We start from the raw sequence: 72,089 nt of genomic DNA, 5'->3' as shown, positions 1-72,089 counted from the left end.
GAAGACCATGGCCCAAGATCCCTCGACAACACAGCTAAAGCCACGATCGAGATGGAGGTGGCATATGGGAAGACGAACTGTTTGCTTTGTCACTAATAATGAATTCGCAATAGCTATATGTAAGTTAGTTGTATTAGAGTTGTGTCGAATATTGTGTACAAGTTAGGTTACAGTTGGACTAGGAGTTGTATTGTGTTTACATAGCATGTGGAGTTTTACATAGCATGTGTTTACAAAGCCGTGCCCGCGGTTATGGGCAGATGGGAATTTGTTAATATCCGGTTGTAGAAAACCTGACACTTAACTTAATTAGAATGAATCAACCGCGTGTGTAGCCGTGATGGTCTCTTTCCGGCGGAGTCTGGGAAGTGAACATGGTTCTTGTGTTATGCTTGATCGTAAGTAGTTTCAGGATCACTTCTTGATCACTTCTAGTTCACGACCGTGATTTGCTTCTCTTCTCGCTCTCATTTGCGTAAGTTAGTCACCATATATGCTAGTGCTTGCTGCAGCTCCACCTCACTACCTTTCCTACCCATAAGCTTAAATAGTCTTGATCGCGAGGGTGTGAGATTGTTGAGTCCCCGTGACTCACAGATTACTTCAAACAGTTGCAGGTGCCGATGATAACCGTGCAGGTGACGCAACCGAGCTCAAGGAGGAGCTCGATGAAGATCGTGTTCGTTGTGTTGTTTCGTTTCCAGTCGATCAGTAGTGGAGCCCAGTCAGGGCGATCGGGGATCTATTGCATTAGGGGTTGTCTTTCTTTATTTGGTTCCGTAGTCGGACCTTGATTGTATTCTGGATGATGTAATGCTATATTTATGTATTGTGTGAAGTGGCGATTGTAAGCCAACTCTTTATCCCTATCTTATTCAGTACATGGGATGTGTAAAGATTACCCCTCTTGCGACATGCCTACTATGCGGTTATGCCTCTAAGTCGTGCTCCGACACGTGGGAGATATAGCCGCATCATGGGTGTTACAAGTTGGTAATCAGAGTCTTCCCCGACTTAGGAGCCCCCTGCTTGATCGAATCGCTGGCGTTGTTGAGTCTAGAAAAATGTTTTGACGCATATGGAGTCATATGGAGCAGTATGGAGTCTTTGGAGTAGCAGCGGTACTCATGGGATAACTCAAGTCCAATGTACATGGAAGTTTGACGCATTGACGAATTCAAGGTGGTGGAGAATATTCGCCAAGTTGGAGTTTGTTAGAGTTGTGCCGAATATTGTGTATAAGGTAGGTTACAGTTAGACTAGGAGTTGTATTGTGTTTACATAGGATGTGGAGTTGTGTCCTAATAGGACACTTGTATCCTAGGCCTCTTATATATAGCGGGGATAGACACACGATGTAACCTATGCCAACATAATAGCACAGGCGCGCAAGGGGGAGTCAGCGGCGTGCGCCGGCGCCCGGGTGGCCGGGTGCGGTATTGTGACGGTGTCACGGGGAGGAGCGCTCGTAGTCAAGCCCCAGGGATGTAGACATATCGGTGAACCTCGTTAACAAATCTCGGTGTCGTGCTCGTGTGATTGCTTTGTCCTCGGATGATCGACGGAGTGCCTCGGATTTATTCTAACAAATGGTATCAGAGGAAGGTTCGACTTGAGGATACAGATCATTGATTTAGAGGAAGGATTAAGTTGAGATGCAGCCTGCTACGGCATGGTTCTCGAAGAGATTGAAAAAAGCAATCCAAAGCATATTCGACGAGATTGGATCAGCGGAAGGCTACGCGTGCCTGTTGTGGCAGCAGTGATGTGCGGCGATCGAAATTAGATCGGCCGGGCGAGCGTTCAGGCAGTAGCGCACATGACTCGGCGGCAGGCAACGAGCTACACGGGGCTGCTAGGGCAAACTGCGAGTGACCTGGCAACGTGCCTGGTGTGGCTACAGGCGGCTGCGGTCGGACGAAGGCCAAGTAGCAGCAGATGTTGTTGGGCTGGCCGATTGGGCCATGGGCCAAGGGCATGCAAAGCTGGAGACTGTTGCAGGGCTCAGCGTTGTGAGCTACGTACGAGATTTGTTTTGGACCAAAAGGAGGATCGAGTCCTTGTGTGCGGTGTGGACAAAGGTAGCCAGATCAATTTGGCGATGGGAAAAATCCATCACGTCGGGATCCATCGGAATTAGCAAGGGCATAGACAAGGCAATTGCTAGCATCAAGGGAGTTGAGCCAAAGGAGCGATTCACGTGAAACCAACTGGTTTGATTGCTAGTAGCACGCGGAAGTTTTGTTCGTGTACTTGGCGCGTTGCGTGGAAAGCTTGCATAATTTTTTCACAGGGTCAGCCGTATGAAGAACTAGGGCACCAACGGGTACCAGGTTTGAGGTGAAGAAGTTTGAGAAAACTGAAAACCTTGGGTTATGGCAGACAAGGATGGAAATTTTGTTGGCACAACATGTATGCTTGAAGGTGTTGCCGGAAGTCATGTCAGCTAAGATGGAATTATCATGTGATGGATGGAAATTCGCGGAAGACGATTTGGAAGCCTCGAGCATGTCGTACAGTCGAACGAGTTCGACTGGGTCGGACTAGGCAGTCTGGCGGATCGACCTAAGTCGGTTGGTACAGAAGAAGATGATGGGATTGGCGATGACGACATAAGAGCATGATGCTAATGGTGACCGACTTCTGGGGCGTGGAAACACGTGGCGCGGGTCTAAGGGCTTGTGCAGCTTCGACAAGACTATGGCGCGGGGTTGATTCAAGATGGTGCACATGTGACCTTGAAGTCGATGGGGCGCGAGGATGGACTGATCATCTACCATGAAGTCATGTTGAAGGTGCAACTGGAGTCTGGAAGATTTCACTCAGTGCTGATTGAGGGGCTACGGCGTAATAGCTCAGAGAGTCAAAGCCTATTCAGCGGGGAAAGCAAGTGGCATGCAGTTCGGACTGGAGCCCCAGTGGTCTGATGGAAGCGTGAAAATCATCATCGGTCGGTGATGGTCGGTGGTACTCTGCAGTGGGGGTTGAGTGGTGTGGGTTCGCGACCCTTGAGACTCGACCGGGACAACGGAGGCTCGACGCGGTAATAGCGCCGAGGCGTGCGGCTAGCATGGGACATGGAGACGGGCCAGGGCTCTGGTGGTCATACATGAGGTGAGACAACTGCGAATTTGACTCGGGATGACTACAAGCAATGGTGAAATTCCTTCAAGTTTCAGACAGGCGGTCAAGAAAGGAGCGGTGATGTTGAGTTCAGGTAACTCTTATGTGTTGTGATGCCCCGAGACTGTTGCGCCAGGTGTCTTCCAGTTATTCGCTGTTGTTGCCTTGTCATTTGTTCGCGTGTCATGCATTTCTTATCATGTCATCATGTGCATCTCATTTGTATACGTGTTCGTCTCAGGCATCCGAGCATTTTCCCCGTTGTCCATTTTGCAATCCGGCGCTCCTACGTCCTCCAGCGTCCCCTTTTGCCTCTTTTCGTGAGCGGGTGTTAAACATTCTCGGAATGGATCGAGATTTGCCAAGCGGCCTTGGTACACCACCGGTAGACCGTCTGTCAAGTTTCGTGCCATTTGGAGTTTGTTTGGTACTCCAACGGTTAACCGGGGAACCGTAAAGGCCTCATGTGTGTTGCATCCCAACACCCCTCCAAAGTGTCCCATTAAACCCATCCAAACCCCCTCCATCCTCTCGGCCGTTCGATCATGATCGCGTGGCCGAAAACCGCACTCCATTTGAACTATCCTAACTCCCTCTACCTATATATTTGTGTCTCCCCCCGAATTTTCGCGGACGAAACCCTAGATCTTCCTTCTCCGCGTGCCGGACATGTCCACTTCACCGTCGGCATGTCCGCCTCCGCCCCTCTCGTCCAATCGGATCACGCCACGTCGACACGCCGCCGTCCCACCGCCGCCGCGGCCTGCGGAGCCCATCATGGGCCCGCGCGAGCCCGTCCGCGCCGCTGCCGGCCCGCGCGCGCCCACGCCCCGCCGCCCGCCATCTCCGCCTCCTTCGCGTCACCGCCCGCTCGCCGCTGACGACCTGCTCCGCAGCGCGCCACCGCCGCCTTGCTCCGCCCCGTGCCGCCGGCCGGCCTGACCGCACCGCCCTAGCACCGTCGCCACCTTGCTCCTTCGTGCTGCTCTGGCCGCCGCCCTCCGCCGCCTTGCCAACAACGCGCCGCCCGCACCTCCTCCAGCCGCCGCCACCGCGCGAGCTCGCCGGCCCCGCCGCTCGCCGGCCCCGCCACCGCATCATCCGCCGCGCCGGAGTGCACCCCGATGCCCTCGTCCTCCGCTGCCCTGGCTCCCCGGCTCAGATCCGGCGAGATCCGGCCGAGAGAGCCCCGGATCCGGCTGCCCCGACCTCCTCCGGCGAAATTCCGGCGAGAACCGCCGCCGTTGACTTTTCCCCCTCGAGGTGATTTTTCTTCTAAGTCCTTGGATCTGTAACATTATATGCCCCTCTTCATCATGCCATAACTCCTCATCCGTAGATCTGTTTTGCATGCATGATATATCAAAATGTTCATCTGGATGTGCTCTTCATTTTGTTCCATTGTGCCATGCTAGTTTGAGTCCATCTTGATGCCCTAATAATTGATGCAAGAGTGCTATAAAATGTTAGTTCCTGATTCTTATCAGTTTATGAGCATTTGTCATTTTGCCATCATTATTGTGTGCTGCATATGGGCATGAGCTCTACATGTGTTTTGGGCTATGTCATTCCATCTGTACAGGGGTGTATGCCATGTATTTTTGTGATCATTGTGGTGAATAGCACAAGCATGCAAAGTAGCTCTCGAGATATTGCTGATTTCAGAGACTTGGAATTTCACTAAGTCATTTCCCTGCTGTTATTTTAATGCATGTATTCATGTTGCTATAGAGAGTTTCATACTTCTTTTGAGTATATTCAGTAAGGATGATTTGGACATATGGTTGTGCTCTATCCATCCATGCTACTGTTTGCATTTATGGAGTACCCAAGCATGACTCAATCTTGCTCTACTTTTATTATAAAATGTTCCTGGTAGATTGTTTGCGTGTTAATCAATTTTGCCAAGGTTTTTGTAGTTGATCCATGCATGCTATGAGATGGTTCTTGCCATGGTTAGCTTCTTGAACATGTATTCTTGCTGGTAGTATGCTTAGTTTGTCATGCAATGCCTTGTGTTGAGTGCATCGAGCTCGCAAACATGCCTTCATAACTCTGTTTATGCCATGTCCAGTTTTCTGCTAAGTCTGAATCTGTTAACGAAACTTGCTATGTTTACATGGGTGCCATCATATTTTCTGTGCCCTTTTGGCTTATGGTCAGTAAGGGACTCTTGTTATATGCTTTCAGTAGATTCATGCCATGCCTTTGTTTGCTATGTTCTGTTCCTATAGCATGTTGTTATCTTGCTCTAAACATTGCTTCCTAATGTTAGTTCCTGACATATTAGTATTTTCACTAAGTCTGTGATGATGTTATCTTTTGCACTTTTGCCATGCCTATTTGAACCTGCTCTTGTGTGATTTAGCCGTAGCTCAGTGTGCATGTTTTGTCAAGCATCTTGAGTAGATCACTGCCATGTGCTTTGTTGCTATGTTGGAGTGCAGTAGATTAGTTTCTTGTTGCATTCTAGATGGCATCGTGCTGTTAATCGCAAAATTGTGCTATTCTTGTTTTGCTTGCCGTTCGCAAACCGTGCATCCGATTCCGGTGATCTTTATGTCGATTTCGGCCGAAATCATCTCATCTTTCCAGAGGCACGCTTGGTTTGCCAAGTTGAGTCCTGGTTCAATCTTTTCCTTCCGGAGCATGCATATGCATTGCATATCACATCCCGCATATCATGCCGTGTTTTGCATCATGTTGCTTGCGTATTGCACCGTGATTGATTGTTGGTCCTTTGTTTGTGTTCTTGCCTTGGGTAGAGCCGGGAGACGAGTACGTGATCGAGGAACCTGTTGAGTACGCTTACAAGGTTCAAGCTTTCGTCAACTCGGAGAACTTTGCAGGCAAGATGACCATACCCTCGAAATCACTTCTATCTTTGCTTGCTAGTTGCTCGCTCTTTTGCTATGCTGCGATACCTACCACTTGCTATATCATGCCTCCCATATTTCCATGTCAAACCTCTAACCCACCTTGTCCTAGCAAACCATTGTTTGGCTTTGTTACTGCTTTGCTCAGCCCCTCTTATAGCGTTGCTAGTTGCAGGTGAAGATGGAGTTTGTTCCATGTTTGGAACATGGATATGTTGGGATATCATAATATCTCTTATTTAATTAATGCATCTATATACTTGGTAAAGGGTGGAAGGCTCAGCCTTATGCCTGGTGTTTTGTTCCACTCTTGTCGCCCTAGTTTCCGTCATACCGGTTTATGTTCCTGGATTTTGCGTTCCTTACGCGGTTGGGTGTTATGGGAACCCCTTGACAGTTCGCTTTGAATAAAACTTCTCCAGCAAGGCCCAGCCTTGGTTTTACATTTGCACTAACAACCTATCACCTTCCCTTGGGTTCTGCAGACTGAAGGGTCATCTTTATTTTAACCCCCCGGGCCAGTGCTTCTCTAAGTGTTGGTCCGAAACGAGTAGACTGCTGGGCCACCTCGGGGAAACTTGAGGTTTGGTTTTACTCGTAGGATGTCTCATCCGGTGTTGCCCTGAGAATGAGATATGTGCAGCTCCTATCGAGATTGTCGGCACATCGGGCGGCTTTGCTGGTCTTGTTTTACCATTGTCGAAATGTCTTGTAACCGGGATTCCGAGTCTGATCGGGTCTTCCTGGGAGAAGGAATATCATTCGTTGACCGTGAGAGCTTGTGATGGGCTAAGTTGGGACACCCCTGTAGGGTTTTGAACTTTCGAAAGCCGTGCCCGCGGTTATGGGCAGATGGGAATTTGTTAATATCTGGTTGTCGAAAACCTGACACTTAACTTAATTAAAATGAATCAACCGCGTGTGTAGCCGTGATGGTCTCTTTCCGGCGGAGTCCGGGAAGTTAACACGGTTCTTGTGTTATGCTTGATCATAAGTAGTTTCAGGATCACTTCTTGATCACTTCTAGTTCACGACCGTGCTTTGCTTCTCTTCTCGCTCTCATTTGCGTAAGTTAGCCACCATATATGCTAGTGCTTGTTGCCGCTCCACCTTACTACCTTTTCCTACCCATAAGCTTAAATAGTCTTGATCGCGAGGGTGTGAGATTGCTGAGTCCCCGTGACTCATAGATTACTTCAAACGGTTGCAGGTGCAGATGATAACCGTGCAGGTGACACAACCGAGCTCAAGGAGGAGCTCGATGAAGATCGTGTTCGTTGTGTTGTTTCGTTTCCAGTCGATTAGTAGTGGAGCCCAGTCGGGGCGATCGGGGATCTATTGCATTAGGGGTTGTCTTTCTTTATTTGGTTCTGTAGTCGGACCTTGATTGTATTCTGGATGATGTAATGCTATATTTATGTATTGTGTGAAGTGGCGATTGTAAGCCAACTCTTTATCCCTATATTATTCAATACATGGGATGTGTAAAGATTACCCCTCTTGCGACATGCCTACTATGCGGTTATGCCTCTAAGTCGTGCTCCGACACGTGGGAGATATAGTCGCATCGTGGGTGTTACAAGTTGGTAATCAGAGCCTTCCCCGACTTAGGAGCCCCCTGCTTGATCGAATCGCTGGCGTTGTTGAGTCTAGAAAAATGTTTTGAGTCTTATAGGATTATATATATCGGAGAGTAGGATTCTTTTTACTCCTCAGTCCCTTCATCGCTCTGGTGAGGCCTCCTGACATAGAGTTTTGACTCTTCTCTTCTCAAATTTCACAAAAAAAATTAGGATCACGCGGGTATCTTGGAATCGTTCTGATGGTTTTGTGACGAGAACATTGTTCTTGGTGCCTCCTGACATTTAGGGGTTGTGGCAGTGTCCCGGGGAGTTGAGCTCCGAGGTGTTGTCGTCACAATTTTATCGTTGCAGTTTTGGAATACCTGAGTTCGCCGACATCGAAAATCTCTTTTATGTAGTTGTTGGTGACATAACCTCGATGCCACCCAGTACTGGGGCGGGAGTTCGGGAGTATTGCCATAACTCGTATAATGGATGCATTTCGAAGGTTGAGGTAAATGATTTCCGAAGGTTTCTTGGTTATGTGTTGAAGGATGGAGACAGCTGGATGTAGGATTTGCTAGTTTTGGGTGAGATATTATGCTTCCCCTGTATCCCTAATACCTGATTGCATAACCGGAAAGTTTCGGGAGTTTATAGGTGGGAATTCAAGTATATCGTACGATATCTTTCCAACAGACACATGATACGATATGGGATCTATCATACGTTTGTTTCAGCTTACTTTGCAAGCCAATCCTTTGTTTTGTTTTGGTTTGTGGTATTCGAGTTGCTTCAATGTCAAGTGTTGATTCCATGCCTTTTCCTAAGTGGTGTTCTCATACTTCTATGTGAATACTAATCCTTCATGATCATCGAGATTGTCATGCCAACCCTTTTCAACCGGCATGTTTCTCTTCAAGAGGATCCGATCATTTCAACATTCGCAAGATTACCTCTTAGTTTTTCCCAACGTTGTTTGTTTCATTCGTCCCAAATTGTCTTTATTTTCTCGCCCTCCCACCCTTTTTCTTCAAGGACTTGGATTTCTGAATCAAGTATCCATTTTATTCATGTGAAGTCTCTCCATTCTTTTCTGTCAATAGTCTTATCCGGTGATTCTCATGAAGATTCTAACGGAGCTTCAAGTTCATCATTCTTCATTTTTTTTCCTTCTCCGGTGGATTCAATGCAAGCTTTCGGTGTTGATCATATGTTTTTCATTGGTTCACATGCTTTCCATGTTGGAAGTGCTTATCGAAGACTCTCTTATTTATTCACCTCTCGCTATTCATTTGTTCCGGAGTGCTGAAGATATCTCAGAAGATTTGTGTTTTCACTACTAATCCGTTCAACCTCTTTCGAGGATGTTATCTCATACAAGCTATTTAACTCAACCGGTGCAATCTCCTTTTAAAAGCAATCTCTTCAACGGTGTTTCTTTTGAGTGGGCCCTAACCCACAGGTCTTTTCCCAGGATCTTACCTGGCTCTTCTAATTTTCCCAGAGTTATTCTCAAATTCATTTCTAAGTTTGACGTAAGAAGGAATTATCATCAGTCATATGTATTTCTCCAAGATCTGTCAAATTCTTATCACCGTTGGCTCAAACTTTAAATTCGTCATCCCGGAGTATCTCAACAATTCATGGTGATGTTTCTCGTCGTCACTCTCAGATTTTGAAGACCGAAGAAGAGTTTTCCTCCAAATTTTACCCATTCTTTCAAAGATTCGTGATTCTAACTTGTTGCCATCCTCTCATAATTATTTTTGATTGTGAGAATTCTTTCCACCTATCCGGAGAAATTCAAGATTCTTTTCAGTTTGATTCTCCGGATCCCATCATCTTAGAATTATGCATCCACCTTTCAACTCTTGTTCTCCAAATCTTACCGGTGCATCGTTCAAGTGTTCTCTAATCAGCTCGTGATCTCTTCGTTCTCTTGTACCAAATTCCCTCAAGTATTTTCATTCGTTCTCTAATTCTTCCCGGTGTTTTCCTTATCTTTTCTTTGTTCATTTTTAATTCTTACGGTGGTTCTTCCAAGATTATTCTTCCTTCGTTTGTCATATCAATGCATTCGTGCTTTCCAAATTCTACCGGTGGATCGTTGAAGACTTTCTCAAGTTGCGCTATATCTATCTTCATCCTTGCCACGAGAATAAGTAGTGTGCCAAATCCGTTGCTTGTCATCAATTTAAATTGGTGAAGGATAAGCATAATGTAATTCTTATTCTTGTTTCATCGAGTAAATTCAATTCCTGCTTTCCGGAGTGGTTCATCATATCACATTCTCAGTTCGAGATGTTTTATCTTTTCTTTTCCCGGAGTTCCAAGCTCTCTCAATTATCTCGTCGCGAAGCTTCATCTAAATCATCGGAAGGCTTCACCTTGTGTTTTCAACTTCTCTTTCCTTTTGTTTGATCGTCCTTTTGGTTACCGGAGTTGTTCATGGAGGCTACATGGTGGTTCGTCAAGGATCCTTTTCACTCTTCAATTGTTCTTCAAGATACCTCTCGAAGCTATGATCCGTCAAGCTAGACTTCAAGTATTCTTCATCTTGTGTTCCGAAGTCCAATTCGTTCTATCTTATCTTTTGAGGTGGTGTTATGTCATTGTTGATAATTTCCCTTCGTGTTTCATGATTCACAAGTTTTCAAGAGTGACATATCTAAATCCATCATTTTCTCTTCGCTAAAGACATATTTTCAACCAATCAACCTCGTCATTGGAATTATCTTGGTTATATTTCACCTAAAGCTTTCCCTAAGGATTGTTGCTATTTATGGTGCTTATAAATGATCCAAGTTCTTCATTTATCCTCCCGGGGAAATAAGTTTCTCGTCTCCTTGTTGATATCAATCCAATCTAGCGTTTTCGTCAGTGGCAGAATTTCACCTCGGTTTTGAGATGTTTTCCATAAGCCCACAACAAGCTTACTCTTTTCTTTGTTGGTTTTCCAACAACTCCATTCGACCCTTCTCCTAAGGATGCCTTTTCAAGCTCTTTTGTGGCAGAAATTGGCATTTTCTTCTCCATTCTTTTATTTCAATTATCTATCTTCTATTCTTTCGTTCCAGAGGCATTGTGATGTTGCTTTTTCTCTCATCATCTCGAATGGTGTTCTTTTCGTGCTTATCCATTTAACCGGAGTGTTGTGCCCTCTGCTCTAGTTCTTTTCATCTTATCAATTTTCATATCACTTTTCAACCAGAGTGCTGCCCGAATTTGTTCTTCCTTGTTCCTCTTTCCTAACGGAGTGCTTTCAACTTCATTCATCTCTGTTGTATTCTTTCTTTCTATTTGTTCAACCTTTCAAGGTTCTTTGGTTTCACTCGTTTGTCAAAGAAGCAACTTAGTTTTTACCTCTTCTCTTCCTCTTCTATTTTCCCTCCGGTGCCATCCTAGATCTCGGGACGAGATCCTCTCGTAGTGGTGGAGTGTTGTGACGCCCCGAGACCGTTGCGCCAGGTGTCTTCCAGTTATTCGTTGTTGTTCCCTTGTCATTTTTTTGCGTGTCATGCATTTCATATCATGTAATCATGTGCATCTCATTTGCATACGTGTTCGTCTCAGGCATCCGAGCATTTTCCCTGTTGTCCATTTTGCAATCCAGCGCTGCTACGTCCTCCGGCGTCCCCTTTTGCCTCTTTTCATCAGCGGGTGTTAAACATTCTCGGAATGGACCGAGATTTCCCAAGCGGCCTTGGTACACCACCGATAGACCGCCTGTCAAGTTATGTGCCATTTGGAGTTCGTTTGGTACTCCAACGGTTAACCGGGGAACCGTAAAGGCCTCGTGTGTGTTGCAGCCCAACAGCCCTCCAAAGTGGCCCATTAAACCCATCCAAACCCCCTCCATCCTCTCGGCCGTTCGATCACGATCGCGTGGCCGAAAACCGCAATCCATTTGGACTGTCCTAGCTCCCTCTACCTCTATATTTGTGTCTCCCCCGAATTTTCGCGGACGAAACCCTACATCTTCCTCCTCCGCGCGCCGGACATGTTCACTCTGCCGCCGGACATGTCCGCCTCCGCCCCTCTCGTCCAATCGGATCGCGCCACGTCGACACACCGCCGCGGCCTGCGAAGCCCATCCGGGGCCCGCGCGAGCCCGTCCGCGCCGCCGCCCCGCCGCCCGCCTTCTCCGCCTCCTTCGCGCCACCGCCCGGCCCGCGCGCGCCCGCGCCCCGCCGCCCGCCGCCTCCGCCTCCTTCGCACCACCGCCCGCTCGCTTTCGGCGACCTGCTCCGCCGCGCGCCGCCGCCGCCTTACCCCCCCCCCCCGGCGCCGCCGCCTGGCCCGACGGCACTGCCCTAGCGTCGCTGCCGCCCTGCTCCTTCGCGCTGCTCTAGTCGCCGCCCTCCGCCGCCTTGCCAATGCCGCGCTGCCCGCACCTTCTCCGGCCGCCGCCACCGCGCAAGCTCGCCGGCCCTGCCGCTCGCCGACCCCGCCACCGCATCGTCCGCCGCGCCGGAGTGCGCCCCGATGCGCTCGTCCTCCGCTGTCGTGGCTCCCCGGCTCAGATTCGGCCGAGAGAGCCCCGAATCCGACTGCCCCGACCTCCTCCGGCCATCTCCGGCGAGAACCGCCGTCGTTGACTTTTCCCCCTCGAGGTGATTTTTCTTCTAAGTCCTTGGATTTTTTACATTATATGCCCTTGTTCATCATGCCATAACTCCTCATTCGTAGATCCGTTTTGCATGCATGATATATCAAACTGTTCATCTGGATGTGCTCTTCATTTTGTTCCATTGTGCCATGCTTGTTTGAGTCCATATTGATGCCCTAATCGTTGATGCAAGAGTGATATAAAATGTTAGTTCCTCATTCTTATCTGTTTATGAGCATTTGTCATTTTTGCCATGATTATTGTGTGCTGCATATGGGCATGAGCTCTACATGTGCTTTGGGCTATGTCATGCCATCTTTACATGGGTGTATGCCATGTATTTTTGTGATCAATGTGGTGAGTAGCACAAGCATGCAAAGTAGCTCTCGTGATATTGCTGATTTCAGAGACTTGGAATTTCACTAAGTCATTTCCCTGTTGTTATTTTAATGCTATGTATTCATGTTGCTACAGAGAGTTTCATGCTTCTTTTGAGTATGTTCAGTAAGGATGATTTGGACATATGGTTGTGCTCTATCCATCCATGCAACTGTTTGCATTTATGGAGTAACCTAGCATGACTCAATCTTGCTTTACTTTTGCTATAAAATGTTCCTGGCAGATTGTTTACGTGTTAATCAATTTTCCAAGGTTGTTGCAGTTGATCCATGCATGCTATGAGATGGTTCTTACCATGGTTAGCTTCTTGAACATGTATTCTTGCTGGTAGTATGCTTAGTTTGTCATGCAATGCCTTGTGTTGAGTGCATCAAGCTCGCAAACATGCCATCATAACTTTGTTTATGCCATGTCCAGTTTTCTGCTAAATCTGAATCTGTTAACGAAACTTTCTATGTTTACATGGGTGCCATCATATTTTCTGTGCCCTTTTGGGTTATGGTCAGTAAGGGACTTTTGTTATATGCTTTGAGTAGATTCATGCCATGCCTTTGTTTGCTATGTTCTGTTCCTGTAGCATGTTGTTATCTTGCTCTAAACATTGCTTCCTGATGTTAGTTCCTGACATGTTAGTATTTTCACTAAGTCTGTGATGCTGTTATCTTTTGCACTTTTGTCATGCCTGTTTGAACCTTCTCTTGTGTGATTTAGCCGTATCTCAGTGTGCATATTTTGTCAAGCATCTTGAGTAGATCACTACCATGTGCTTTGTTGCTATATTGGAGTGCAGTAGCTTAGTTTCTTGTTGCATTCTAGATGGCATCGTGTTGTTAATCGCAGAATTGTGTCATTCTTGTTTTGCTTGCCGTTTGCAAATCGTGCATCCGATTCCGGTGATCTTTAGATCGATTTCGACCAAAATCATCTCATCTTTCTAGCGGCACTCTTGGTTTGCAAAGTTGAGTCATGGTTCAATATTTTCCTTCCGGAGCATGCATATGCATTGCATATCGCATCCCGCATATCATGTCGTGTTTTGCATCATGTTGCTTGCGTATTGCACCGTGATTGATTGTTGGTCCTTTGTTTGTGTTCTTGCCTTGGGTAGAGCCGGGAGACGAGTACGTGATCGAGGAACCCGTTGAGTACGCTTACGAGGTTCAAGCTTTCATCAACTCGGAGAACTTTGCAGGCAAGATGACCATACCCTCGAAATCACTTCTATCTTTGCTTGCTAGTTGCTCGCTCTTTTGCTATGATGCGATACCTACCACTTGCTATATCATGCCTCCCATATTGCCATGTCAAACCTCTAACCCACCTTGTCCTAGCAAACCATTGTTTGGCTATGTTACCACTTTGCTCGGCCCCTCTTATAGCGTTGCTAGTTGCAGGTGAAGATGGAGTTTGTTCCATATTTAGAACATGGATATGTTGGGATATCATAATATCTCTTATTTAATTAATGCATCTATATACTTGGTAAAGGGTGGAAGGCTCGGCCTTATGCCTGGTGTTTTGTTCCACTCTTGCCGCCCTAGTTTCCGTCATACCGGTGCTATGTTCCTTGATTTTTTGTTCCTTACGCGGTTGGGTGTTATGGGAACCCCTTGATGGTTCGCTTTGAATAAAACTCCTCCAGCAAGGTGAAAGATCGTGGATGTCGGCTAGAGGGGGGTGAATAGGCGTTTTAAAATAATTACGGTTTAGGCTTGAACAAATGCGGAATAAACCTAGCGATTAATTTATCAAGCACAAAACCTAAAACAACTAGGCTCACCTATGTGCACCAACAACTTAAGCTAAGCAAGATAAGCAACTATGTGATAGCAAGATATATGACAAGAAACAATATGGCTATCACAAAGCAAAGTGCATAAGTAAAGGGGCTCGGGTAAGAGATAACCGAGGCACGCGGAGACGACGATGTATCCCGAAGTTCATACCCTTGCGGATGCTAATCTCCGTTTGGAGCGGTGTGGAAGCACAATGCTCCAAAAGAAGCCACTAGGGCCACCGTAATCTCCTCACACCCTCGCACAATGCAAGATGTCGTGATTCCACTAAGGGACCCTTGAGGGTGGTTACCGAACCCGTACAAATGGAAACCCTTGGGGGCGGTCACCGAACCCGTACACTTTGGCAACCGTTGGAGGCGGTTACCGGTACCCGTCAAATTGCTCGGGGTGATCTCCACAACCTAATTGGAGAACCCGACGCTTGCCCGGAGCTTTACACCACAATGATTGAGCTCCAGACACCACCAACCGTCTAGGGTGCCCAAGCACCCAAGAGGAACAAGCTCTAGGGTGTCCAAACACCCAAGAGTAACAAGTTCAAGGGTACCAAGCACCCAAGAGTAATAAGCTTCTCAACTTGTAACTTCCACGTATCACCGTGGAAAACTCAAACCGATGCACCAAATGCAATGGCAAGGGCACACAGAGTGCCCAAGTCCTCTCCCAAATCCCACCAAAGCAACAAATGCTAGGGAGGAAAATGAGATGAAGAACGAAAAGGAGAACACCAAGAACTCCAAGATCTAGATCCAAGAGGTTCCCCTCACATAGAGGAGAAAGTGATTGGTCGAAATGTGGATCTAGATCTCCTCTCTCTTTTCCCTCAAAAACTAGCAAGAATCCATGGAGGGATTGAGAGTTAGCAAGCTCGAAGAAGGTCAACAATGGGGGAAGAACATGAGCTCAAAGGATAAGGTTCATTGGGGAAGAAGACCCCCTTTTATAGGAGGGGGAAAATCCAACCGTTATGTGCTCAGCCCGCACACGAGCGGTACTACCGCTCCACGAGCGGTACTACCGCTCGGGCGGAAAAAACAGGGAAATGGAGCAACAACACATGAACCTTGGGGCGGTAGTACCGCATATGAGCGGTACTACCGCTCACCCCAGCGGTACTACCGCTGGAGGAGCAGAACATGGGACCAAACAAGGCAGGGCAGAGCAAGGTACGACGGCAGTAATGCAGTAGCGGTACTACCGCCTGACCGGAGTGGTACTACCGCTTAGGCGGTACTACCATGCCTTACTACCGTGCAACTACTGCTAAACCCGACACAAAAAGAGCAGGACCCAAAATCGAGGCGGTAGTAGAGCGGTACTGCAACGGTACTACGGCTGAGAGCACCAAGCGGTACTACCACTGGGACCAGACAAAAGCCACTCTCAAGAAAACAAGAACTGCCATAACTTCTACATAAGAGCTCCGAATTGAGCAAACTCAAGCTTGTTGGAAACAAGACGACGAGTAGCATCAAAACAGCGAAACCTCAAACCAAGAAGAGGCAGGGTAGCTTATAGTAAGAAGAGGCAGGGGAGGTATGCCTAACAAAAAGAGTAGTGAAACCTCCAACCGAGAAGAACCGGCAAAACCTCCAACACCGAAAACATCATAGAAGATGCGAGTGGACTCCGTTTTTTATGAACTCGAGCTTGTCACCAAGATGACCATAAGCTCCAAAACTCACAAAGAGAAGAACCAAACAAGAACCAATAAAGATGATGCAAGGATGCAATGGTTTGAGCTCTCTATGAACGATACGATCAAGCTACTCATCGAGAGCCCCCCTTGATAGTACGGCAATCGATCCTATAACCCGGTCTTGCAACTACCACTATGAGACCGGTAAAATAGAAAACCTATCAAGGGCAGATCTTTGTCTTGCACATAGTCCACTTGAGCTAGATGATGACAATCTTGACTTCCTCAAGTTGGACCACCTTTCTTGATTGTGTTGGCTCAGTGAAGACTAGTTGATTGCTCCCCCATACTCCACTATGGGTGAGCCACTCTTCGGCACATCTTCATAAATCCATTGTTACCATAATGGACGGCAAGCTTCAAGCATTTGATCTCTTCATGATGCTCCACTTGAACTTGCACATCGCCACCTAACCCCACAAAGAACTCTCACGAAAACCATGGGTTAGCAAGCAAAGCGTAATGGACAATGCTTACCATACCATGGGGTCACTTGAACCCTCAGTACATCTTGTATGCTTTGTGTGTTGATCAACTTGATTCATTCTTGACTTAATCTTGATCAACCTTTAATCTTTCCAATTCTCTTCATTTGGATGATGTCTTGAAGGTAGACATGAATGATCACACAATCTTCTTCTTCAAGACATGCTTGCAATAAGCTCAACACTCACATGACCAATCTTTGGATAATTCCTTGGAGAGCGCCTTGGTCGACACCAACTCTCCTTGAAACCAACACATGTACTCCAAGAAAAGCCTATGGACAAAACCTTCAAGTATAACTCAAGGCAACCATTAGTCCATAGAGATTGTCATCAATTACCAAAACCAAACATGGGGGCACCGCATGTTCTTTCAATCTCCCCCATTTTGGTAATTGATGACAATCACTTTCAAGAGAGTTTATATAAGGAATTATGCATCACCATGCAATGCAACAACCAATAATGCATGTGAATGAGATGCAAATGCTTAGGAACAAAACCAAAGCAAGGAGAAAACTCTAAAGACTTCTCCACAAAACTCTCTGAAACTTCTCCCCCATTGGCATCGATTGCCAAAATGGGCGAAAAGCTAAGAAGACCAATATAAAAGGTGTTCCTCCAAAAGTTGTGTATTTCTCAACAAGAGAGTGGAATGCCATACACATATCCAAAGGTAATACTTGGAGGTAGACCAACTATATTGAGGCACCAAGATTGCTAAAGGAGGATATGCCACAAAGACATAACCAAGAGAGACACAAGCAATCAAGCAATCAAAAGAGACCGATTGAAGCAAGCTATCAAAAGATACCAATTGAACCAACTAGACCAATGATCCTACGTGCCACATGAATAAAGGAGTGTTCTAGAGAAACTAGAGAAGCTCCCCATGATTTGTGCACGCATAAGAATATTTGTATTTGGATACAAAGTGCACAAAATAGGATCATAGCTCCCCCAGAATCAATAGAAACTTATAACAAGTGCAAGTGAGCATATAGGAAACAAAGCCTAGAACTTGCAACAAACACATGATTGAGCAACAAATAAAAGAGGCAACTTAAGAATGGGCTCAACCAAAAGGATGTGTGTGAGTCAAGGCAATGCACTTGAGAAGACTAATGTACGGATGATCATTAAGCATCAATAAAGTCTTGAAAGAATGAGGCATATGGTGCAAGACCTATCATTCCAACACACCACTAGCAAATGGGTTCACAAGCTTACTAATAAGCAAATAAAGAACCTATGCTTGTGACAACCCGTGGTGAAGATAGAAGATGAAAGCCTCATCAAGACGAGGGATACCAATTAAGATTGCAAAAGCCTCGTAAAGATAAGCATGAGGAAAATAATCTCCACCACACAAGAGTGCATCAAGATGCAACGAAAGAAGACACGCACTCAAGGCAAAAGCTTTCACGGAGCCACCAAAGAAATAACATAAGAAAGACAAGGTGGACGTGAAAGAAAGGATATCATCTAGAGATATAATTTCTCTCAAGTGTATAAGGTTCTAGGTAGACGAAATCATGATGATATATATCTACAAAGAAGGATGTACACCCAAAATAGTTACAACACGAAGGAACAAGATATCCAAAAGGAAGTCATACATATACCAATAAGATATTTGCTTGGAAGCATAGCACTTGGCTAGATATGGTCTTATTGTATATAAATGAATTCCTACCACACCCCCATCAAAGACATCACAACTAGCAACATGAGATCATTGTTGAGATGCTTTGAGAAAGAAAACAAGTATCACACGATGGAATGAATATCATGCCAAGATGCAACCTACACAAGGTTGAATGCAAGAAAAGAATGCATGAATAGATACTTGTTACCGAGATATCATTGGAAGGATGTAGTAGATACCAATTAAAGGTAGATAGTAGTTCATTGATCATCCTAGATTGACTCCAATAAGTACATGGTGACACCACCTTCCTTGTGAGTGAGCCGAGCATCCAATGCATCTTCAATTGTTCCTAGAACAACAACACAAACAAAATGGTACCCAAACTCATTGGGACCAAAGAGTTAGAGAACCAACAATACATAGGACAAACTCCACATAAATATGTGCATATAGAAATGAAGTAGAATTTCATGCACATCTCATCCAATTTGAGACTTGGTGGAGTTTCCCTTATATATTGGGTCAAGGAAAGAAAGCATGCCAAAGATACTACACGAAGAAAATATGCATGCTCAATACTTTCAAGAACCGATACCAAATGACAAAGAAATGCCAAGATAAGAAAGGATACCAAATGAATAAATCATCACTTGGAGGATATCATTAAACGATACATCAAGGAATGAGATATCCATTGATACACAAAAAGAAAGATGTACAACTCCCAAGAGAGAGAATGGTTCCAAACAAACCAACTGCTCTACAAAGTTTCATGATGGCACAAAGTACCAAAAGAAACGATTTGCATTCCACCAACACACACTTGAAAAGGATCACAAGGTGAGCGTTCTAAGAAAAATAGGATAGCTCCCCCAAGCATTGTGCATTGTAGAGAATTTGCATTTGAATACAAAATGCACAAGGTGGGATCACCACTTTCACTATATCTAGAAAACACTAGACAAGATCAAGAAATAGACAAGATCCACAAGAAGTATGGAATACAATGGGAGTTGACACAAACTAGGCAAGAGATAAGGCAAATAAAAGCAAAGGCTAATGTAAAGATGATCAATAATTTCTACCACACAAGTGAGTACCAATTGTCAAAAGACAAGAAGTATTTGGAAATAATTCCCGGTGGTAGATTGCAAGGATATCCAACATCATCTTCACACCAAACACAAGCAAATTGCAACTTGTAGAGCTAACATGCCACCTAGGAACAAGATAATTTACAATATCAACTCTAGGTGACAATATCTCAAATGTACACATTTTCTAGGCTAGTAATATAAACATAGCATATTACTCCCCCATAATGTGATACCAATAAAGGACATACAAGAGGCAAAAGGAGGATCCAACAAGAGATAATTAATGGACTATTTAGAATTTGAATTTCTCATGAGAAGACATACCACATAGTGACTAGATAAGCTTGCAATATCAATTCTAAGTGGTATTTCCCATGTACCCACCTTTATAGAATTGTGAAGTGCACAAAGCACATCACTCCCCCATAATGGATATTCCATTAATCTCTCACAAGAGCCAACTAAGAAATAAACAAGATGCAAAAGGCTCAACGCATGACACACACGTACATGATGTGCAAACCAACACACACATACTTGATTGCTCAAGATAATCAAGTTGGAAGCACAACATATACAAACACATGCAAGGAACAAAGTCAAACATGGGGGCACCACATGTTCTTTCACAAGGCCCAACCTTGGTTTTACATTTGCACTAACAACCTATCACCTTCCCTTGGGTTATGCAGACTCAAGGGTCATCTTTATTTTAACACCCCCCCCCCCCCGGTCAGTGCTTCTCTAAGTGTTGGTCCGAACCGAGTAGACTGCGGGGCCACCTCGGGAAACTTGAGGTTTGGTTTTACTCGTAGGATGTCTCATCCGGTGTTGCCCTGAGAACGAGATATGTGCAGCTCCTGTCGGGATTGTCGGCACATCGGGCGGCTTTGCTGGTCTTGTTTTACCATTGTCGAAATGTCTTGTAACCGGGATTCCGAGTCTGATCGGGTCTTCCTGGGAGAAGGAATATCCTTCGTTGACCGTGAGAGCTTGTGATGGGCTAAGTTGGGACACCCCTGCAGGGTTTTGAACTTTTGAAAGTCGTGCCCGCGGTTATGGGCAGATGGGAATTTGTTAATATCCGGTTGTAGAAAACCTGACACTTAACTTAATTAAAATGAATCAACCGCGTGTGTAGCCGTGATGGTCTCTTTCCGGCGGAGTCTGGGAAGTGAACACGGTTCTTGTGTTATGCTTGATCGTAAGTAGTTTCAGGATCACTTCTTGATCACTTCTAGTTCACGACCGTGATTTGCTTCTCTTCTCGCTCTCATTTGCGTAAGTTAGCCACCATATATGCTAGTGCTTGCTGCAGCTCCACCTCACTACCTTTCCTACCCATAAGCTTAAATAGTCTTGATCGCGAGGGTGTGAGATTGCTGAGTCCCCGTGACTCACAGATTACTTCAAACAGTTGCAGGTGCCGATGATAATCGTGCAGGTGACGCAACCGAGCTCAAGGAGGAGCTCGATGAAGATCGTGTTCGTTGTGTTGTTTCGTTTCCAGTCGATCAGTAGTGGAGCCCAGTCGGGGCGATCGGGGATCTATTGCATTAGGGGTTGTCTTTCTTTATTTGGTTCCGTAGTCGGACCTTGATTGTATTCTGGATGATGTAATGCTATATTTATGTATTGTGTGAAGTGGCGATTGTAAGCCAACTCTTTATCCCTATCTTATTCAGTACATGGGATGTGTAAAGATTACCCCTCTTGCGACATGCCTACTATGCGGTTATGCCTCTAAGTCATGCTCTGACACATGGGAGATATAGCCGCATCATGGGTGTTACAAGTTGGTAATCAGAGTCTTCCCCGACTTAGGAGCCCCCTGCTTGATCGAATCGCTGGCGTTGTTGAGTCTAGAAAAATGTTTTGACGCATATGGAGTCATATGGAGCAGTATGGAGTCTTTGGAGTAGCAGCGGTACTCATGGGATAACTCAAGTCCAATGTACATGGAAGTTTGACGCATTGACGAATTCAAGGTGGTGGAGAATATTCGCCAAGTTGGAGTTTGTTAGAGTTGTGCCGAATATTGTGTATAAGATAGGTTACAGTTAGACTAGGAGTTGTATTGTGTTTATATAGGATGTGGAGTTGTGTCCTAATAGGACACTTGTATCCTAGGCCTCTTATATATAGCGGGGATAGACACACGATGTAACCTATGCCAACATAATAGCACAGACGCGCAAGGGAGAGCCGGCGGCGTGTGCCGGCGCCCGGGGGGCGGGTGCGGTATTGTGACGGTGTCACGGGGAGGAGCGTCCGTAGTCAAGCCGTGGGGATGTAGCCATATCGGTGAACCTCGTTAACAAATCTTGGTGTCGTGCTCGTGTGATTGCTTGGTCCTCGGATGATCGACGGAGTGCCTTGGATTTATTCTAACAAGTTGAATTTGTAATTTCGATAAGTTAATTTTTTGAGAGAAGAAATGGTTGTAGGAGGAAGAAGCTTAAGGAAGAAGAAAGAAATACGATGATGGGATTTTAATCTAAACTTATCCAAAATAAATTTTCACGCGACTTACATATAGCTAGACCCTAATTTATTGGTGAAAGGAAAGCGGTTGAAGCAAAACGAGTTCTCTACTCTCTCAATACTGAAAAAATTTATTGGGGGAAGAGTTGTTGTTGAAGATGCTCTCCTTTTGTTTTCTTATGAAAACTAGTGTTAAGTCCCCTGCGAGAGCGAAACATTACTACTACCAATTTTAATTTTCGTTGTGGCCGCCTGTCTCCCTTTTTGTTTAGCAAACTAGCCGCCTGTCATGAGTATCATCAATTAAGTACTTGGCCTGCTCGGTTGATTCTGAATTCACGATAAGCATATCTAGCCTGCTAGCCACTATAAGTCTCTTTTTCAGTTTGCCAGTTCCACTCAGTCTCTCTCCTTCAGTTGCGTGACACAATTTGCAAAGTAGGCAAGGAACACAACCACCTATGGGAAGCACCGTCGTGCTCTACACATGGATGGTCAGGGGTCACCTCCACCCCATGACGCAGCTCGCGAATCACCTCGCCGGACATGGCGCTCCCGTCACCGTCGCCGTCGCCGATGTTCCGTCCACAGGTGACTCCTCACAAACTATTGCCCGCCTCTCTGCCTCCTACCCTGCTGTATGCTTCCACCTGCTCCCGCCGGCAACAACCCGCTCCGAGGACGCGGCCGATCCCAACGCCGACCCTTTCATCACCCTCATCGCCGACATCCGCGCCACCAACGCCGCCCTCCTCGCCTTTCTGAGGTCTCTCCCGTCTGTGAAGGCTCTCATCACCGACTTTTTCTGCGCGTACGGGCTTGACGCAGCCGCAGAGCTCGGTGTCCCAGCCTACGTGTTCTTCACCCTTTGCGTGTCGGCTCTTGCCACCTTCCTGCATATCCCCGTCATGCGCTCCGCCGTCTCCTTCGGGGAGATGGGGCGCTCCTTGCTGCACTTCCCTGGAGTTCACCCAATTCCGGCGTCCGACTTGCCGGAGGTCCTGCTCGATCGTGACAACAGGCAGTACAGTACCACTCTTGGTCTCTTCAAGCAGCTTCCCAGAGCGAAGGGCATTCTGTCGAACACGTTCGAGTGGCTGGAGCCCCGCGCCGTGAAGGCGATAAAGGAGGGAATTCCCCGCCCCGGCGAGTCACTGCCGAAACTGTTCTGCGTCGGCCCATTGGTCGGCGAGGAGAGAGGGAGCAACGCGAATCACGAATGCCTTGTGTGGCTGGACAAGCAGCCGGCGGGGAGCGTGGTGTTCGTCTGCTTCGGGAGCGCGAGCTCGGTGCCGGCGGAGCAGCTAAATGAGATAGCCGTGGGGCTGGAGAAGAGCGGTCACGCGTTCCTCTGGGCCGTGCGCGCGCCTGTCGCGCCGGAAGCCGACTCGACGAAGCGGTTCGAGGGGCGGGGTGACGCGGCGGTGGATGCGCTGCTGCCGGATGGATTCTTGGACAGAACACGGGGACGCGGAATGGTGCTGTCGTCCTGGGCGCCGCAGGTGGAGGTGCTCCGGCACCCGGCGACTGGAGCGTTTGTGACGCACTGCGGGTGGAACTCCACGCTGGAGGCGGTCATGGCGGGGGTGCCGATGCTGTGCTGGCCGATGTACGCGGAGCAGAGGATGAACAAGGTGTTCGTCGTGGAGGAGATGAAACTTGGGGTGGCCTTGAACGGCTACGACGAGGCGATGGTGAAAGCGGAGGAGGTAGAGGCGAAGGTGAGACTGGTCATGGAGTCCGAGCAAGGGAACGAGATCAGGCAGAGGATGACGAAGGCGCAAGAGATTGCTGCCAATGCACTGGAGATCGGTGGATCCTCGGCGGCAGCAATCATTGACTTGCTGGATAGTCTGAAGATTTCGACAAACGACTGAATCGTTCAAGGCATCAAGGATTGCAAAGAGCCTTTTTAACAACTTTATTATTATTATTGAAAAACAAATACGACTCTCTCCGTCCTAAATTATTTGTTCTAGATTTGTCTAGAGACACGAAAATATGTAGACATGTTAATTTGGGACGGAGGTAACACTGGTAATTTGCTTTTCTTTCGTGTAGTGGAAATGTGAAATGGAGGTGTTATGTGACTGTTGAGTGAAAACTGTGAAACATATGTTTCTTTTGCGGGGCAATGAAACATATGTCATGGAATAATTACCAAATAAGTGCTCTTATACGATGTTTTGTAACATCCTTTTCATCAAAGTAGTGACTCTATTGTATATTGGCGTCAATACTAGTATAACTCTTCAATCATAAATTATTGCAACCTTTCGTTTAATCAGTCCTCTCATCTATGACTATATGCCTAGATGTTGAAATTCACTTGGATGCCAATATGCTTGGTGAACTGTAATAGAAAAAAAATAAAGCATCAAGCCATGATTTTTATTTTACACCATCTCCAAGAAGGTTTAATAGGTGAATATCATGCAAAAAAAATACCCATTATTCTTTGGGCAAATTGAAAGAAGAGACAAATACACCCGTGGTGCATGAAGTTGCACAGGATGACCACCTTGGTGCCTAAAGTTGAAAAATACATAAAACAAGTGCATAAACATGTGTCATGATACAAATACGGTGCAACTTCTGTCCGTAGACATCAACGGTGCCTACATGGCATGCCAGCGTGGCCCCTGAGCCACTGCCAGTAACTAGAATATGACATTTTACAGAAAACCCATCGAATTGGCATTGAATCTCGCCGTAGGGTAGTGCTTTTTTTGGAAAACACCATGAATTAGTGTCAAATCGTGGAAAAAGGAACCCAAAACGATTTGGAAAATAGCAGCAGCTGGGGATCAAACCCACGCAATGGTTCAAAAATAAAGTAACCTAGGCACTGCACCAACCCATATTTGACGAGTAAATTGGACAACCCACCTCTTCGTTTATTCGAGGGAAGTTTTTATATGGAAGATGACACACTCGTCAGCTTAGAATGGTCTGCCGTCGTAGCGGCCCATTTTACATGCTAGTTTTTTTTTTGTTGAGTTAAAAATTGACATATTATTTTCTTTGAGTTAAAAATTGTCACATTATCTTACCAAACTTCACATATGTATGTCATATGTGACCTTTACATGTGTGGAACTTTGACCATTTTTTATAACATAAAACTATCATATGTCTTACTAAGTTGAATATGGTGATCGAGGTTAAATGATTAGTTTTAATGTTGAAGAAGAAGTAAGTTGATCCCCGCAAAAAAAAAGAAGAAGAAGAAGTAAGTTGATGTGTCATGGGAAATTATTATACATTACTAACTGAGTGACATATATTTTTAAGAGCAAACAATAAATTGTGTGTCACTTGGAGTTTTTTTTTTGTTTGAGCATGTAACTTGGAATTTTGATCTAGGAATCCGATAAAACTATTACAAAAATATGGTACCGGATCTACAAAAACTATTTTTAAATTATCATTTCCAAAGATAGAGTTCAAAAATGTATGTTTTCATAATAATTAAAATGGGTGATTTAAAAATAATAACTTAGTAATATACGCTTCAAAATGTTACATGATAAAACTCGCATTAAAAATGATATTTCAGTTATCAAAATCTTTTACAATTTTAATACATGTTTACATATTTAATTAAAGTATTAACGTAATTTGTTAAATTATAAAAATATATGTGCAGGTAATTTCTAAAATGTTAAAGAAAATGTGCATTCCTTCTTGAAAAGTGTTCACATGTTTTTAATAAAGTTTGTCTGTTCGCCAATTCTTTTTTTTACCTCTCAAACAAACGGCAATTCTTTTCAGATTTATGCTTAAACAAAACTAAATAGGAAAAGATGTATGGAAAACTAAATACTCTAGTGTGGCTCAGACTGCAGATATGTTATATTTCTGTATGAATAATTTTTAAAATAATATTTTATTTTCATTTGGAATATATTCAAGTATTATTTTAATATATGAAAACGTCAACACCATGTATGTAAATATATAAACATTTTTAAAATTAGGTTGGCATGTTTATTAGCTATGTAGTTTTTTAAAAATTATACCAAAAAATTATAAATCATAAATATATATTTTATCATATGAGTATTTCTTTAAAGTAATACGTGAATATATTTTAAATTACTTGAAGATTTTTTAAAGTAAGTCATGTTATTTGTATCTATATTATTCATAACACATGAATATTCTAGTTTTATCTTTTTACTGTGGTTTCTAATTCGTATTATTATTTTTACATATTTCTGAAAAAGTAATAAAAAAGCTAGCATGCGAAAAGTGGCCGCTCTGAGCACAGGCTATTTTAGATTCACGAGCATGTCCATCTTAAAAAGTTATGCACATGGTTGTCTTATGTTTCCGTCATACATCAAGCGGTGGAGTTTCTTAGCACGATGGATTTATGCCGCGTGTGAAAACACGATCCTCCGGCCAGATTTGATACCAATTCAGGGTGTATTCGCAAAATTTGATATTTCAATTACTGCCAGTGGCCCAGGGGACATGTTGGCAGGCCCCGTTGGCTCATTGATGTCTACGAATAGAAAAATTGCACCGTATTTACACCATGACACAAGTTTATTGATCAAGTTTATGTATTTTTAAACTTTAGACACCAAAGTGATAATCCTGTGCAACTTCATGCATCACGGGTGTATTTGCCTCTTGAAAGAAAGGTATGTGTTGTGGGAATGGCTAGCCCACCTGGGTCCATGGTCTTAGGCCAACTCCAACGCGGCGGCTCAAACACAGATTTTGTCCGCTTGGTCTGGCTAGACGGACGTCAATATCTATTTTTGTCTGTCGAACCTTAGGTGCGCAAACGTGGACGGACGCATTTCACATCTGCGCCAAACTTCGGTATTATAAAGAAATAAACCAGCCACCAGAAGTCTAATTTATATTAATTAAGACAAAAACATTAAAATAAAAAGCATCCAACGGTAGGGCGTAAACCTTGGCGGTGGCGGCATCCTCTTGGTCCGGTCGACGTAGGCCGACGCCTCCATCCAAGGGAATGCCTATTGGAAGGCCGCCAACGCCGTCTGCTACTGCTTCACCTACCGCCTGGCCTTTGGCCTCTATCTCATGTTTCGCCGCTTGGTGCTCGGCCTTCTTGTCGGTCATGCCCACCTACACAAGTATGCGCGACACGTACATAGGCACTCTGCTCATCCGCGACCAATGTCTGTGCATGCTCAGGCGCGGACGGTGCTGGTGGCAGTGGGGGCACGTTGGCCGACACACCAGCCGCCGATTTAGCCAGCGCCTGCGCAAGGCCAGGCCACCTAGGGAGCTCGTCGAGCTCGGACTCCTTGATGGCCCTTCTTGTGGCCTCCTCGATGTCCGCAATGTAGGCCCCGTCGGCCTCCTCATCCCCCTCCTTCACCACGACTGGTGGTGGTGGTGGAGTGGCGAGGGCGTGATGCACGGGGCGCTCCCTTGAAGCTCAACCGGTATCACTGTTCGTGCACGGTGGCGAACCATGTGTCCCAGTTCGGCGAATCCACTGCATACACTGGAATAATGAAGTTTGCTATGAAAGAATGAATTAGTAGCATTGATTTTACCTTTTAAAAAGAAACAAAATAATGAAGTTTTCTATGGAAGAATGAATTAGTAGCATTGATTTTACCCTTTAAGAAGAAAGAAAATAACAAAAAGAAGGAATGGCAAAATTTGTGCATGACTTACATAGAAATTGTGCTTTTTTATATAATATGCAAGAATAAGCATATAATGGTGGATTTTTCGCAAAAAGAAATGTCCTTAGAAGGAAAGAATTAATCGTATGCTTAAAGAAGAAAGAAAATGATATAAAAGCAAAATAATGAGGTTTTCTAAGGAATAATGAATTAGTGGCATTATTATTACCCTTTAAGAACAAGGCAAATGAAATTAAAAAAATCAAAACAATGAAGTTTTCTAAGGAAGAATGAATTAATGACATTGTATTGCCCTTTAGAGGAGAGAAATTAAAAAAGAAAACAAATGAAACAATTGCACATGATATACACAAAAATTGCACTTTTCTATAATGTGCAAGAATAAGCATATGAAAGTGGAATTTTCACACAAAAAATCACTAGAAGGAATGAATTAGTGGCATTGATTTTAGTCTGAAAGAAGAAATAAATAAAACAATAACAAAAAACAAAATAATGAAGTATTATAAGAAAAAATAAATTAGTGGTATTGGTATTGCCCTTTAATAAGAAATACAACAAAATAACAACTAAAGCAAAATTAAAATAATGAGATTTCAAATGAAGAATGAATTGGTGACATTGGTATGACCCGAAAGAAAATGAAAACAAATCTAAAACAAAGAATGACAAAATTTACACACAATATACACAAAACTTGCGTTTTTGAAAAAATAAGCAAGAATAAGCATATAATAGTTGAAATTTGGCCAAAAAAAATCCTAAGAAAAGGAATGAAGTAGTGGCATTGGTATTACCTTAAAAAGAAAAAAATATGAAATAATAAAAAATCAAAATAATAAAATTGTATACGGAACAATGACTAGTGCCATTGGTATTACTCTTTAAGAATAAAGATACTAAGAAAAGGGAAAAAAACTTACACACAACTTTGCACCAAAATTGTACTTTTGTAGAATGCAAACAACAATCATATAATAGTGTGATTTTGCACATACATAGATTGTGTATATATTTACACACACCCAAGATTCCATAAATACCTACAAAGGAAAAAAGAAATAAAACCAACTAATAAAGCAAAAAAAGGACAAACACATAAAAACTGAAAAACAGAGAAAAAAACAAAGGGAAAGAGGGATGTGCTGGAAGGTACAGGTAATGGGCTTCAGCCCAATAGCAACTTGACTGACCAAATATATGTTGCCAGTCAAAAATATAGCAAAACCCAACTCAAAGTTGTCTAAAAGAAACCCAACTCAAAGAACAGCCAAGAAAAAAAATCACAAATCTTAGAGTAAGAATCATCGGCCAAAAAATTGACTGGCCCAAATTTAAATTCAGGGTACTTATATATAGCTCAAGTGAATTACTATGCGTATATCTAGGTTGTCAATTTTATCACCTTAATATAAACTATATAATACAAAAATTATACGGTTTGAAAATAGAACATCTGAAATTTATATTGATATATTTTTTATAATATATGACTTGTATTAGGTTGGTCAAATTAATGACTTAGGGGCACGTACACACCCTGTAAACTGAGAGAGAGGTAGTAGTAGAGACAATCATGCATGAATGACAATGGTGTTCTTTAATGACCATCGTCATGGCCAGCCCGTATAGGCAAGCAGAAGCAGCTGACGATGTAATGTAAATCCTGAAATCACAAGTCACTCGGAGAAAAGCGGACCTGTGTGACGGCAGGCCGGTTCTTTTCTTATGTGTGTTGGGCAACACATTTAAACTATTCGCTGGCATGGTTGCCGGTTGCGGCTGCTGCTCCGGCCCCATATTAGTAGAACACTCTTTTTTTTTTAACATCAATACAAACACAAACACTTGTATACATAAGCGTACACTTATCCTTATAAACAGACATGCACATCCGGCAATACTATATCAACAGACAATTACGGGCATTTTACAGGGTGAGGATTAGTTGGCAATCTGTAATTGGATCAAGGGGGAGGGAGAGGCCCCACCCCACCCTGAAAATCAGGGGGAAGAGGGTGGGGGGGGGGGGCAAGTTTAGTTAGTTAGGAGGGTCTGTTGATTCCCTTAATTGTCCGTTGATCTAGCATTTTTGCATGCACATCCTATTTCTATAAGTATCTTTGAAAGATTGAGGCCCTGTTTGGTTCATAAATCCTAGGACTTTTTTTAGTCCCAACTAAAAAGTCTCTAGTCCTTAAAAAGTCCCTTCCTGTTTGTTTGCAAAGACTACAAAGTTCCTAGTCCCTTCTTAGAGATTATTAAATGACCATATTGCCCCTAGTATATAGAAAAATAACAATCAAACAACACCATGGGGTGGCGGGCCATTAAATGCATGGAGGGGCATTGTTGGAAAAGTTCTAAAAAATCCCAAAAAAGACTCTCCTTGAGAGTCTTCTTCATTTAGTCCCAAATGCCTAGTTTAGTTCCTAAAAAGTCCCTCCGTTTGGTGAAAAAGTCTCTGAGAGGGACTTTTTCTAGTCCCTACACAAAAAAGTCTCTCGAAACAAACACCCCCTGAACCGACATATCATTTTGAAATTTACGAAGTCATCGTAGACACCTCATCGTCGACGGAAACGTCTCTTCCCACTGAATGTGCATCGTCGAAAATCTTGAAATAAATCCAGAATAAATACAAGCACCGGGATTTTAGTAGTACACTCTTCTACCATAGAACTTGTCCTCACTTCCTGAAATGCCCACGTCTCGCGCGCCTTTTAAACCACACCATGGCCTCTCCCCGCTCTCACATCACATTTGTCCAGTTAGTCCAACTACGAGGAAGAGGACATACACGCGATGGGCTCGTCACCTCACGTCAAATTCCTCATGATGGTGAGCCGACTTGTCGTGGACAACTTCTTGGGGGTCTTGGCGGTGGCCGTCGCTGCCGCCGTGGTCGGGAGGGCGTGGCCCATTCGCCCCGAAGAGATCCTAGACCAGATGCTCGCCTTGCCGCGTGTCTACGTCTTCATGGCGGCGATCCTGGCGGCGGCCATGGAGAAGATGCGGCGCATGCGGCGGCTGCGGGATGTGTACCTCGTGGAGTACGGCTGCTTCCGGCCCAAGCCCTGCTACCGCACGCCGTTCGCCACGTGTCTGGAGCATGCGCACCTCATGCCGTACCTCGTCGACGAGGAGAGCGTCGCCTTCGCGATGCGGCTGCTCGAGCGCTCCGGGCTCGGCGAGGAGACATGCGTGCCGGACGCGTACCACTACATGCCCCCGGACCGCAGCCTCAAGGCGTCCCGGGACGAGGCCGAGCTGGTCATCTTCGCCGCCGTCGACGACGTGTTCGCCAAGACGGCCGTCATCAAGCCAGCCGACATCGACGTGCTCATCGTCAACTGCAGCATCTTCACGCCGGTTCCGGTGTTTGCTGACATGGTCGTCAACAAGTACAAGCTCCGCTCCGACGTGAAGATCATGAACCTGTCGGGGATGGGTTGCAGCGCTGGGCTCGTCTCCGTCGGCCTCGCCAGGAAAATCCTCCAGGTGGCGCCGCCAGGCACGCGCGTGCTGATAGTGTCCACGGAGATCCTCTCGTCGCAGTACTACGTGGGCACGGAGCGTGCGATGCTGCTGCCCAACTGCCTCTTCCGCATGGGCGCCGCGGCCATGATCCTCTCCAACTCCGCGAGTGAGGCGCGGTTTCGTCTCCGGCGCGTGGTGCGCACCGTCACCGCCGCACGGGACGCGGACTACCGCTGCGTGTTCCAGGAGGAGGACGACAAGGGGAACACCGGCATCCGCCTCTCCAAGGACCTCGCCACCACCGCCGGCTACGCGCTCAAGAACAACATCGCGGCTTTCGGGCCCCTCGTCCTGCCGGCCACGGAGCAGCTCCTCGTCGCGCTGTCCCTGCTCAAGCGGAGGCTCCTAAGAGGGCGCGCCAAGGTGAGGCTGTATCGCCCGGACTTCCGCACTGCGTTCGAGCACATCTGCATCCACGCGGGCGGGCGTGGAGTGATCGACGAGGTTCAGGACGGCCTCGGCCTCTCCGACGACGACGTGGAGGCGTCGCGGATGACGCTGCACAGGTTCGGCAACACGTCCAGCAGCTCGGTCCTGTACGAGCTGGCGTACCTGGAGGCCAAGGGGCGGATGAAGAAGGACGACAGGGTGTGGATGATCTCCTTCGGCGCCGGATTCGACTGCAACAGTGTCTCGTGGGAGTGCGTCAAGCCGGCCGGCGACGCCGACGGGCCGTGGGCCGAGTGCGTCGCCCGCTACCCCGTGCAGCTGCCCGAAATCGACAAGGACATGTGAGGGGGAGCTCTCTGCTGCACTTAATTTACGTGCATTGTATACCTGTCTAGATTTGGATCATGTCGCATGGGGAAGGGTTTAAGGAATCCTAGCTTCATACCTTACTTAGTACCAGTAGGCTAAAAGTAGAGGCCAATGATGTTGATTTGATGTATTTGTATTAATTATTGATTGAATCCCACAATATTGAAGTCCGTTCTGTACGTGTACACGGCTCACCGACTACAACTTTGTAATTTCAAGACCAATAATGCTACACGCACGGACTAATACGGGCGTTTACGGGGCTGACTAGGAAGCGATCCCACATTCTGTTTTTTTGCTAGCGTCGCACCCCGTAAACGCCCGTATTAGTCCGTGCGTGTAGCATTATTGTTTCAAGATACTAAAAAATGTTATTTTTGCGAATAAAAAAATTTAAAATATGTTTGTGCAACACGTGTGTGGAATTGTGGATATATGGTTAAGTTTTTGCATTCGGTCGTGTCTTCTAGCAGGATAACACTGGCTTCAACTGTTAAAGTATGGGGCAACGAGTGTCGGCGAAGGCAGTACACCTTTCATTGAAAACTCGCTCGGCGTGCATGCGCTGCTCACGGCATTGTTGTACTGCACTTATTTAATAAAGTGTTGGTTATGTGCATTCTATGTTGCAATGTTGTAGAACCAGGCTAATACTCAATTTGAAAGTATATCTTTAAGAGCATCTCTAGTGGCTTGTGCAAATGGTGGTCTATACCAAATTTAGACTACCACATGCCAAAAAATGTCTTCAATGGCTTGTCTATTGCGTCATCTAAAATTTAGACAATGTCCAAACTAGCTACCCGTCGTTCACATTTGGACAACCAAGCCACAATGTCTAAACCAAAAATGTTGGCTCATGAGCTCAGCCATTCACCAATTCGGAGCAATTGGAGGACGTCGGCAGGGAGGCGGCTGCGCCAGCGCTGGACACGGAGGTCGTTGCGCCTGGACCGTCGCCTCATCAGGGTTGAACCTGCTGCTATTGTTTATTTCTCGTAAATTATATAGGGTGTTGCTAGTGTTGAACCTAAAATAATTTTGCGGCTGGTTTATTTTCTCCTTTATATGTCTTGCGGATGAAAAAAATAAATGAGAACAACTCATAAATGACCAACATATGATTTTTAGAAAATATAGCTGCTATAAGATACTATTAAAATATATGAAAGAAAATATAGACATCATGTATATAGACAATCCACTGGAAAACTTAGGTTGTCTAAAAGAAAATCTTTTTACACCATTGTGTGTATATGTAGATATAGACTATCAAATTAGACAAGCCACTAGGGATGCTCTCAGGTTTCAAGAGATGTTTTTTTCTACGCGAAAACTTCTGATCTATTCCTCTTTAATCATGGCAATACATCGCACCGAATGGAGTAGAAGGCATGCCGCCGCCGTCGTTCTTCCCTCACCGGATCGGGCAAAACTTTTTTTTACGAGAAACTTTCGATCTATTCATGTTCAATCATGGCAGTACAACGAACAACAAAAATAATAAAAATTACAGATAGATCCGTAGACCACCTAGCAACGACCAGTGGCGGAGCTACGCTGTCAAAAGTGGGCGTGGCAGTACAAAGGAATCCACTATTTTTCTCTCTCACAGCTCAGCCTACCCTCAATCATCCAGTGCATTTGCTACCGGGTGGGCGGGCCGTAGCCTCTTTTTGTAACACGTAGCTCCGCCAGTGGCGACGACTATAAGGACTGAAGTGAGTCGAAGACGCGCCACCGTCATTGTCCCTCCCTCGCCGGAGCACGGCAAAATTTGTTGTAGTAGAGAGTCGTAAAGTCGTCGTGCTAAGGCCACATAGAACCAGCACAGCAAACGGCAACCACCGTCGATGAAGAGTAACGTAGATTGGAAGGATCCAAACTGAAAACACATGAACGTAGACGGACAACGACCAGCTCCGAGCAAATCCACCAAGGACAGATCCGTCGGAGACACACATCCACACGCCCACCAATGATGCTAGTCACACCGTAGGGACGAGACCTAGATGAGGAGAACCCTAATCCATCTTCAGGGGCCGCCGTGGTTTCGTCTTTTTCAGCAGGACGCAAACCTTAACAAAACACCAATGAATAGTAGCATGAATTGGAAGGGATGTCTTTTTGTGCGATATAGCTTTTCACGGACGACCCACACATGCTCTCACTGCCCCGTGTACATCGCGCTGTATGGATATACGTAAGATGTCTCACTAATTAAGTCCAACTTATATGAAAATAAGGAGGCGATAATATTTCTTGCGTTTCATAAAACAACGGAGGAGAAGAAGGTTTGATAAACAAGAGAAGGAGAAAAGAGAGGAACAGTCTATCGGAGAAATGGTGCCACCTTGTAGATCCAAAATAATAAAGCGGCCCATGACATGCATGCATGAACAGCACACTAGGTAGGCAAGTCTTTAGATCGGGTCTGCATACGATATAAATCCCTAGTGGACGGGTGCAGGTAGTATCCACGGCCATGCCGGATCCAGACTCCAGAGTGGTGGAGGGCGCTATACCGAACAGGCGGACGTGGGGGAACAGTCAAACATGCACACACGCATGAATGCTCGCAGCTAGCTAGTGGCGGCGAGCTGGGATCTCGATCGAGGTAGCGTGCTCGATCCGACCATCGTTGCAAGTGTTAATGTTGCCCCACTGGTCCAGACCCCGGCCGCCTCATCGCGCAAGTTGGGACAATGGAGCTCTCGTCGTCCCATTGGGTCACGCGCGTGCCCGATCGCCCCATGAATTATTACTTTGCTTGGTTTTGAAAACGGAACACGTAGAACCATCGTTTGGCCACGGCGAAAACAGTAGAACGTGTCCATGTTATGGTTTAAAAACGAGCACTCACCCACCTCTCTTTTTACGATTGCTGGCGTGTTTGGTAATGGAGTCGACCGGCAATGTTCCGCATTAAAAAGAACGATGGGATGGATCCACGGGCAAGTGGGCATTCGAAACTGTAAGGTCCTTAATTGTGTCCACGTTGCACTCTAAGAATGCTACCTACTCATGGCCCGGTCAGAGCATTGTTTTTTTTAGAAACAGAGCATTGTTAATAGTTAGCCAACTGTTGGCTATAAAAAAAATGTCATGTCAAACATGTATAACAATTAGCTCTAGATATGTGCTACTTTATTAATACATGACTCATCTTTCACTCTCACATAATGACTAGGAGCACGTATTGTAGCTGGCTCTTGCATAAGAGCCCGCTTACGTGCTCTCTCTTATCCTCTCCCCTCCAACTAAGCATAGAAATGTTATTTTACTCCTTACAGTCTGTTGATTGTACCTTACTGTACTTGCCCTCATGAGGGAGAGGATTTGTGGCACGCAGGTGCGGGGGCACCGAGCCCCTCACGCTTGATTTTTGTTTTGGCTCCTGATTTTCATAAAATTTATATCTTGAAAAAAAATTTAAAATTAATTATGTTTCCATATTTGTGTTTCTCGTGAGAAAGGATTTTGAATGAGATTCATTTTGAATATATTTTGATGAATTTTAAATTTTTTGTTAAGTTTCAAAAGTTGAAACTTATTACGAGCGACCGACAAAATCATAAATTGTAGTACCTGCGACCGACAAAAACATAAGCTTAGTTTCAACCATGAAGTGACCGACAAAATCGTAAATTTCAAAAGTTAGAACTTAAACCTTATTGTGCTCTTTTGCGGGATCCAACCACTTTACGGATCGCAAAGCAATCGGACGACTTGGTAGGGCCGGGCAGGTGTGTGCTCCCGCACCTGGTTTCCCTGCGAATTTTTGCCGGCTACGAAATGACATGAACCGACAGTAAACTTTTTTTTGCAGGCTAATAGAGAGCTTTATTGATTGAAGGTATTCGCTGGGCAGTCCGCCAACATGGCACTGACCAGGAAACCGGGAGTGTTATCGAGCCAACTATCGGTCCTGTCAATCGTGCAAGCATGCTTAGCACAGATGTGAGCAGGCCCATTAGCTGATCTTACAACATGACAAATATCAAAAGATGAAAAACAAGTGGTAAGCTCTCCAATATCTAACAAAATAGGAGCCACGACCGAACGGGAGTCGTGATGAGTAGCCCAGAGGTTTACAACCTCCAGAGAGTCCGTCTCCATGATGACGTTTGAGAAGCCCCTTAGTTTAGCGAAGATCACGCCGTCCCTCACCGCCAAAGCTTCAGCTATGAGGGGATCTGTTACCCCGGGATAGGGCTTGCTCCACGCTCCTTGGAAGGCGGTCGGGGAGCGAGCGACGCCTCCTGCACCACCCTTGCCGCCATCAAGATGTATGGCTGCGTCCGTGTTGATCTTGATGAATCCGGGGTCTGGAGGGCGCCAACCGTGTCCCGGCAACATTAGCGCCTGCTGCCGGGGAATGTCCAGGAGTGCTAGTGTCTCCCTCGTGCGGCGGACCGAGGTCGCCGGATCAAGCTTGTCCTCGCCATGAGTCAGCTTGTTCCTTGAGTGCCATATAGACCACATCACCGAGACTAGTATCGAGCGATCCCTGGTGGTGAGTGTGTTGCTGCAGATGACATCCTTTGCCCAGGTGAGGGGTTGGAGTGTGGGCATGTCGAAGTCGAACAGCTGCTCGGCCTCTTCCCAAAACTGCTTTGCATGGCTGCATCTAAGTAGAGCATGTTCCAAGTCCTCATCATAAGCCAAGCAAAGCTTGCAAGTTCCTTGTTCTCGCAGGTGTCGATGTAGCAAAGTGCATTCATCAGGTAAAATGCCTCTCAGAACCCGCCAAAAAAATACCCTGACCTTGGGCAGCACCTTAAGTTTCCACAACTTGTCCCATACATGTTGCTCATCGATTGGAGTTCCGGTATCCTGCCCTTCCTCTTGAGCTTGACGCTCGTTGCGAGTCACTAGAGCTCGGTACGCCGATTTAACGGTATAGTTGCCTGAAACATCATGTGCCCATGCTAAAAAGTCCTCGCCACCGCCGGTTCTCAAAGGAATGTTCAATATTGCTGCTGCATCGGATGGCTGGAATGTCTCTTGAATAAGATCCCACCGCCATGTCCAGTTGTCCGTATCAATAAGATCATTGACCTTTGACACCAAATCTGCTATCCTGGGAGTGGGAATAAAGTTGGCTATGCCGGGCACCCATGGGTCAGACCACGCGGATATAGAAGATCCGTCACCGACCCTCATAATGAGCCCCGTTCGCAGCGCTTCCCGCCCGACGATAATCGCCCTCCAAGTCGCCGAGGAGGAGCCCGGTGCTGAAGCCTGCATGAAATTAGAATTGGGGTAATATTTTCCTTTCAGAACTCGGTCACACAAGGTGTTAGGATTTGTCATAAGCCGCCAGCCTTATTTGCCAAGCATTGCTAAGTTGAAAAGATCAAGGTCCCGAAAACCCATTCCTCCTTTTGCACTTAGGTGTTGCAAGCTTCTTCCATGATATCCAGTGTAAAGCACGTTTATCAATGGAGCTACTCCACCAGAACTTGGCCATGCAAGTCGTTAAGCTCTTGCATACCTTCTTTGTCAGCAGAAACACACTCATGCTAAATGTGGGGATGGCTTGCATGATGGATTTAATCAGAGTTTCCCTTCCCGCACACGCAAACAATCTCTCTGACCATCCCTGCATGCAACTTCTTGATCTTTCCCTTATATGTTCGAATGTGCCGTTGGTGATCCTGCCCACGGCTGTTGGGAGACCAAGGTAACGCTCGCTGAAAGTTTCAGCATGTACATCAATGGTGGTTTTGATAAGCTGTCGCTGATCAATTGGGGTGTTTGGACTGAAGAAGATGGCACTCTTCTCTCTATTGACACGCTGACCAGAGGCACTACCATAGATGCGCAAAATCGCATTCAATCTGTTCGCACTCTCAGTATCAGCCTTCATGAACATGAGGCTATCATCTGCGAAGAGCAGATGATTTACCCAAGGGGCGTGATAGTTGACTCAAATCCCTCTATCCACTGTGCCATAATGTTTGAGCAAGGAAGAAAATCCTTCTGCACAGAGTAGAAAAAGAAACGGCAACATCGGGCAGCCCTGCCGCAAACCCCGAGATGGGTTGAAGAAAGGCAATAGTTCTCCATTAACTCGTACTGAGAAGCGCACTGATGTCACACACTTCATAACAAGTCTGACAAGGTCTGCGCCAAAACCAATCTTGGATAGGATAGCTTCCAAATAACTCCATTCAACTCTGTCGTAAGCTTTCATCATATCAAGTTTGATTGCGCAAGAGTAATTCTTCCCCTTCCTCCTTCGCCGCGTGGCATGAATGCTTTCGAATGCAACTAGAACATTGTCAGTAATGAGGCGTCCGGGGACGAAAGCGCTTTGCTCCTCGCTGATGAGCTCATCCATGAAATTCCGCATCCTGTTGATGATGACCTTGACAGCCAACTTGTACAGAACCGGTCATAACGAGATAGGTCGATACTGTGAGATGGTTTGTGGGTTACGCACCTTGGGGATGAGTGTGATCGAGGTGTCGTTCAAGCCCACTGGTAGCTCCCCACCATTCAAAAATCCCAGAACCGCAGTGGTCACCTCATCGCCAAGAAGTTTCCAATGCTTCTGGAAAAAACCCACTGTGAATCCATCGACTCCTGGTGCCTTTGATGGATGCATCTGAAACAGAGCCTTACGCACCTCGCCTGGTTCGAAAGGCTTTTCCATAGCCAAATCCATGCCTGGCGTGACGCGGGCGGGTACATGTGATAATAACTCGCTTGGATCAGAGATACCCTGCGATGTATAAAGCTGTTGGTAGAAACCCATAATTTCCGCCTTATCCTCTTGTGCATTCACACAAACCGATCTGTCTGCTCTCCGAAGACCCATGATCTTATTCATCCTCTGCCTCTGCTTTGCTTGGGCTTGAAAATATGCGGAGTTACGGTCGCCATCTCTCAACCATAGCACGCGTGACCGCTGCCACAGCCAAATCTCCTCCTGCCGTAAGGCTTCCCCTAATTTCAGCATGGTACTCTTCTCCTCATCAGAGGGTCCTCGCCCTACAGATTGTTTCCGTAGTTTCTCCAACCGTTGTCGGAGCTTTCGAACTGTCCTTGCAAGGCATCCAAACTCTTTCTGCCCCCAAGGTGCAAGCCTGTCTTGCATTGTGTTCAAGGAGTCAAGAACTCCTTGCAGATCAGGTGCACGGTGTTGGCCTTTCCAACACTCCGCCACCACTGTTTCATACTCGCGGTGCGTTTGCCAAACGTTTTCATAACGAAAGGGTCGGGTCCCTATGGAACTCCCATTCCCCCGCTGCTCCGAGAACACTAGATTCACAAAGCAGTGGTCTGATTCCGCTGCACTAATGTGCCGAACCTGTGTGTGTCCGTACATTTGCCGGAAAGCCTCATTGGCAAAGGCGCGGTCGATGAGGGCTTTAACATTAGCATCTCCCGCCTGTCGATTATCCCAAGTGTAGGGAACCCCTGTCCATCCCAAATCTTGGAAGGCACACTCTTCGATTACTTCACGAAACGCTCTCATCTGCCATTCTGGCCGGGCTGCCCGGCTGAAGTGTTCATCCCCATACAGTGTTTCATTAAAGTCTCCCATGCAAACCCATGCTCCATGAGGGGACATGAGCAGGGTACGTAAAAGTCGCCAACTGTTGTGACGATCACTAGCTCTTGGAGCACCATAGAAGCCGGTGAATCTCCACTCCGTTGCACCTTGATTCCGTTTCTGCACCACAACATCTATGTGGCCAGTACTATAATTTGTTAGGCCGACCGATAAATGATTGGACCAAAAAAGTCCGATGCCACCACTCAACCCCACACTGTCCACCGCAAAACATCCATCAAAACCTAAACTGAACTTCAGGTTTTCCACCCTTGTAGCCCTCACCTTTGTTTCCATGACAAAGACGAGGATGGGCCCTTCTTGCTTCACCGCATTGCGAAGCTCACAAATTGCCTCAGGGTTCCCAAGCCCCCGGCAATTCCAACTAAGGATACTCATTGGGATGGGCAGCTCTGTCCTGCAGAGGCTACCAAATTTTCAGGTGTTGGTTTCTTCTTCTTGGTTTCCCTCTCCCCCACACCCTCCTCACCTTCCTCTTCACGGTCTACCTCTCCAGAGGCTGCACCTTTTGTCCCAAGCACATTATTGTCGCCATTGGTGAGGAGGAGGGCCTGCATAACCGAGTGATACACCTTTTGAGGTGCCTCTTTGCGTTTTACTCGTGACCGATTTTTGACAGGGGAGGTCACCTCTGGGGGGGGGGGGGGTCCACCGCGTTGCTCGAGTTCTTTGATTCACGCCTGCTGCTCGGGCCCGAGGATTGTTCATACTCTCCGGATGAAGGTTTCTTCCTTTCCTCCGGTGCCCACAGCTTCACTCCAAAAGGAAGTTCACCATTCTTGTCTCTAGGCCCCGGAGTGGGGCAGAAGGCATCATTGTGCCCCAGGCGGCCACAAGAGAAACAGAAGTGGGGCACATGTTCATACTGAATATCATAAGCCTCCTCCTTCTTCCTCTTGGCCGAGTTGATCAAGATCCACCTCCGAAGAGGTTTATTGACATCTATCGAGACCCTTGCTCTCATGAATCCACCCACGTGATCAAACTGGACCAGTGAAGCTTCCTTGTCAATCTGTTGCGCAATCAGCTTGCCCCATGCCTCGTTCCTGAGATTATATGGCAAATTGGGCACTCTAATCCACATGTGGAGGCGGTCAAACGAGACATCATCGGGCCTCATGTGATCCTCAAAATCTGCCAATATGATAGCATGCTTGCTAATGTGCCATGGCGACCCCATCCAAATTCTATCTCAATCTCTCTGGGAATCAAGCTCCGCCACGAAAGTGTTATCTCTCGTGGATCTGAACTGTAGTCCTTTAGGGTTACCCCATGTCGGCCGAAGAGCGTTGGTGATCGTATGAATATGGAGCATCTGGCGGTGAAGGACCTTGCCTGCGATCAACCACTTCCTCGGTTGGCCCTCATCTGCATCATTGATGATCAGAGGTGTAGCCTCTTCCTCGGTGATACCCATCTTTCCGAGTGCTTCTTCCAGCTTTGCCCTAGCCGTCTGAGCGGATTCGGGCGTCGCCCCCTTACTTGCGCTTGCGGACGCCGTCTCCATCCCTCGCCGGAGTATTGGGTGCGGCCCGCCGATCCAATCTGGCGGCCGCTGTCGAGTCCACCGCGAAACCCTAGTCGCCCGAGCGGGTTTTTAGGTTGCGAGAGGAAACAGAACGAACGGCGCCGTCTAACGGCGTCTAACGGCTGTCGGACCAGCTGACAGTGCCACGTCGAACCGACGGTAAACTAGCTGCTCGTGCTCGCAGTGAGGAGTGTCGTGTACTAGTAGTCTAGTACTAGTAGTCTAGTACTCCCCTTTCATAAATATAAGATGATTTAATTTTCTTCTTCTAAATCGGATGTATGTAGACACATTTTGATATGTTTGTTCATTTATTTTATTTTGTATGTAGTACCGAAAATGGCCTTTGGTGGCCGAGCACCGTGCAGGCCGGAATCAGTGCCGTCTCTGCTCGTGGCGATCGGTGCAAGCCATTAATACGCGACCGTATTTCCAGCGTATTCGTGCCAGAGACAGTTGCTGAGCCTTCGTATTTGCTTTTTAAGTAAATATTGCGGGCACACGTACACTATCACGTACATCAGTGCAGCACAGCATCTAGACAGGCACTCACGTACACGGCACCGGAGTTGACCCGTCAACATGGGCTACGACAGGAAGCCGTTTGAGTCGAACGTTAAGTATACCGCCGTTGCCTTTGCCTGGCCGGCTATTTATAGGAGAGATGGTTCTCCGTCGCAGCCGCACCCTGCCCAAACAAGCTCGATATAGCTTCGTCTTCATCCTCAGTTCGTTCCAGTCAAAGGCACCAGCACTTGCCGCTCATCATGTGCCCGGACTGCGGCGAGGTTCAGGTGGAGACCAACATCAGTGGGAAAGAAGGCGAAAACGAGGGCAAGCGTTTCTACAAGTGCCCGATCGACAGTGTAAGCCTCATTTTGTTTCCTAGAACCATGCTCACCGCGCACGCGCATACAAACTCCTGCATGCACTTTTTTCGATGGACGTTCAACCTGCTTTTGGCATACCGAACGCCAAACCCCATCTCCCAGGAATATAGGTTGTAAAACTCATACGCTTCTTCAACCGTGTCAAAGCTAGTTCCGAGCGACGGGTTAACAACTGTGCCACCCTTGTTTTCTGCATAAGCTCTCATCGAAGCCTCGAGGGCAGGGACTCTGCTTGGGTTGGCATCCCTCTCTTCTGGTGTGTTGCCAATCCTGACTTTGCATACCCTCCAAAAAAACGTTGTTACATGTACTTCCTACTTGTACAGACCGATTCTAACCGTGGTTTTTCTGACAAAATAATGTGTTCTCAGTTGATACGGAAATCAGCAAAAGATGATATAGCTTAACGAAAACTGAATGCAAGCATTATGTTGCCCCAGCTAGCAAAAATGTTCAAAACGAGTTGAAAATAAAATGATTTTTGTGTCTACACGGCGGTGAACTCTGTATATGTTTTTTCTCTTGCTACAGGCAATTCGATGGAGTTCCAAATTTCTGGCCCTACAGCAAAAAACGATGTCCTGGAGGTACAATTTCTGTTCCAGCAGCAAATCAATAACATATGAGTGTGTGTTTCTTACCGTCGAGTCCAACAGGAAGCCTTTGTTTTGTTGACAACGACGCCTTCTGCATCTCCCTCCTCTCCTATTGATGCAGAGGAAGTGTTCCGAGCCTTCACATCGTTCGAGTCGCCAACGATCTCACTCCCACCGTTGTTGTATGACCCGAGATTCGCCCCCACCACTCTCAACTGCTCTTTGGCATTGCTGTCATCCATCGGCTCGGAAGAAATCACATCAGAGGAGCGCCCGCGCCCTTCATGGATGGAAGCAACCACAGACTCCACAACATCGATTCCTCCACCCAACGAATCACCCGCATCAGCCCTGGGTACCAATCTGTAGCAGATATAAAATCCTCACCTAGTTAGATCCAAAACATCATCACGTAGAAAGAATTACTGAAGGACAGATCAGAGACGATTTCAAGATTTTGAAGGCCAAAATCAAATAAACACACCCTTCTCTTGGGCAAGCAACGCAACGAGGAAAAGGGAGCGAAATTCGAGCTCACCCTGATTCTGCTTCCTCAAAGAAGAACTCGAGGCCATCCATGGCGAAACGCCGCTCCACACAGCCACGAACTGGAAGGGGATGAATGACTGACGAGGGTAGGAAGAAGCACCGCTCTGGGGCGTTAAGTCACCTGCGTTGCCAGTTGGGCCCAGGATTAATATCGCACCTGCCACCCATCACCTACATGAGCTGTTTTCTAACGAGCCCAGCAAGCACAGGAAGTGCCTGTGTATCCAGGGCGCACCCGAGGCCCACGTACAAGCCTGGCACACCAGCCCAGGGCACCGATGTATTTCAAATTAGCAGCTACCGTATACAACTGACAAAATAAGCGTGCACGCATCGCAGCGCTCTACTGCACGGCGCCAGATTCCGGCCTGCAGGGTGCTCGGCCACCAAAACGCCACTCTCATGTAGTACATACTAAAATATCACATTTTATATTTATGAACGGAGGGAGTATCATGCATGTAATACCCTAGCAGATAGTATCATATGTTAGATTTTAGACAACTTCATTCATTGTCATGCATAACACATATCAAACTTTTTCTTTGTTAATTTAATGGTATGTCACCCCAGCAAAATTATCTTGTTGACATGCAGGATACTACTTGTAACGATACCCTCAATACGAAAGGTTTCTGGAGTGTATGCACTCAGAGTTGCATCTACAAGACCAACTCTTGCGGTACATTTGGTTGCACGAATTTAATGGCGTGAAATGTAATTAACCGGCCATTTGCCTCAGGAAGACACAAGAGAATTGTGTGTGATTACATTGACGAGAATATTGATAAAGAACATGACCGACACATCAAACTAGTGAAGGTGTGGCTGCTCTGGCATGCAGGGGCAGGCAAACAGAGCGTGTCAGACTAGCCACAATGAGTAGTAACATAGAGTAGTAACATAAACATGTTACTAGTCTATGTTATTATCTCTATAGTGAGGAGTAATATATGTGTGGTAACATACAATACTTCATTTATTAAGCTATAGACACATCTTGCCTTGATATGTGTGATGTTACTCATACTACTAGTAACTAGCTATGTTACTATTTTCTTCTCTTTCTTCATTTATTACTTGGCACATCATCTATTCTATCTAGATATGTATGATATTACTACCTATGTTATTTCCATCGTGGATAGTCTCATATGATCCCTGCAAACCACGGGAAAAAAAAAGGCCTGTCATATGATCCACCTTTGCACGAGCTGCAGAAGTGCCGCCGTGGAATCCCCACCGGCGCTGAGGGCCTCCCTTGCCTCTCTCATGGCCACCAAAGTACGCTCCCGAAGCTCCCTCCCGCCATCAGAACTCATCAGCCAAGTGACCTTCCCCTCGATCTCCTTTGCCGTCACGAAGCCATCTGGGCCTGGTTCCATCGCCACGCCTAGCTGCATCCCCTCCACCAAAAATACCTTGTTCATCCGCTGCTCCGCGTACAGCGGCCACCCCAGCATCGGCACACCCGCCATGACCGCCTCCAGCACCGAGTTCCACCCGCAATGGGTCACGAACCCGCCCACTGTTTCGTGGGCCAGCACTTCCCGCTGCGGCGCCCACGACGTGACCACCAGCCCTCTGTCCTTAGTCCTGTCCAGGAAGCCATTCGGGAGCAGCACGTCCAGCTCCGGCTCGCCCGGCTGCTCGTTGCCGCCCGGCGGGCTGCGTACGACCCAGAGGAACCGTTGGCCACTCATCTCCAGACCCGCCGCCATCTCCTTGATCTGCTCGGCGCTGAACCGACCCATACTGCCGAAGCAGAGGAACAGCACGCTGGCCTTCGGCTGCGTGTCTAGCCACGCAAGGCACTCTTCGCCTTGCTTCTCGGCTACCTCCGCAGATTGTACCAGTGGGCCGACACAAAATAAGGGCGGTGTCGTGCGCCCCGGGGGCGTGCAGAGGCCGGAGGCGACGGCGTCGGTGGCGCGCGGCTCCAGGGATCGGCAGCTGTTCACAATAACGCCGTGCGACTTGCACAGCTGTTCGGACAAGGCGAGGAAATGCTTATAGCTCAGGCTGCTCCGATCGAGGAAAGCAGCGGGGAGGTCGTGCGCCGGTATAGGAGTGACGCCAGGCACGTGCACGAGCTCGCCGCCGAGGTCACGCATGCTCACATCGTTTTGCCCGTGGATGACGGGCAGGTGGAGCAATACAGCCAGGCTGGCCGTGCAACTCTGGAAGAAGAAATACGCCGGGATGCCGATCTCTGCCGCGACATCGGCGGCGCTGTAGCAGAAGAAGTCGAGGAGGAGGGCCGCCGGGGAGGTGACGCGGAGGAAATCACGGAGCTCAGGGTTGGAAGCGCGTGTAAGCTCGAAAACCTTGGCCACATGGTCGCCCTCCGGCACCCCGTGCGGGAGTGGCGGCTCCGGGATGTAGTGGAAAGAGAGAAAGGGGCTGGCTGAAGCGTCGCCGTTGCCGTACAGGGAGGACGCGGGAGCTGTGGCGTTGCCGGCCGGAAGGCCACGCTGAACGACGATGACCGCGAGGCCATGCGACACAAGCAGCCTGCCAAACTCCACCGTGGGGATCAAATGGCCTGCGCCAGGCGCAGGGTACATGACGACTGTCCTCCGCGACTCTCTGTCGCAGGCTCCTTGGTTTGCCTCTTTCATTTTAGGACGTGGCTGTGGGAAGACGAATTGATCACGGATTATTTTTTCAGTTTCCAGAGCGAACGTGAGGATAAAGTATGCTATGCGCTTCATTTCTGGCCACAACCCGTACCTACCTACCTACAAGGTGATATGACGTCCAACGGAGCGTAACCTCGACACGTCGAAAGGCATATTTCTTCTTCGAACCAATGTGTGATTGGATGGTTAGATAGACTGTGGTATCTCCAGTCCATCAGGGTTCAAGTCCTGATGCTCACATTTATTTTTAGACGAGGTGTCTATGGTGACTTCGTAAATTTCAAGATGATATGCCGGCTCAATCTTTCGAAGGTGTTTATAAGGATAGGATATGCGTGTGTATGTTCATAGATGTGAGTGTATGCGCGTGTATATGAGCACATGTGCCTGTGTACTGTTAAAAAAAATATAGCACACAGCCAAAAGATACATGATAATGTGACACTCTTACAAAGCCGAATGAATCACGCACACTCAGGACCGGGCCGCTGAAATCACTGGACCTATGCCAATTTCTAAAATGGGGTCTATCTCATTGCAAAAAATATAGTCTTCTTTATGGCTTAACAAATGTATTTTTTAAACAAGATATAGCATCTTCTTTGTCAGAGCTGAACTGAACTCAATTTGATTATATACAAAAACAGTTTAGTTTGATTTCATAAAAACAAGGTTGCTACAGACTTATTCATATGCAGTGGTTTTTCAGTTAGTGATACTTCTAAGAAACTAGCTCTAACAATAAAATCGACTAGTTATACAGGGTCTTACGGGCTGACTAGTATAGGGTAAAATAACCTACTAGCCCATTCAGCAACACTCAAATTAGATGGAAATGATACGCAAAAGAGAAAAAATGATGGACTATTGTTTCCATTAGAAAATACTGCGAGACTAGGAATTGATAGACTTTTGAAAAAATGATTCGTAGACGATGGATTGCAGAATGTTGTACAAAACAATTTGGTGGACTTGTGAAAATTCAATACAGTACATAATTAATAATATGGGCTTGACATTACCATGAACTAGGTTGTGACTTGCCGGAAGAGCTGTCGGCGGCAGCGAACAAGAAGTGGCATTGGTAGCGCCGGTGGTGCCTCCATGACCTACTCCCATGTGGGTTGGAAGGTCGGCCGGAAGCGATCTTCGACGAATTGGACGGGACGACAACTGCAAAATGGGAGCTTCGGCGGGGCAAGGTCGATTGGCAGCCGCCATAGACTATTATTGTGTGGATGAAGAAGATCGTGTGTTGAGTCTACATTTCTCAGAAATGCAATGCCCAAAAGATTAAATAAATTTGAATATGTACCTTCTGTGGGAGCATCAGGTGGATTATTGGTGGCCTGGAATGATAAGATCTTTGAAGGACATAAGATGTTTCGGAATACTTTTGCCCTGTCGATAGAATTGACCACAAACTGTAATGGAAACAAATGGATCTTTTAACCAACATATATGGGCCATGTCATACTGAGAGAAGAGCAGAATTCCTTGATTGGTTTCAAAATATTGACATGCCCACAGACTGGGACTGGCTTGTAGTTGGGGATTTTAACTACATTAGATATTCCAATAACAGAAGCAGACCAGGTCGGGATATACAGGATATGATGAACTTCAATGCTGTAATCAATAATCTGGGACTGGTGGAAATCCCAATAAAAGGTAGAAGCTTTACCTGGAGCAACATGCAACAAGCCCCACTTTTGAAAAAATTGGACCGGTGCTTTTCCTCAGAATCTTGGACACTCAACTACCCAAATACCAGTGCTTACTGTTTGGCTAAACCAATTTCTGATCATGTCCCATGTGTTATCCAAATAGGAACAAGCATCCCCAAAGCAACTATTTTTAGGTTTGAAAATTTCTGGTTAAAAATCCCAGGATTTCAAGATACAGTTAAGAATATTTGGGAGCAAGAAGTTCAGGCTAGTTCAAGTAATAAGAAAATTACAGCTAAATTGAAGAGACCGGGGAAGGGATTAAAGATCTGGTCAAAGAGCATATCCCAATTAGCCATGCTGATTAAAAACTCCAACCAGCTAATTCTGCTCCTTGACATTTTGAAAGAATATAGAGCACTATCCACTGCAGAAACAAATGGAAGGAATATTATCAAGTAGCACTTAAAAAATCTCTTGTCCTACCAGAACATTTATTGGAAACAAAGGGCAACAATTCGTTGGATCAAATTTGGAGATGAGAACACAAACTTTTTCCAAGCCAAGGCCACCATTAAGTACAGGAAGAATAGCATCAAATCCCTCCTGGATGAAAATCAAGCAGAGCACACAAAACATCAGGCCAAATCTGCTATTTTATGGAGAGCTTTCAAAAACAGGATGGGGACTTTCAATCCAATCAGCAATTTCTTTAACTTAGAGGAATTGCTGACAAACAATCAAAATCTGGCAGAGCTGGAAGCTCCTTTCACAAAAAAAGAAATTGGTGAAGCGATCAAAGAGTTCCCTGCTGATAAGGCACCAGGACTTGATGGATTTAATGGAGCATTTATAAAATCATGTTGGAACATAATTGCTGAGGATTTCTATGAGCTAATCAATGACTTCTATTTAGGATCCATAGACCTTCAACCTATCAATGGGTCTTATATCACTCTGGTACCCAAAAAGACAATCCTCAGAACCCAACAGATTTCAGGCCAATTTCTTTGCTCAAATTCTCAATTAAAATCATTACAAAATTGCTGGCCAACGGACTTCAAGAAATCATCCTATAGCTAGTTCATACAAACCAATATGGTTTCATTAAAAATAGGTCTGTACAAGACTCTCTTGCTTGGGCATTTGAATTCATACATCAATGTCAGCAATCTAAGAAACCAATGATCCTTTTGAAACTAGACTTTGAGAAGGCATTTGACATGATTGAACATGAGACAATTCTGGACATTTTAAAAGCTAGAGGATTTGGACAAAATTGGATAAGGTGGAGCAAGATGATATTCAGCTCAGGTTACTCCTCAGTTCTACTAAATGGGGTGCCTGGGAAGCAATTCCACTACAAGAGGGGAGTGAGACAAGGGGATCCATATTCACCTCTTTTGTGTGTATTAGCTGTCGACTTCCTACAAACTATATTGAATAAAGCAATGGTAGAAAATCTCATTCAACACCCACTGCCTTCAAACTCCAACCAAGATTTTCCAGTAATTCAGTATGCAGATGATACAACTCTGATTCTACCGGCAAGTCCAAGACAACTCCAACAAGTGGATAATCTTCTGAAACATTTCTCAGCACACACATGCCTAAAAATCAACTTCCACAAGTCAATCATGATCCCTATCAATGTGGAGACCTCCATGGTTCAACTGCTACTAAATGCATTAGGCTGCAAGCAAGGAAGCTTTCCTTTCACCTACCTAGGGCTCCTTCTTAGTGCAAATAGGCTGAGGGCTGAGGATTTTACAACCATCTGCCAACAAATTGAGAGGAGACTGACAGGTTGCTCAACCATGATTTCGTTGATGGGAAACTATTGCTTATCAAGTCAATCTTCTCTGCTTTGCCAATCTTTTTATGAGTACACTACCACTACCTGCTTCAATCTCCTCTCAAATCAACAAGTACCTGAGGGCTTTTTTGTCGAGAAAGTTTGGGTAAATAATTGTAGGACCTGCTGGACAAAGTATGTAAGACAAAAAGTCAAGGTGGACTAGGCATTTTGGATGTGACAACACATAACAAAGCTATGCTCATGAAGAACATCCAAAAATTCTTAAATAAGCAGCCTCTGCCATGGGTAAACCTGATATGGGAGATTTATTACTCAAACTCAGTCCCAGGAGACAAATTGGAAGGTTCATACTGGTGGAAGTGTCATCTCAAACTTCTGTAGGAGTACAAACACTAGTACAGCGAGCTGCTAAACAAACGGTTTTTAACCTCTTTCCGCGATGACCTTTGAAACTGTCGCCAAGTGAGTGTGGGCGATAGGGGGGTCCTTTCCAAACGACCCAGAAACCGTCGGGGATATGCCCTCCTGGCACACATGCTCGGTAAAATGAGGTCGTGTGTGACCGGCGAGCACTCAAATACAAAAATACATACAATAGTGCTAAAAAATACAATTATATAGGTGAAATCATTTCCGGTCGTAAGTACATCCCACACAGTCAGCCAGCGCTAAACGTTTCCGTTCGTATATACATCCCAAACAGTCGCTCCAAGAAAAACGTTTATGTTCACAAGGACATCACACACAATTTTCCCGGTTAAATCGTTTGTGATAACGTTTCCATTACACACGGTATTAACAATTTTATCGTTTGCGTTATTGAATTCATCACACACGGTGCCTAGAAGAAACTTGTGTCAAGGGTTTTTCATCACACACAGTTTTTATGTGGTAAACGTGTGCGCCAGGTGGCCTAACGCAAACAGTTTTCAAGAGGATGTCGTGTGTGATTGTTCATTAATCTAACATGGTTTATTCCTAGAAACTATGTGTGTTATTGAATGAATCACACACGGTGTTTTCTCAATAACTGTTTGCAATAGAAAAACCCAATTAGCAAGCTAATTATCTGATTATTCATAATCCATTTATTAAGCTAATTGACATTTCATATTAAGCACACAATATATTTCATTTTCATAATTGAAATACATCAAAGTACAATATCATATAGTTTCAGCACTCAGCTACCACATTACACAACTACACCAGGACCAAGTTTCACATGAAACATCTATAACCTTTCGAAATTAGCATCATAGACGGGACACAGACAGATGTATCTCATCTGTAAAACTGCTGAAGCAGATGGCGAATATTGAGCCTTCATTGATGTTGAAGGTCTTTGTAACTTTACGCCAGTGTCTGTGGATGATTGACTGTCCATCCTTCCTCCTCTTCAGGAACACTTCAATATTAAACCGTGGGTGTTGTATGAATACCTTCCTCGCCTACTGACCATACAAGTGGTTTGAGAGGTAATCATCAGTGAACTGCTTTGGAAAGGCCTGAAAACAAGGATGGGCATAAATATCTTCTCTATATTGGAAATGGGGCAAAGGAATAAAAAAAGGCAAAGTATAATAGTGCATAAACGGGGTTTTCTTTTCTACAGGCCTTTTCCGACGGCCTGATCACAGGCCCTTTCGAAATGATAGATACACCAAGACGGCACAAAGTACTGACGTATAAGGGAATTTCTAGGTGGTCTCTTTAACGACCACTCTACCTGCTTTCAGGACCCGCACGCAGCTCTACCTTGGTTGTGGCATATTAAATAGCCCTGTTGCTTATTGCACTACTTGTACAAATACGCTTCAACGTATTAATCAAACTATAATGGAAACAGTTTGCAGCCCAACTTTTGTGGCACTAGTTTGCCCTTTTGATAATCTTATCAAATCACACCCGTACACTTTGGTACACTTTAATCCGCCAGGAGCTTCATTGCGCCTCATAATACCGCAACAAAGTCCGAACACTTTTTACAGTATAGTCCGGCACCCCGAATTTAGCATTATATGCATTGTCTCCGAATCGTGTCTTTGGTCAATAGTTGGGTTGCCCGGCTCCTGTGCTTACTACCTTACGTTCCACTATATCGGTTAGGGTAGCAAAGGGAGAACTACTGCGATTGTGTCCTGGTTTATCCGGATGAGCACCTTAGTAGAGAAAGCCGAAAACTGACTGTCATGATGCGGCGAGAGCCGGTCAACTCTTCGGAGGTTTCAAATCTTTAGCGATTTTTTCTGCATTGTGCGATGAATCGGTTCCTATCCGATCAGGTGTTTACAGCACACTAGTATGGATACTAGGGGCTGCGCATATATTTTTATTGTCAAACTCCTATGGCTAAGTGAGGGTGGTAAGGCCACATAGTCCGATTTCCTGGTTTGTTGTGCTAAACACCTCCTTCAAGGACCAAATTCTTGGATAAAGAGTGTTTAGATTCATCCCGAACACCCCCGTACTACCTACGTGGGGGCTGAAGCCGACGACTGACCAACTCTCAGATATGATAAAATGGCCGCACAAGAGGTAAAACTTTTAAATAGTAAACAATAAAGCATTATATTACATATCAGCCTTGTTTTCATCATACAGGACAGGATTACATGAATGTATTCATTCAAAAATAATGTCCTTAGCATATTGCTCCGCCACAATGCCGGATCCCTTCAGAACATCTTCAAAATACCGCTCGGGTGTGCGGTGCTCCTTGCCCGCGGGCGGTCCTTCGGTCGCGAGCTTGACGGCGTCCATCTTCGCCCATTGTATCTTGACATGGGCAAAGGCCATCCGCGCACCTTCTATGCAGACCGACCGCTTGATGGTGTCAAGCCGAGGGCAGGCATTGAACAGCCGCTTCACGAGGCCGAAGTAGCTGCCGGGTATAGCTTCTGTAGGCCATAACCGGATTATTAAATCCTTCATGGCTAGTTCGGCCACCCTATGCAGCTCGACCAACTGTTTTAGCTGGTCGCTAAAGGGCACCGGATGTTCTGGCGCAAGGTATTGCGACCAGAACAGCTTCTCCGTTGAGCTCCCCTCTTCGGCCCGGAAGAATTCTATAGCGTCAGAAACACTGCGTGGCAAATCCGCAAACGGCCCTGGAGAACTTAAAACCCGGGTCAGTAAGAGATACCTCTTGCTCACATACTTCCTTTGCATAATAAAAGCCTTACCCGCCACGATCTTCTTGGCCTCTTGGATCTCCTGGAGGGCGCCTTGGGCTTCGGCCCGGGCCTCTTGTGCGCTTTGGCGGGCCTTAGCGAGTTCGGACTCTTGGTCCGCATTCTAGCGCTCCAAGGACTCGCATTTCTTCACGGCGTCCTGAAGCTCCTGCTGGACCTCACCAACCATGGCCTCATGCTTTTCTCGGGCGCCTTTTTCCTTTACCGCTCTCTCCTTGTCCTCGGCCAGTGCCTTCTTGAGGGCCTCCACCTCGGTCGCCGCCCCTACGAAAATATCACGGCACTGCGGTCAGCACAAAAACATTCATACTTTCCGGACATGCATAAAATGATTGAATACCTTGATTGTCCTTCAGCTGCTTTTTTGCACGATCAAGCACTTCCTCGATATGCTACATCCTCTGCTTCAGTCCGAAGACTTCGGCAGCATGAGAAGTCGCGGCTAGCAGCGACACCTGCTTATTCACATAGACATACATGGTTAGTCTCCTGCGAAAAAATATTTGATCCTCTGTACGGCTCTTTTTTCCGAACACCGGACAGAGTCTCACGGGATATTGTCCATACTGTGACTTTCTTTTCACAAAATTGCATTGCTTACCTCAAAGCCTGTTAAAAGGCTTGTGCAGGCTTCGGTCAGTCCGCTCTTCGCAGACTGAATCTTCTCAATCACCGCACCTATAAGGGTACGGTGTTCCTCAACAATGGAAGCACTTCGCAGCGCTTCCAGTAGAGTATCCGGCACCTCTGGTTGGATATAGGTCACCAGCGGAATAGGCACACCTCCTTCTGAAGAAGGAGGCTGCTTGCTGGACTCCGGAGCCGTATAGGTCTCCGGGACCGTATTCGGCTATGGGCCGAACTGGACATGGCCCCCATCACCTGTCTCCATGGGGATCTGCTCCCCCATGTGTCCGGCGGCCGAGGTCTCGCCCTCCGGCGCCGCCCTGATGGCCTCCCGCGTCTCTCCCTAGTCTGGGATCCTTTGGGACAACACCTCTGTGTCATCCATGGCCCTGGAAGAGGAGGCCGTCGGAGGGGACCCGCTGTCCATCACTTTCGGGTCCAGCGAGTTCCCCGATGATGAGGATCGCTCGAGGGCGGAACAAGCCGGACTGCAAGTGCATGATTCCACATGTAAAAATAATGAAGTAAAGAGGCTGATATATGAATGCGTATGGGTCTTTGAATACTCACGATTTGGCCTGAGGCTTATCTCGGGGGCGCCGCTCTGGGCTGCTGTCGACGTCCCATGCGGAGCTATCCACGAGGGAGACCTTCCCCTTCTTGGATGCCTGCGCCTCCAGATTTGTGGATGCCGCCCTCTTCTTCATTCCCCCCTCCGAGAGGGGGGAGTTGCTTTCCTCTTCCTCTTCCTCCTCGTCGTCATCTTCGGCGGTGGAGTGAGTTTCGGCGTCTTCGGACACCATGCCCGAAGTACCCTTGGGACGGAGGCCACCTTTGATCCCCTTGGCCTTCTTCTCCGGTGCCTTGTAGGGCGCCGGAACCAGCATCTTCGTCAGACGCGGGATGGCTGGATCCTATGGCAGCGGAGCCGAACACTAAATCCGCTCCGCCTTCTTCGTCCAACCATGAAAAACAGATGGGGAAGTTCGGACACCCTCCTTGATAAGCAAGTAAGGAATACACCTTGAAACAACGGAAAACTTACCGAACTGGCGAGATGTGCCAGGTCATGCCCACGGTCCTCGGTTGTCTTCGGCCACGTCTCGTTGGCCTTGAAGAGCACCTTCCAGATATCTTCGTGTGTAGTTCCAAAGAACCGTTGCAGGGTCTTGTGCTCGGCCGGATCGAACTCCCATAGGTGGCAAGCCCGGCTCTGGCATGGAAGGATCCGGCGAACTAGCATCACCTGAATCACATCAACAAGCTTGACATTCTTGTCCATCATGCTCTTGATGCGTGTCTGGAGCAATGTCAGCTCGTCCGATGAAGACCAATCCAAGCCCTTCTCTTGCCAGGAGGTAAGCCGCATCGGGGCCCTGGATTTGAATTCGCGAGCCGCGGCCCAGGTAGTGTCGCGGGGCTTTGTGACGTAGAACCACAACTTCTGCCACCCCTTGATGGTATCCACGAAGGTGCCTTTGGGCTACGGGACGTTGGACATTTTTCTCACCATGGCGCCTCCGCACTCAGCGTGTTCGTCGCCCACCACCTCCGGCTTCACATTGAAGGTCTTCAGCCATAGTCCGAAGTGGGGGGGGGGGATGCAGAGGAAAGCCTCACACACGATGATGAATGCCAAGATGATGAGGAAGAAATTGCTGGCCAGATCATGAAAATCCAGCCCATAGTAGAACATGAGCCCGCAGACGAAGGGGTGGAGTGGGAATCCCAGCCCGCGGACAAAGTGGGGGATGAAAACTACCCTCTCATGGGGCTCCGGGGTATGGACGATCTGTCCCTTGGTCGGAAGCCGATGGGCGACCTCCTTGGCCAAATATCCGGCCTCCCGGAGCTGGGTGATGCCCTTCTCCTTGACGGTGGAGGCCATCCACTTGCCCTGCGCTCGGACATGGTTGGAGTGCTCTCTTGGGGCAGGAAAGACGAGAACTTGGGTGCCGGAGCTCGAGAGTGGGTAGGCGGAAAGAGAGAGGGCGTGGGTGAAAGAGGTGAATCCTTATCTCCTTATAAAGGCAATGAATATCAAGCGCCTCCCCACTCGCCATAAAACTCACCTATTCCCCAGCGGCCGTGCATGCAGCATGGTTGGATTACCCATACCCGTATTGATGAGAATTCCGCAATAAGGGGACACGATCTCTGCTTTGACAAGACGTACCAATAAAGCCGCATCTCGAAATATGGAGCGGCAGACCGAAAAACGGTTCGAAATAATAACCGGGCAGGGACATGATATCACGTTACAAAAAGTTGTCAGCAGATTGGACTCGTGAAATATTATACTCTTTATGGTGGTATGTGGTACTTGTTTTGCAGATCCTGACACATTCGAAGACTGTGTTGGAGTATTCGGAGGAGGAACCCGCCTTGCAATGTCGAAGACAATCTGCACGGCGAACACCTCGTCGTTGAAGCCTGGTTCAGGGGCTACTGAGGGAGTCCTGGACTAAGGGGTCCTCGGGCGTCCGGCGTGTTGGACATGGGCCGAACTGATGGGCTATGAAGACACAAGACCGAATACTCTCACCCGTGTCCGGATGGGACTCTCCTTGGCATGGATGGCAAGTTTGGTGTTCGGATATGAAGATTCCTTTCTCTATAACTGACTTTCTATAAACCTAGTCCCCTCCGGTGTCTATATAAACCGGAGGGTTTAGTCCGTGGAGACAATCATAATCATATAGGCTAGACTTCTAGGGTTTTAGCCATTATGATCTCGTGGTAGATCAACTCTTGTAATACTCATATTCATCAAGATCAATCAAGTAGGAAGTAGGGTATTACCTCCATAGAGAGGGCCTGAACCTAGGTAAACATCGTGTCCCCTGTCTCCTGTTACTATCAACCCTAGACGCACAGTTCGGGACCCCCTACCCAAGATCCGCCGGTTTTGACACCGACAACCATCCTGTAGTGAACTGATGTCTTCTTCATTGTGCAGACAAAGATCTTGTTGTTTTTTGTCGCTAATTTCTTTATCCTAACAATCTTTCTGAGTTTCTTGACTTGACTGATATTCATGGACAACTCATTTCCCCATATGCAAAAAGGGTCAAACAGTGGGTCAAAACCTCTCACAGCAGGACCTACATGTGCAAGACCAAATTGTTAAGAACCTAAATATTAGAATGGTTTCTGCAATTGCACAATAATGTGCTATTAGACAACGGACCATGCACGTGCTAACCTCGATTGTAAACCTCAGTGCTTCCCATTGTTTCCCTACAACACATATAAGGTAGTTAGTCATCAGGTTAAGTAAGGGTTCGCATGCTATCAGTAAAATATGTTGATGAAAAATAAGCACATTGACGATTCATCAGATTAATTCAAGCCACATGGAAAACCCATTTATCCAAACCAAGCATGATTAAGAATTAGGAAATATAGCACTTGTATATGTTTCTCATGTATTAAGTGCAACCAAATTCGATTTATTCCTCACATGCACAACAATACAAAATTCTATCCACGGCAATTGGACATCGCAGTGTAGAATTGAACCAAGCAGTTAGCTAAACACCACAACAAATGAACCAAACATTAACTGAGCACCACTTTGCACAATATAACATACTCCTAATAGAAGATCAGATAGTTAACCAAACCAAGTATGCTTAACAACTTGGAAAATATAACAATTGTATTTGTTTCTCAAGTATTTAGTACAACCAAATTCGATTTATTCCTCACATGGTATACAATAACATAATGCAGCCACAACAATTTAACATCGCATTGCAGAATTGAACCAAGCGGTTAAGTAAACACCACAACAAATGAACCAAATGTTAACAGAGCACCACGTTGCACAATATAACATACTCGTAATATAAGATCAGAAAGTTAACGAAACCAAGCATGCTTAACAACTTGGAAATATTGCACCCTGAAGAATTGAACATCACATTTTGCAGAATTGAACCAAGCAGTTAACTGAACACTACATTGCACGACATATAGAACATATACACTATAGCAGAAGATTGCATGGTAAAAGTAGATAGCAAAATTCACTAGAATTTGTTATGGAAAGGCAGTAGCTAGCAAACGATGGCCTCGAGAAAACGCCATGAACTGTCATTTAAAGCAGTCAACCGCATCACGGCGTCGGTCCGCGAGGCGTCAACGGTGGCCTCGACGGTGAGGTGCTCCTCCAAGATCTGGGGTCGTCACGAATGGCAGCCATCGCGACCTCATCCGCGCGTGCGGCCGCGATTTGCTTCTCCGCTGCCAAATGCTCCTTGAGATCCTGGCTATACTGCGTGCACCATGGCTTAGGGTGGCGCTTATTTGGTGGAGGGGTTGGTGATTTGGGTGGAAGGTGTCGCGCTCGCGCAGGCGGTCAGGGCATGTGGGATGTGGAAGGAGGAGGAGGATGGGGGTCGGGTGTGGATTACCTGCCTGGATAGGCGAGGCCGAGCAGCGTGAAGGAGGGTCACCGGTGAGGAGGCGGCGCTGCAAGTAAGGAGTGAAGGTTTCATCTTGGAAAGGAAGGCGGAAATAGGGGAAATGTGGTTTTTGGTAAGGGGGAGGGGGCGGGGAGGTAGATATTTCTGCGGAAGCCGAAAATTTGGAATCGCTTCAGCGAAAAAACTAGCGCGCAAAGTGTCATTAGACACGGTCCCTTATTCAGAACTGTGTACGATATGTGAACATCATAAATGATTCAGATAGCTTAACCTGTGTGTGTTGAGTTTGAACGTCAAAAATTTTGGTTCTAATTTCCCTGGTTACAGTGGTCATCCACGTCATTGCATAATTTGGGTACACAAAGGAGACTAACTTCTTAATCGAGCAAGTTCAGCAATTAAACAAAGCTAGCCGACCTAAACATTACTCTAACAAATTAACGACCGGCGCTCTTAATTAAACAAAACAAAGAGTACTACTATGGCTGGTGCTCATTGATCTCCGCCGCCACCTCCATGTCCAGCTCGCGCCTGACGGTCTCCAGGGGAAGGGGCTCCATGGCATCAATTGCAGCATACTCGGCAAGCATCTCGCCATCCGCGTCTGCCATATCTTTGGCATAGGCCACCATGAGCTGGGCGTGGGCTGCCGCGATCTGGGCTCTGGCGGGCTCCTTCGTGGCAAGGTATGCCACGCAAGAACGGACGGCTGCTCGAACTCTCTCGGCAATTGCCAGCTCTTCGACCGTGGGTTGCTGACCGTTGTCGGAGAAGCTTCGTTCGATTTGTGCGGTGACCGCCACGAGCTGGGCGTCGACGGCCTCGACATGGTAGTGGGCGGCCTCCATCAGGGCTAAGGCCACCGCTGCGAAACGGACAACTATTGTGCTGCTCTCGCCAGTTTCTATCCCCGAGGCAGATGCTGCTGCCACCGCCTAAGAAGCAACAACGGCCGTTTGGGCTGCCTTGGCCGCCCGGACGCAGACTGCGATCGCCCTCACAAAGCTTGTTAGCACGTGTCAGGCGGCTGCGGCCGCGCTCTCGCTGGAGTGGGCCACCGAAGTTGCCCTCACGACGTGGGTCCACGTCCCCATCTTTCACCGGTGACGAATGAGCAATGAAATGATATTTTGGGAGTGAGCTAGTGTGCTTGACATGCCGGCTGTGGACTGTAGCCGACACACCTTCTCACGTAAACCATAGGCGTACTATACACCGACGGTGCTCCAAGATATTTTGTCCTGCATCTCACATGGTTGGTGATAATAAACTGTGTGCGATCTACTTGATTTATCATTTTGATTTGAATTACGTAATGGGGTCACAGCTACAAAGGATGGCGTTTGAATTTTTAGAACTTTTATCTGTAGTGAACATCAACTATAGGTGTGTCGTCAAAAAAATTGGAATTATTCAGGGTTTGTTTGGACGTTTTTATACATTAACTTAGTTTTGTAGGCATTTCAGGTGCATAATTCTAATTTGAACTACATGCACATGCTCCAGTGCATATAAACGGGTTGAAAAATCAAATATGTGTCCTTGGTTGCATGCTTAGGTCCCATGCAAGAAATGGAAATGAATGTCACACACCATGCCACCGTCACTCTGTTGCAAACATTGAGATACCTGGTTTTTAAAGTCTAGTAAATACAAAACTCGTTTGAAATTCATGAAACTTGGCATGCTATCATGGAGTGGCATCAACATGTCGTGGTAAAAAAATTGTCCCATTTGGGGCAGGTTTGGGTATAAGCTTCTCACAAACCAGAGCTTCTCACAACAAGCATGATGGTTTCGGTAGGGAACGTGCCACCATTGGGGACGAAATGATATCCGTTGCCTCTTATTGTTTTCAAAAAATTTCGAGTGTCAACATAGAACAACAGGAGTGTTGTGTTCAATTTTGGATTTTTTCGGGTTCGTTTGGACATTTTTATGCATTAACTAGGTTTTCCAGGCATTTTATGCGCATAATTCAAATTTGAACTACATGCACATTCTCCAGTGCATATAAACTGGTTGAAAAAACAAATATGTGTCCTTGGTTGGATGCTTAGGTCCCATGCAAGAAATGGGAATGAACTTCAAACACCCTGCCACCGTCACTCGGCCGCAAACACTGAGATATATGGCTTTTATTTCTAGTAAATCCAAAACTTGTCTGAAATTCATGAATCTTGGCATGCTATCATGGAGCAGTATCAACATGCCATGGTAAAAATTTTGTCCCATTTGGGGTAGGTTTGGGTATAAGATTCTCACAAATCAGAACTTCTCACAACAAGCGTGATGGTTTCGGTAAGGAACGTGCCACCTTTGGGGACGAAACGATATCCGCTGCCTCTTATGGCTTTCAAAAATTTCGAGTGTCAACATAGAACAACAGGAGTGTTGTGTTCAATTTTGGATATTGTTTTGGGGTTCGTTTGGTCATTTTTATACATTAACTGGGTTTCCCAGGCATTTTATGCGCATAATTCAAATTTGAACTACATGCACATGCTCCAGTGCATATAAACGGGTTGAAAAATCAAATATGTGTCCTTGGTTGCATGCTTAGGTCCCATGCAAGAAATGGGAATGAATGGCACACACCCTGCCACTGTCACTCGGCTGCAAACATTGAGACACCTGGTTTTTAAATTCTTGTAAATCCAAAACTCATTTGAAATTCATGAAACTTGGCATGCTATCATGGAGCAGCATCAACATGTCGTGGTAAAAAGTTTGTCCCATTTGGGACATGTTTTGGTATAAGCTTCTCACAAACCAGAACTTCTCATAACAAGCGTGATGGTTTCGGTAGGGAACGTGCCACCTTTGGGGACGAAACGATATCCGTTGCCTCTTATTGCTTTCAAAAAAATTCGAGTGTCAACATAGAACAACAGGAGTGTTGTGTTCAATTTTGGAATTTTTTGGGGTTTGTTTGGACATTTTTATACATTAACTGAGTTTTTCAGGCATTTTATGCACAAAATTCTAATTTGAACTACATGCACATTCTCAAGTGCATATAAACTGGTTGAAAAATCAAATATGTGTCCTTGGTTGCATGCTTAGGTCCCATGCCAGAAATGGGAATGAATTTCAAACACCCAACCACCGTCACTCGGCCGCAAACATTAAGATACATGGCTTTTAATTTCTAGTAAATCCAAAAATCGTCGAAATTCATGAAACTTGGCATGTTATCATGGAGCGGCATCAACATGTCGTGGTAAAAATCACTAGCAATATCTAATTTTTGCAACTAAAATTCAGTAATTAAGCATAGATTTCATTCATAGATTAAGCAGTCGTTCTTAATTTGTACAAACGGTTCAACTCGACAGCTGAACCGACCAAACTTCTCCCCAATTGTTGCCAACCACGTACTGAAATAGCTAGTTCAACTATATATACTAGCTAATTTTAAGTATGTTCTACAGTTCGACCTCACATCTATAGTCAGATGAACTGAACAAAATAGCCCCTAAATACTACTACTACTACCACAGAAGGGGCTTTGTGCTACTTTCGGCAGCCTCTCCTCTGCCGAGCGCGCTCAGTAAGAGGCAGATGAGGAGGGGGAGTCTACCGACGAGCTGGACAAATGCAATACGGTGCTTGCCGCTGTTGCACGTTCAACGACGCTCGCCAGCTAGAACGGCCACTGCCGCTCCAGACGATCCCTCTCGAAGCGGCCGAACTGCTCGTAGATCTCTTGATTCCTCGCCTCTGCGTCAGCGTGTGCTGCGGCCACGACTGCGGTAAGGCCCTTTGCATGCTCGACGAGGCGCTCCTCCTCCTCCCGCAGGAACTCGATGTAGCGCGCAAGGTCACTGACGCACGTGCGGGCCTCCACCTCTGCCTCCCGCCTTCGGGCCACGGTAGCGGAGTAGGTGATGGCCACGATGGCCGGCAGTGGGGTGGCGGCCACGACGACCACCTCCCGCCTTCGGGCCATGGTGGCGGAGTGGGAGATGGTCCTGGCTTTCGACGGTGGTGTGGCGGCAACGGCGACCGGCAACATTTGCCGATGGTCAGCGGCGACGGAGCGTGTGGTGGTTGTTCCATGCACACCCAATAGGGACGCCACGCGCACTACACTATGCCGGGTACTGCACCACCGCCGCGGTGTAGCCTCCCAGCTGGAGCTGTCCTCTGATGACGGTGGAGTGGCTGAGGGACGATGACGGACCGGTGCCATTGGCGATTGTGGGAGAAGAAGATGAGATAAGCTACAGGGAGGGAGGGGAAAATGCGACGTAGGACTCGCCGACCATGAGGGTTTTTATAGCAGGCTGGTAAGCATTGGGATTTTGGGGGATTTCGCCGATTAAGGCGGAAAGCTTGCGCGGGAACCTACGAGTTTGCGCGGGAACAGGCTCACCGATGATTCATTGGCACCACAGTTTGGCCAAAAGAACGCCCCCGCGCGCTGCACAAGCTTCCGCTGTAAGCCGTCTGCGGCAGCGGGGTGACAAGACGTGTGAGAGGAGGACAAAAGACACGTACACATACAGTTAATAAAAAACATTTGCGATTTAATTACCTACTGTACCCCCATCCTGGTTTATAAGTAGCATTTAACTAATAAAATATGAATGCATGTCGCCAAAGATTATATCGTTGGAGTCGTATTTGAACATAGTTTCCAGCTATACAATTTTTGTAACATGCATTAACACTTTTTTGGTTAAACTTAAGGTTATATACCAGCAAGCGTTTGCCTGCAACACACACGGCTTACTCCATCACAAACAGCTCGGATGGATGTATGCCATGTATCGCACACGCAACTCTAATCTGATTCATGCTTGATGTCTCCGATATCACTCGCACAGTTCGTCTTATTTGCCACGTATCACTGTGCCGGCCTCTGCTCGCGTCCCTCGGCAAGCTCTGCTCGCCGTTAGGCGCCACAGCACACTATGCTCGTTGTTAGGCGCCGCGACGCGCTCTGCTCGCGTCCGTCAGCACGCTCGGCTCCAGTGGTTGGGCATGCGCACGATCACGCTGGGGCCCCCATATGCATGCGGTTGCGCCGCGCGCATTGCCACGCGATGCTGTTACGTGCGACATGATGGAGTTACGCGCTGCAAATTAGAACTGCCATCAGGGCCTATCGATATTCTCGGCCGTCCAGCTTCCCCTTTAATTCCCGCGGCCATTATAACCTTAGTCTCTTTAACCTTTCAATCGGGCCCCACAACACAACAAGCACACCCACGATGACACATAGAGAGGGGATGTCCAGCGACGCTCCAATGGAGTTCGGCGAGCATAGAGTGGAGACCCACATGAGGGATACGGATCTCTCGGTGGTGTACACCATCGACCCGGCTGTGGTGGACGACTACATCAACAGCATTGAGCAGTTGCTTGCTCGAGACAAGTACAAGGTGGTCGGCATCGACCTCCAGTACACCGCTGGTCGTCCCGGCATAGATCAGAAGGTTGACGTCGCTCAGTTGTGCATGCGCCATCATGTCCTCGTCTACCACTACTGCATGGCCACAAATCCTTGCGACCGTTTCAACAGGTTTGTCAACAGCACCGACTACAAGTTCGCCACGGTGGAAACCAAAGACGATGTAAATGCGCTCAGTGTTACAAGTTTGGCTTGCAAGAACCTTGTTGAAATCCGTGACCACTACAGGGTCTGGGGCAACACGAAGAAGGACTCCCTGGTCGAACTCGCCTCGGCCATCATCGACCCCTACTACGAAAAGATGAAGCAGGATGCCCAGAGAACAAGTCCCCTATCCTGGCACAGGGCCTGGATGCGGCAACTGGATGAACCTCACCTCAGGTTCACGGCCAAGAGCGTGTACACATGCTACGAGATGCACAGATGGATCATTGACATGAGGAAGTGCCTCGTTACCCAAATCAACAAGCCCGGATAGAGCCACAAGCAAAGCAAGCATCACAAGAAGTAGATGATGATCAGATGATCGTTTATGCTAGTTAATCATGCATGTAATATATAGTTTACTTTATTGGTGTGTGGAAATGTCATGTGTGTAGTAGCCACCTATGTAATTATGCATGCAATAGTTTACTTTGGTGTGTGCAAATGCCATGGCTGTTGTAGCCACCTATCACTACAAAAAAACACTTCCGTGATGATACATGTTTGTCACAGTAGGTCACGTTTTCTATCATGCATGTACATCCATGACAAATTTATGACAGAATCAAGATAGTCATACATGTGCTGTCGTAGAAGTGTTCCATGACATTACCAAAATTATCATCACGGAAGTGTCCACTTCCATGATGATAAATCGTAAGTCACAGAAGTGCTTTCGTCAAGGGTGACCGACACGTGGCTTCCACCGTAACGGAACGCCGTTAAGCTATCGGGTCCGGTTTTGGATCCGATAACCCGTTACCATCATGGACCAATGGGGATTTCCCACGTGTAAAATCATCATTGGCAGGAGGAAACACGTGTTGCCTCACTGTTGGACAGATGTCATCCACTCATTGGACAGGGGGCGCCTATGATAGGTCGACACGTGGAATGGCTCAACAGTGGCCCATTCTGGTGAAAAAGGCCAGCCCAGTATAAAATAGCAGGCCGGCCATATAAGGCCTACTTGTGTCAGGTCCATTTAAGCTCACGGCCCATACAAGATGTGCCAATTCGGCCTGTCAACGGCCCGTTAAAGATTTGACACCATTGCAGCCCATCGTCAGTTCAAGCCCGTTAACAGCCCGCTATATATTTGGGCTCAATATCGGCCCAATGAGATTTCAGCCTGTTAATGGCCCATTCAGTGGATGGGCCAATTTTCACGATGTACATCTTTCGGCCTTTTAGCGACCCATTTAAATGTTTGGCTAATTTCCGGCCCGGTGTGTCTTTCAGCGTGTTGACGTCCCATAAATCAGTTGGGCCATTTGTAGTTGGACCTGAGTTTCGGCCTTTTAGCGACCCATTTAAGTGTTGGGACAATTTCCGGCCCGGTGTGTCTTCCAGCCTGGTGACGGCCCATATATCTGTTGGGCCATTTGTAGTCGGACCTAAGTTTTGGCCTTTTAGCGACCTATTTAAGTGTTGGGCCAATTCCCGGCCCTGTGTGCCTTTCAGCCTGTTAACGGACCATAAATGAGTTGGGCCATTTGTAGTCGGACCTGAGTTTTGGCCTTTTAACGGCCCATGCCCTTCATGGTCCAATACCAGCCCGGTTTCTCTTTCGGCCTGCTAAAGGCCCACAACACAGTTGGGCCATTTACAATACGACCTGACTTTTGGCCTCTTAGCGGCCCATGCTCTTCATGGTCCTGTACAAGCCTGTTGTCTCTTTCGGCCTGCTAAAGGCCCACAATATAGTTGGCCCACATGTAGCCCGAACTTAGTAATGGCCTGTTAACAGCCCGTGAAATCAATTGGTCCCACCTGTTGCCGGCTTCGATGTCAGCCTATTAACGACCTGGGAGTTAAGAGGGCCGACCATTAACTTTCGGCCTGGTAACGACCCATTAACTTAATGGGCCCACTAAAGTTCGTACATGTCTTTAGGCCAAATTAGATAATTTGTGCCCATTACGACGAGCAATTATGCACAGGACCAAAACCGATCAAGCAAAGGTACGTCATACAGGAAAAAACGTTGCACATCCAGCATATATTACAGGAAATTACATCCACTGGGCAATCAAAGATTGATGCTAGTGCAAATAAATGAACAGAACCTAACGATCTACAACGTCACAATCTGTAAACTCAGCACAGATGATGCCCATAAGCATGTGGGCAAGTTCTTGCTGCTTTGCTACACTGTCTCTGAAAACATTGATCAGTTGTTGTGTCACATGACTCTGCACCTCTGATTCCTCCACCATTTCCATCATTCCTTCAGCCATTAATTGGTTCACAAACATACATTTTTCTGTTGCATTCGAGACAAAGGATACTGAACATATTCAGATGGCAATTCTGGCAGGCTTGTATTATTGATAGTGGAGAGTGTCTCGACCACTGCATCATAACATAAATTAGGAGGCGGACCAAATAGATTAATCATGAATTATTGGCATATTACCTGGCCTAGATTTATTAGAAAGAAACAATGGGGTTGCCTTGCTGTTTTCAGAGTTTGTCTTCTTATCTTCAGCAGCCTGCACCAAATTAAGACACTAGCATTGGCCAAGTCAGATAATACGAAAGCAACATTGGCACAACGAACGTTTGGGCAACTAGCCAACACCAAATTAACACAATATGGCACAACTATCATCAGCCAGGTAAGGTAATACGAAAGCAACATTGACACAATGAATGAATGGGCAACCAGAGCAGCACTACAATTTAGTAATGTGCATGATATGAGATAGTACACTCATGCAGCTCAGTATGCAAAACTACCAGGCAGTTTTCTTTACAAAAAACAACATTGGCGCCTTTAACATTTTGCTACAACTAATTTTAGATCAGATAAAGGTTGGATTCACGCCGATTAACAAAATGCATGCTGATGTAAAAATATAGTGATATACAACAGGTACTTACATCAGCATTGGAGCACAGAGAATTCCTGCAAGATATTTTCCTCGAATACAATCCCAATGAAGTAAGTCTTCTATCATTTAACCATATTTTCTAAAAGAGAGATGGGTAAGAAACATGTAGAAAATATGATCAAAATGCTATAAAATTTCATGATGCGAGGATACGCACAAGCTTCTTAGAATGGAGTTGACATTCTTTTGCTGGACTGGAGCGGACTAGTTCTTTGGCCACTGGAATCTGCTTATTATTAATGGGAGTTGGGGTTTCTCTGTGCTGGAGCAGTATCTATGAAAAATGGAGTTGGTTTATTATCTCCTGGCATTTGGATCTTTTGCAAAGACCTGGTTTGTAACCCTTCAGATTCTAACATAGCCATCTTCCCCTTGCATGCCTTATATAGAAGAATGGTGCTTCAATTATAAAACATGCTACAATAGAGATGGAATAGGTACTAAAGAATAGAAAGGCATGACATATTGACATGTATTCCCTCCATCTGGAAATAAATGGATGGGTCTAGGCGTATTTCAGTTCTAGATACATCCAGTTTTATCCATTTCCGCGACATGTAATCCGGACGGAGGGAGTATGATGTAAGAGCTAGGGATACAACATGACAACACAGTAAAAAAACACTGAAAACCCACTGCAGAACCAAAGTAATCAAACCCACTGATATGAGATAGTACACTCATGAAGCTCAGGATGCAAAACTACCAGGCAGTTTTCCTTACAAAGATCAACATTGTGGCCTTTAATCATACATTTTGCTACAACTAAATTTAGATCAGATAAAGGTTGGATTCACGCCGATTAACAAAATACATGTTGATGTAAAAATATAGTGATATACAACAGGTACTTACATCTGCATTGGAGTACATATAATTCCTGCAAGAATCTTTCCTCATAGACGATACCAGTGCAGAAATTCTCCTATCTGTTAAGCTTATTTTCTAAAAGAGAGATGGGTAAGAAACATGTAGAAAATATGATCAGCACGCTATAAAATTTCATGATGCAAGGATACGCACACGCTTCCTAGAATGGAGTTGACATATTTTTGCTGGACTGGAGCGGACTAGTTCTTTGGCCACTGGAATCTGCTTATTATCAGTAGGAGTTGGGTTTCTCTGTGCTGGAGTAGTATCTATAAAACCTGGAGTTGGTTTATTATCTCCTGGCATTTGGATCTTTTGCAAAGACCTGGTTTGTAACCTTTCAGATTCTAACATAGTCGTCTTCCCCTTGCATGCCTTGTATAGAAGAACGGTGCTTCAATTATAAAACATGCTACAACAGAGAGATGGAATAGGTACTGAAGAATAGAAAGGCATGACATATTGACATGTATTCCCTCCATCTAGAAAAAAATGGATGGGTCTAGGTGTATTTTAGTTCTAGATACATCCTTTTTATCCATTTCGGCAACATGTAATCTGGACGGAGGGAGTATGGTGTAAGAGCTAGGGATACGACAGGACAACACAGTAAAAAAGTACTAGTTGAATGTAAAATTGTATGCTAGCGGAATACGTACAGAAAAAAACTAAGGCAACATACACGTGTATGATTGGGAAACTAAGATGGCATTGCAACAGAGCACTAGAACAACACTTCAATGTAAAAAAACATGGTATGGTAGACAGATGAAGTACATACTGATGAATAACAATGCATAAGATATTCAGAAGCATGATGTCCAAATTAAGGAGATGGCATTGTGATAGAGTAGAATGACAGTACTTGAATTTGAAAACATGTTATCATGAATGGAATAGGTACTGAAAAACAGGAAGGCATGACATATTTACATGCATGATCAGCATGCTAAGCACATGGCATTGCAACAGAGTAGATACACTCCAGGACATTATATGCATGTTGTACCCATATCACGGGCCAAGTTAGAGCAAGGACATTGTGGGGTGAAGAGGATTCAACATCTTTCCGCAAGTCTTGTGAAGAACTGCCTTTACATGTTCCATCATATTGGGTATCATTGACATCAAGTTTATTGGCCTTTACATTGCTCCGTGAGGTTCTTATGGATATATCAGTGTGTGAAATTATATCTGACATGCATGGAAAACAACTAGTAGTTAGATTTATGTAATGAGTGCCTATAGGAGACGACATAAATAGTAGGATTGGGGTTAACTAGCAGTAACAGGTCTCAAAAACTAAAGGGAGAACACGGATGAAAGCTACAGAATATGTATCGTTTGTACTCGAGATTAACTAGATGGCACACAAAAGTATTAAAGAACAACATAGGTAATACTAGAAGTGGTATAATACTATAATCACCAGCCTATGGGATATCATTGGCTGATGGATGATAACTATGGAACAACGTTACCTAAAGAACAAGTATCTTAGCTAAACTATGGAACAACGTTAACTCCTGAACAAGACCCGTAAGAGATCAGCATGAATATACAATCAAATGTGATAATCTATTTTCCATGCTTAGATGAATAACAAAGCCATAAATGTTGCACACAAGTAAGATGAGGGTACAACCTATCTGGCTGCCATCCATAGGAGTGAGCATCATGTGCTGACTTGTCGATGGCCCTGTAGTTGTTGTGGCTATCCATGTCGGGCACGCGCATTCAATGTATGGAACTGTTGAGTTGGGACTATAGCTCCCTTCTGGTGTATGCTTCCCTTGTTGGAGCAGCTGCGGTGAGTCGGAAGACGGTGTGGCTGAAGATGCAGATAACACATAATGTTAAGAACGACACATCTCTTTGATCTGAAGAAATACACTAAGAGATCAACAGCAAGGTACGAGAGTGGTCACACGTCTGTTGACTGAAGACTAAATTGGGGTCACACGATTTTATTTTATTTTGGTACTGTCTGATCTACGCCGGATGGCTTGATGGCCGTCTTGTGCCTCCCGGCTGACACTGTTAGGAATCTTCCCCATAGAGCCAGCGACCAACGACCAGCGACCAACATGTTCTTCAATTTAAATATTTGAATGGAAGTTTATATCGAAACATGGTTTATATTAGTCTTTGATGCATAAAACGCAACCTCCCCCTCTCCCAGACTCCTGCTATCTCTCTCTCTCTCTCTCTCTCTCTCTCTCTCTCTCTCTTTGTCTCACCGACAATCTTCAATTATGTCGCACGCATCCAACACACAAATCTCGTTGGTCCCTCTCGCTTTCTCTCCATCTCTCTCTCTCTCTCTTTGTGTGTGTGCGTGGGGGGGGGGGTCTTTCTAGTTCGCATGCATATATACTCCATCTATAGGTCTCTCTCACACACTATGTATGATTCTCTAGTCCAAGCTAGATATCTTGGGTGCACTTATCGTACGCACACAAATTCCTTGGCTCGTTGCCCGTAACTCTCTCACGCACCACTCTGTCGTCTCAGAGCTCTTCCCCCTCCCTCTCAAACTCTCCATCTACCTGGGTCACACATACACATGCATATCTCACTCGCACTCGATAGGCCCATCTAAAACTCTATATCTCTCCCTCGTTCTCTCTCCATCTCACACGCACACACACAATCTCATGCCTATCTAGCCAAGTATGTTGGTCTCTCACTCAATTGTAGGCACACGTAGTCCCCCCTATATGTATATGACTAGCTAATCTTAGTCTCCATCACAAACATATGTGCATGGTCTATCTCGATTTCTCTCGGGGCATCTTTCTATCGCGCACGCACCTCCCTCGATCTCCCACCCATATAGTCCCCTCACGATCTCGAGGGGGTCTCTCTATCACAAACACACCCTCTCGCCCTCCCCATGCGTCCATGTTCTCCATGTGTCCCTCTCGACCTTTGTTACTTGTTGGCCAGACCTCTATTGGACATGTGCTATAGGGGTGTCTCTCTCCGTTGGAAACAATCACACACTAGTTATCTTCGTGTATCTCATCACCTCGCTTTTCTATCTCAGAGATGCATGCGTGATATGTTCGCCTAAGAAACAAAAAAACACACTCTCTCTAATTTATCGTTTGTTGTCACTTTCTCTTTCACACACATACTCTTTTTGCACACTTACTCATTCTCCTTCACACGCACTTGATCCCTCTCGACTTAGGCACTCTCCTCGGTCCATAGCATATTGATTTATTGAAAAGTCAAACATCACAAAGTTTGACCATGTACATGGAGAAAAATAATTACATCTAGAACGGCAAACATATACCATTAGATTCACCATGAGATGTAGTTTCGTATGATGTATCTTTGGTATTGAAGATATAAATAACATTTGTGTAAACCTGATCAAAGTTTCTAAAGTTTGACTTCTAAAAAAATTTACATGCATTGCATTATCGAGCGGATGAAATATCTCTTTCCCCTCTCACCTATCTGACGCACCACTCAGCCTTATCGGGGCTCCTCAATCTCTCTCAAACTTTATATCTCCCTGGTTCACACATACACATGTCTTGCTCGCGCTATACATATAGACCCATCCAACACTCTCCGCCCTTGTTCTCTCTCTCTATGTGACACGCACCCCCCTAATAAGTACCATAATCCCTCACTCCATCATAGGCGCAAGCACTCCCCCTAAGTATGATTATCTCTCACTAGCCATCAGGAACACATGTATTTTCTCCTTCCATCCATACGTCTATCTCGATATCTCTCGGGGTATCTTCTATTGCGCACACACCTTGTCACTCGATCTCCCACCCATGTAGTCCCATCACGATCTCCAGGGGATCTCTCTATGACAAACATACACTCGGGTAGGGGGTCCCGAACTGTGCGTCTAGGATCAATGGTACAGGAGACAGGGGACAAGATGTTTACCCAGGTTCGGGCCCTCTCTATGGAGGTAATACCCTACGTCCTGCTTGATTGATATTGATGAATATGAGTGTTACAAGAGTTGATCTACCACGAGATCGTGATGGCTAAACCCTAGAAGCCTAGCCTATAATCTTCATAGTCAGTCGCCAAGCTTGCCTTCCACGCCAAGGAGAGTCCAATACGGACACAGGTACAGTCTTCGGTCTTCATGTCTTCACAGCCCATCAGTACGACCCATGGATAACAGGCCGGACGCCCGAGGACCCCTTAATCCAGGACTCCCTCAGTAGCCTCTGAACCCAGCTTCAATGACGAGGAGTCTGGCACGCAGATTGTCTTCGGCATTGCAAGGCGGGTTCCCCCTTCCGAACTCCTAGTTGATCTTCAAATGTAATGATTGTATCCGGACTTGTATGCACAATCGTAGAGGATATAATATTTCATGGGTTCAACCCACCGACCACTTTTTGGTAATGTGACACCACGCCTGCCCAGCCTTTGCTTGCGAACCGTTTTAGCCGGCCCGTCTCCCCACGTCCCAGGACGTGGCCTTATTGGCGCATCTTATCCAAACGGAGATCCTGCCTCCCTTTTTTAAGGGATTCCTGTCGACCCGAACGTGGGTAACCCAACCGTCACTTGGGTACAACTCCTTGGAAATAAGCAAGTTTTTGTGGCCCGAGAGGAGACGTTTGATATTTGCAGCCTTTATATAGGTGTACAGACCTGTCTTTTTCTTCCATGCTTGCCTCTTCCTCAACCCCTGCTACCCCGAGTTCCAACACCCGGGTTTCGGTCGCCACCAGCCCCAATCATGTCCGGATCTAGCCGTCAAGGCCGGTGGGTAGCTTCTTCTATTACATAGGAAGATATTGCAAAGCTTCGGGCGGCGAGGTACCTGACCACTGAAATCCATCATCGGCTTCCTGCCGAGGGGCAGGTTATTCCCACCCCCAGATCTGGCGAGAGGGTCGTGTTCGTGTCCTACTTCCTCCGCGGGTTGGGGTTTGCACTTAACCCCTTTGTCTGAGGGCTCATGTTCTATTACGAGCTAGACTTCCATGATTTGCCCCCGGACTCTATTCATCTTATCTCGACGTTTATCGTTATGTGCGAAGCCCTCCTCCGAACTCCTCTGCACTTTGGCTTGTGGCTCAAGACCTTTGATGTGAAGCCGCGAGTGGTAGAGGGGGAGCAGGCCGAGTGCGGCTGCGCTACAGTGAGCAAGCTTGCTAGCAGGGGTGGTTTTACATCACCGAGCCCTGCAGCTCCAAGTGGGCGACCGCGCCCGTATTTTGAACCAGCCCTCCAACTCAACTTGCATCGTGGATTAATAAGGGGCTAGATTGGGGATCAACGAATGATGTGCGAACTCTACAAAGTCGCATTCGAAGCCTGATTGAGAGGGAGATCGACATAGCGAGCGTCGTTCATATAATGCTAGTTCGTCGGGCCCTGTTGTGCCAGCGACGGCTTCTCCGCCTATGGGAGTTCAATCCAGAAGGGCCGTGGACTCTTCAGAA

General features: G+C 46.3%; 4 protein-coding genes across 4 annotated transcripts; 2 read left to right on the top strand and 2 right to left on the bottom strand.

Annotated features, from left to right (window-relative positions):
• The first annotated feature begins 22,166 nt into the window (after positions 1-22,166).
• Positions 22,167-23,947, top strand: LOC123061982 (anthocyanidin 5,3-O-glucosyltransferase). Its single transcript, XM_044485277.1, has one exon. It carries the CDS (start codon positions 22,249-22,251, stop codon positions 23,662-23,664), a length of 1,416 nt encoding a protein of 471 aa, XP_044341212.1. The 5' UTR covers positions 22,167-22,248; the 3' UTR covers positions 23,665-23,947.
• A 6,226-nt stretch (positions 23,948-30,173) lies between these two features.
• LOC123061981 (3-ketoacyl-CoA synthase 6-like) lies at positions 30,174-31,909 on the top strand. Its single transcript, XM_044485276.1, has one exon. It carries the CDS (start codon positions 30,235-30,237, stop codon positions 31,702-31,704), a length of 1,470 nt encoding a protein of 489 aa, XP_044341211.1. The 5' UTR covers positions 30,174-30,234; the 3' UTR covers positions 31,705-31,909.
• A 10,263-nt stretch (positions 31,910-42,172) lies between these two features.
• LOC123061980 (uncharacterized) lies at positions 42,173-43,077 on the bottom strand. The gene is made up of 2 exons (XM_044485275.1): positions 42,866-43,077; positions 42,173-42,690 (listed from the first exon to the last, which is right to left on the bottom strand). Exons 1-2 carry the CDS (start codon positions 42,904-42,906, stop codon positions 42,369-42,371), a joined length of 363 nt encoding a protein of 120 aa, XP_044341210.1. The 5' UTR covers positions 42,907-43,077; the 3' UTR covers positions 42,173-42,368.
• Positions 43,078-43,832: 755 nt separating this feature from the next.
• Positions 43,833-45,590, bottom strand: LOC123061979 (anthocyanidin 5,3-O-glucosyltransferase). Its single transcript, XM_044485274.1, has one exon. The coding sequence runs from the start codon at positions 45,588-45,590 to the stop codon at positions 44,067-44,069; it is 1,524 nt and encodes a 507-aa protein (XP_044341209.1). The 3' UTR covers positions 43,833-44,066.
• Between the last annotated feature and the right edge of the window lie 26,499 nt (positions 45,591-72,089).

The sequence above is a fragment of the Triticum aestivum genome, chromosome 3A, assembly GCF_018294505.1.
Source record: "Triticum aestivum cultivar Chinese Spring chromosome 3A, IWGSC CS RefSeq v2.1, whole genome shotgun sequence".
NCBI classification, from domain to species: Eukaryota; Viridiplantae; Streptophyta; class Magnoliopsida; order Poales; family Poaceae; genus Triticum; species Triticum aestivum.
This window is presented reverse-complemented; position numbering and strand designations above follow the sequence as displayed.

Bases quoted from the DNA above. Each gene is read 5' to 3' on its own strand.
- LOC123061982 (XM_044485277.1), top strand. From the start codon at position 22,249: ATGGGAAGCACCGTCGTGCTCTACACATGGATGGTCAGGGGTCACCTC.
- LOC123061981 (XM_044485276.1), top strand. From the start codon at position 30,235: ATGGGCTCGTCACCTCACGTCAAATTCCTCATGATGGTGAGCCGACTT.
- LOC123061980 (XM_044485275.1), bottom strand. From the start codon at position 42,906: ATGGATGGCCTCGAGTTCTTCTTTGAGGAAGCAGAATCAGG. The intron at 42,691-42,865 runs GTGAGCTCGAAT...TATCTGCTACAG, and splicing joins TTTGAGGAAGCAGAATCAGG to ATTGGTACCCAGGGCTGATG.
- LOC123061979 (XM_044485274.1), bottom strand. From the start codon at position 45,590: ATGAAGCGCATAGCATACTTTATCCTCACGTTCGCTCTGGAAACTGAA.